The sequence below is a fragment of the Myotis nattereri genome (assembly GCF_964212035.1).
Source record: "Myotis nattereri genome assembly, chromosome: 4".
NCBI lineage: Eukaryota > Metazoa > Chordata > Mammalia > Chiroptera > Vespertilionidae > Myotis > Myotis nattereri.
In genome coordinates this window covers 101,338,677-101,393,145 of record NC_138079.1, presented here as the reverse complement: position 1 = coordinate 101,393,145, position 54,469 = coordinate 101,338,677, and the positions used below count along the sequence as shown (strand labels likewise).

Genomic DNA, 54,469 nt, shown 5'->3' with positions numbered 1-54,469 from the left:
GATTCCTGGTCAGGGCACATGCCCAGGTTTTGATCCTGATCCCCAGTAGGGAGTGCAGGAGGCAGCCAATAGATGTTTTTCTTTCTCATTGATGTTTCTCTCCCTCTCCCTTCCTCTAAAAGTCAGTAAAAACATATTTTAAAATAAAACAGCCCAGGAAGCCCTGCAGTAGGGTTGTGAAGTGTGGACCTGCAGCCAAGCCGTGCTGGCCTCTACCCTCCTCCAGTGACCCAGCAAACTCAATATGGGCATAGCAACCACAGTTCCTGCCAACAACTGAGGCCCTTCTCGCAGATGTTTTTCGTTGGCCCATGTTTAGGACCACAACCACCCCAAGGTTTATTTTTTATAACATGGAACTAAAGGATGATAGTTTGAAGATTTTTAAAGGGGAAAAAAAGCTACTGGAAACCATTTGCAGTGTTTATAAACTTTGAGAGACTGATAAAAAAGCAAATTTGAAACTGACCAAGATGAACCAGTGATGAAAACAAGTGTTTTCTAAAACTATAAATTCTGAGAGAATGTAAAAGGCACAGAGATTCAAATAATGGAAAATGTAGAAAGCTGAGAAATAAATAGTACATAAATAAAAAGGGAGCTGATGCTGAAGAATAATCTGGAAAGTGGCTTAAAGCCCATGAGTGGTCCTGGGGCTAGAAGTCTCCTGTTCACGCACCTTCCTACACCAGCCCTACACCTGTCTTTCCTCACTGTAGACAAACATCTGTCAGTTGGCTATTTATATAACCTGCGTTTGCACTTGTATTTTTGGCTTATTTCTTCACCTCATGACAGTGAGTTCTGTAAGTTTACTACATACTGGGAGAAATGGGCTCTTGCTTTTGTTTGTCTGAAACTTGACAAAGAAAGCTTGTGTTAGGACTGCGGGTGAGGTACTGGGCCCGTGACTCCCATCTTGTGCGTGACTCACAGACTGGTCATGTTCCCTTCCAGCCTTTATTTTCTGGACACTGAGTCACCATGTGTTCGGTGCACCCTCCATAGATGGCCGCTCAGTCCCTGCCTGGTCTCCTGGCTGGTGGCTTCCCAGAAGGCCAGGGTCTGGAATGGAGGACTGCCTTCCCTCCCTTGTTGGCCGACTCTGGAAGTTACTGACGGGATGGTGCTACACGAAGGGTCAGCTCTGCCTGGTGTTGTGTACACACTCTGAGGAGCATGGACTCTCTGGATGCCCCCGGCTATCCTGGGAGCCAAGACTTTAGTGCCTCATCACAGCTGGCATCTCCCTCATGGATGGCAATGGTGACCTTTCGGTCCATTCTGGGCAGCCTGGCGAGTCAGCTGCCAACTGCCCAGCCGGTTTCCCGTTTCACACCCAGAGAAGCTCTGTGCCACGTGTGGACATGGAGATGTCACTGAGCGCTCTCTTCACGAGCTCGTAGGGAAATTCACTCCCCGGGTCAGCTGTGGCCCCTTCCGGGACAAGCTCTCCCCAACGGCCCTGCAGCTTGCCGACACGGACCGGACTGGACCGGCTCTCGGTTGGGATCTTGACTTCTGGGAGTGGGGTTCGACAACCACCTTAGACGCAGGTGCTCGCATGCTGATCCCTGCTGTGAAGACACTGACACACCCAGTCCACATTGTGCCTTGATTTCATGTCCATCATAGAAAACAGTGATTAGAAATAAAGGTGCAGGATACGATGAACTCGGAGGGAGAGGACGTCCACCTGTGCTACCCCTCATCCCACCTCGGCCAGGCTCCTCACGGCCCCTCATCCTCAGCGGGTGGCTGCAGGTGGGCAAAGCTCAGGAAGACTTGCTCCAATGAGATCTGGCTCACAGAGTAGTCGTCCACTCCATACTTCTCCTTGGCCTTCTCCAGGACACCAAACACCTTTGGGAAACAGACAAGCTGCTGTTAACAAGCCCAGGGCCCCGCTTCTCGGCTGGTCTGGGAGTCCTCTGGCCATAAGGGGTGGTATGGCCACAGAGATCCTATCCCTGCCCAGTCCAGCCCCCAGGGCATCCACAGGGAGTTGGCTTTACAGGGTGAGCCAAGATCCCAGAGGGAAGAGATGGGTTATGCTTGGTGAGCAGACTGGGGGACAGGGTGTCTTCCTGACTCTTAGAATATGACCTAAGGCAAGCTGTGTTCCCTCCTTGAGCCAGTTTCCGTTCTTTCTTTCTTTCTTTTTTTTTAAAGTTTAGTTTATTTGCACTAGCATTTTTTTAATTGATTTTTTTTTTTTTTTACAGAGAGGAAGGGAGAGGGATAGAGAGTTAGAAACATTGATCAGCTGCCTCCTGCACACTCCCTACTGGGGATGTGCCTGCAACCAAGGTACATGCCCTTAACTGGAATCGAACCCGGGACCCTTCAGTCCACAAGCCGACGCTCTATCCACTGAGCCAAACCGGTTAGGGCTAGTTTCCTTTCTTGGACCAATATTTTTCCAACTCAATTATTTCAGGCATAAACCCCTAAACCTTGTTGATACTATGGTGAGTGTTAGAACAGAAACTAAAGTGATTCCTCCTTGGAAAGAGCCTGGAATCACCACAGAAGAGGTGACTGCTGGAGGGAACTTCCCCAGCCCCTGAGGGGCTCGTGCTCACCTTTGCCCAACTGAGGTCATCACCAGGCAGGTGGTAATGGACCATCCCTTGGTGCTCATCTTCCAGGACACTGCCTGCACAAAGGAGAGACCGTGTCCCCACGAGGGCTGGGTGGGAGGGCGGGCCCACAGAATCTCAGCCCTCGTCCCAAGGGTCAGGGATGTGGGACTTGGCAGGGGCAAGGCTCAGATGCCCTCTGTGCAGCTCACACACCTGGGAAGGTCAGGTCCACAAATGCCTTGAAGTCCTGCAGCGCCTCCTGCTGCCCATCACTCCTGACCTTGGCCCGCAGGGAGTAGCCACGGCCAAACTTGCTCTTGAGGTGCTGCGGGCTGCCCAGGCACTTGAACTGACCCTGCACCATGATGGCCAGCCGGGTGCACAAGGCCTCACATTCCTCCATGCTGGGGAGAGGCGGTGGAGGCCTGACTCAGGGCTGGGTATGCTGACACCCATCCTCCATGTGCAGATGGGGAGGTGCCAGCACCCAGACCAGGCTGTTCCTGATTCCCATGCTCAGAGTATGGCCCGAGGGCGAGAGCCTGAGGATTCTCCTCACAGATTCTGTTCCCACTGATGTCAGTCTCTCTCCACCCAGTCCCTCAAGCCCATCCCCCGCCATAGCCCCCGTCCCAGTTCATCCATCGACCCACAGAGACCCAGGCTCTACCTATGGGAGGTGATGACGATGGCCTTGCCAGATTCACGTGCTCTGGCCACAGTGTCCCAGAGCAGACGCCGGGCCACGGGGTCCATGCCAGTGGACGGTTCATCCAGGAAGATGACCGCAGGCTCTCCAAGCAGGGCAATGGCCGTGCTCAGTTTCCGCTTGTTGCCACCGCTGGGATAGAGGGGGTGCAGGAGGGGGCAAGGCTTATTATTAGCATGTTATCCCTGGTCCCGATAGGTGACAGGGCCCAATGACCGCAGAGGCCGCAGGTGAAGAGGAACGAGGGAGTGTGCCTGGAGAGCTAGAGGCCCCAGAGGAAGCTGTGCCCAGGGGTCAGTTCCCACCCCACATGGAGCATCACCATCTGTCTGCACCTAAGGGGGTCCTGACCTCACCGGAGGTTGGCTTTACCTCTAGGAGGCAGGAACCAACAGGCAGCGCCTCTCACCTGGGAGCTCTGGCTCCCGACCTGTGTGGCTGTCTGTTCAGGGAGACCCTGACCCCATCCTGGGAAGACCCTGGGTCATCAAGTCATGGGGCGGGGGAGGGGCTGAGGCATGGGTGCACCTGTAAGTCCTGACCAGCTTGCTGGCATGAGGCTCTAGGAGCAGGCCCCGAAGTGTGTTCTCCACGTAGGCACTGATGTGGCGCTCGGGGATGCCCCGAAGCCGGGCGTACATGACCAGCGTCTCCCGGCCTGTCATGTGGTCCAGCAGGGCATCGAACTGGGGGCAGTAGCCAATCCGCTGTCGCACCTGGGATGGGAACACAGCCGAGGAGGTGACAGGTCAGAGGGAGGCTACTCCAGGTTTCTCATCAGCCAGTGCACAGGCCTGGCATTGGCACAGCCAAAGCTTGCCAAGCGGCACTTCAGTAGGGACACAGGAGGGCTTGGCTGGCTCAAGGATGCCACGAGTAGCCACACTGCCCCATAACAAGGGGTCAGAGAGGGGCCAGCGCCTCGTCCACTATGGGCTGGGTGGGGGCAGGTTGGTACAAGAATGTCTAGGTTATACAAAGTGATCACCACATGCAAATATCTGCTGGTGTATCATCCACTCATTCCTTCATCAGATGTTTAACAAACACCTAATGTGCGGTAGGACTTTTCTTTCTTCTCCCTCTAATGAAAGAGAGGTTTGGTGGCAACACCTTCGGGGTGGGGCATCCCCTGGTCAGACGGCCACCTTCATCAGAGCCAGGGTGCCTCACAGCCGCTGCCATCTATCTCCTACCTTCAGCTGCTGGCTGGGGACGGGTGAGCCTGAGGTCTGTGGATTCCCAAGATGGGGTTTCTTTCCTTTATCCTCTTTGGGATTTACTTACACTTCCAGCATTTGTGTTTAATCGGTCTGGGAAAATTCCTAGCTATTACCTTGTCAGTGATTAACTTTCCCTTTTCTTCTTTCCTGCTGGAACTCAGATTAAATATATTGAGGACTTCTCACCCTTCTTTCCACTTTCTGGATCACATCTATAGTTTTCACTTTCCTATATTTACAGTTTTATTTATTTTTAAACACAGTAAACACAACTGTTTTGTAATCTGGGTCTGGCAATTGTAAATCTAAAGTGGTGGGCTTGTTTCTCCTGCTGGGCCCTTGTGTCTGCGGGTTCTAGTCACAGGGACTGTCTTCTTTGTTTAGCTGTGCACTCATAGGCCCTGAAACACTATTTGGGGTGTTCTTTGAGGCCTAGGACGAAGGCCTTCCTCCAGAGAGGGGTGTGCTGCGGCCCAGCCCTGTTGCAAGTTCAGGAGACGCGGTTACTCCCTGGCACAGGCTCTACTTGATTCCTTTTCTTGCTTTGCTCAGCACCCGGGGAACCTTCAGGGCAACCCCCAGGGGCCGGGAAGCAGGAGGTTGGCCTGGTTCATCCTTGCCCTCAGGGGCAGCCTTTGGGGTTCAGCCCCACATGGGGACAGTCTCCTATTACACCCCTACCGGAGGCCCTGGCTCTTTGTTTCTGCTCTCTTCACTCGGCAAGGCCCCTAAACCCATGCCCATTGCCGAGAACCAAGGGCCCTGTGCCTCTCAGGGATCCTGGGTTTTGGTCTGAGTTCCTTACCATGCTGTGTGCTCTTTCATGTTCTTACCAATATGGTTTGTGACTGACATTTTATCTGGCTTTTGGTGTTTGGTGGGATGGCTGGTCTGAACAGCCCAGGAACCATTACTGTACATCTCTGTGCAGAGACTGGAGAGAGCCTGTTTTTATTTTTATTTTTGAGCAGGGCAGTGTGCTGTGAGCACCATGCCCTCCCAGGTCCAGAGAAATGGCTTCTCTGGGAGGGGCCCAGTCTTGACCCCCGGCCAGGCCTGGGCTTTTCCAGTCAAGGGGGCCCTTATCTCCCTATCCTTTCTCTCTACCCCATCACCGGCTTAGCTCTGCCCACAGTCACTGCCTCATCCACTTCCTGAGCCAGAGATGAGCTGCATCCCTGCCTCCAGGGTGCCCCCTCTTCCTGTCTCCCTAGTGTCACTCACCTTCCCGATGTCTGAGCGGATGCTGTAGCCCCCGACAAAGGCGTCCCCAGAAGTGAGGGTCTCCTCCCCGGTCAGCATTTTGAAAGTGGTGGTCTTCCCAGCTCCGTTGAAACCCAGCAGCCCGAAGCACTCCCCTTTCTGGACTGCAAGGGAGATCTTGTCCACAGCAAAGAGGGGCACGCGCTGCTCATACACCTGTTAGGTTCCAGGGAGGAATCACAGTGGGGAGGCAGGGAGCCAGCTTCCAGGCAGCCGGGCACTGGGGACAGACCTGGGGCCTGCGGGGTGTAGCCACCTTACTTTGCAGAGCTCCTTGATGACCAAAGGTGTGTCCAGTGGGGAGTGCAGGCTGGGCGCCAGGATTCGGTTCCTTTCGTCCGCCACGTCCTGGTCCTCGGGAAGTGCTGACGGCCGGGTGTACACTTGCATCTAATTGTTCCGGAAGAAGACCACAGGGGGTGAGCTCCAGCCCGAGGGGTCCTTTTCTCTGGGAGGAGGGGCTGAGGTCTTTGAGACAGCTCACATGTGCAGACTCAGGCCTTTCACGGAGGGAGCTGAGGGGGCCATAAGGACTGAAAGTAACACCGAGCAGAAAACTGCCTGAGAAATAAGGACAGTGCAGACCCTTGGGGAAAACCAGGAAATTTCACTGAAGGGCGAGAGATTTTAATACGTAAAAAAAACCCAAAACCCTCTTTTTAGAGAAGTCATAATATTTTAGAGAAGCTAATTTGCCCTGGGTTAACCTGAACATCCAATGTGGTCTCAGCAGGTTTTGTTTGTTTGGGGGATGGGATCTATGTGACAAGCATGCCGCTGCCTGGCAGCACCGCCTCTGCTGAGATGAAGGCCCCAAGGCTCAGGAGGACTGTGGCCCCTGTCCCAGGCTGCGCGTCCTGGGTGCACGTACACCCTGGCCCCTGCTGGGTGCTGAGGCCCGCCCTGTGTGCTGGCCCGAGGAAGCCTGGCCTCAGTGGGAGACCTGCCCGGCGCGGAGCTGCAGGGGCCACTCACCAGCCCCCGCCTCCTCCGGAAGGCACAGATGCAGGTCTTCAGTCTCCACAGCAGGTCGGTCTCAATGAGGAAGAGCAGGATGAGGTAGGCAAACCCTGAGGCAGCCAGGGAGGTCACAAACCTGCCGACCCCTGGGGCACTCCATGCATAGAAGTTTTCCTGGTACTGGATGTCTGTGTGGGCACGGGAGAGGGTGCTGCTATTGCCCTCACTTCTCTACTGGGGTGCCAGCCCAAGTCCCTCTTCTAGGCCCCCAGGCACGGCACCCCAGCCCTCTACATGGAGGCTGTGAAGGTCCACGGTCCACTCATCTCCCAAGGGTGCATACCATGTTTGCCACTGCCACCCAGGAGCCCCAAACACTTCCTGTATTTGGGGCAGTTTCACCTCGCAAGGGGCACCTACGACAAGTGACCAAGCTGTGCCGTCACTCACTCACACATACTCTCACTTCCTTGCCTGGGGACTGCACTGAGACATAAAGACAGGTAGGATGCGCCGCCCTTCCCCCAAGTTGGTCCTGTGAAGTAAGAAAGTGGTAGGAACAGAGCAGAGACGGAGCCTGCCAGGGGGATGCGCACGGCTGTCGATGTGACAACTAAGCTGCCTGCTAAAGACTGCTCCAGGTGCAGAAGGGGTGTGTTGGGGGATGAATCATGGCCCCCAGAGAAACATCCAGGTTTTAATCCCCCTAACCTGTGAATGATCTTACTTAGAAATAGCGTTTTTGCAGATGTAATTATTAGTGAAGGTCTCAAGATAAGATCCTGGATTTAGGGTGGGCCCTAAACCCAACGACAAATGTCTTTACAAAACAAAGGAGAGGGAGGTTTGAGATACAAAGACACACGGAGAAGGCCACGTGAAGACAGAGATGGAGAGGGGAGCCCAACAGTCAAAGAACGCCCAGGAGCCAGCAGAAGCTGGAAGGGTGGTGGGAATGGGTGGAATCAGGTGGGAGCTGGTCAAAGAAGCAGGGGACTGCGTGTGTGTTCGAGTGCTGTGGAAGCCGCAAGGGGTGCCCAGCCCAGTGATGGTAGGGCTGGGGGTGGGAGAGCCTCCCCACCCAGGAGAGGGACCACCTAGGCTGATCTTACAGAGATTTAGGGTCAGCCAGGCAGGAAGGAGGAAGCGCACATCACTGGGCAGGGGCCGTGAGCACACATCTTCTGAGGACCCTTTTCATGCTTATACCCGGGGTGTCTCAGTCCTGGGACCAGGGACCTGCCCTGCCTGCCACACCATGTGGAGCCTCCCCAGAGGAGCCCTTCACAGGAACAAGGCTCCTGGGGATGCCCTGGCTGGTCTTGGGGGAGAGCCCGGAAAAGGGGCTGCCGACACTCACTGTATTTCCTGCAGTAGTGGGCGGCCACCTCTGAGGAGGTGCAGTACCGCCTGGTCTCGTAGTTCTCATAGAAGCTGCTGAATGCCATCCCCAGACAGTGGTTGGGCAGCACCAGGAATATGCGGTCCAGGGTTCTAGAAAGTTCTTCTAATTTTACCGCTGTGGGGAGAAGGCACAGAACAGTGAGTGCAGGAGGACACGCCACACCTGCCCCCAGATCAAATCAGGGAGGGCAGGTTCCTGATGCTCCCTATGAAGTGTGTGTAAGCCTGGGCAACCAGCTGGGTGTCCTCCCTGGGTGGCCCCACCCGCTCCGCTGCAAATGCAAGGGGAGGTGCTGCTGGAGTGTGGTCTGGCCCAGTGTCTGCACTGGTACCCCCCTACCCCCACACCTCCACACTGGGGCAGAGGTTCCATGGGTGTCCGGGTTGTGGGGAGTAGGGGGCGGTCTCCAGGCACCCACCTGGGATGCGCATGATGGTGACCATGAGGAAGGTGGCGATGCCTGACAGGATGTTGAATATGGTCAGCCTCGTGTAGGCAGTGGCCGCCCCCGAGAAAAAGAAGTTCATCAGATACATGAGGGGGATGATGGCCCAGCCGTAGAGCATGAGCAGCAGCAGGGTGTCGGCCACATGGCCGTCCCGTGTGAAGGCATGCACGTCGAAGGCTTTGAACACCACCTGCAGCGGCACAGAGAGGGTGGCTTGGTATGCCTGCAGAGGCTCATCGCCCCCCAGGCCCAGTCATCCCCCATGGTGGCTTTCACCCTGGGATCTTCCCTGATGAGGACCCCCCCGCTCCCCTTTGCTGACAGAACTGTCACCAGGGCACCTGGCCCCGGGGCCCTGCCTACCACAGGGGACAGAAGCTGAGGGCATGGAGATCAATGAGGGGGGCTGCCTGGCATTTCCAACTGTCCTCCTGGAGTCAGGGCTGAGCTGCCAGGGTGGGCCCCGGGCTGATTTTGGTCTGCACAGGGGCCCCAGGGCAAGCCCCCCGGACGTGCAGGGCAGGTTCCAGCACCAGCTGCGGCCTCACCAGCAGCAGCAGAGTGGGGATGAGGAAGGAGATGAGGTCCCACAGCAGAGCGGAGAGCCAGAAAGTGGCCACATGGACTCCACTCACAAACTGGACATGTTTGGCCTGGACAGCCCTCTCGCTGACCGCCAGGATGGAAAATGTGCTGGCCAAGAATGCCATGGCGAAGAGCAAGTTGAGGGCGATGTCAAATCCCTTCCGGCCCCTGCGGGGGTGGGGGGACAGGGCAGGTCAGGGATAGAGCTCAGCACTTCTGGGCAGATGGGGGATGGGGTCCTTGGTAACCACCATTCAAAGCATGTGATGCAGGTTAAGGGGAAATGCCAGAGCTGGGATGGTCCAGTACCAGGAAGATCCCCCCATCCCCAGAATAGCGCCTCCTCTGGATTCCCTGTCTCCAGTGACACAGTGCCACTCTCCCAGTCACTTTCAACCTGTGCCACCCACTCCCCACAGACACTCGGGTATCGCTCTGCCTTTCCCACATCTGAGAACGCTCTGCCTCTCTCTGTTCTGCCTTTGTCAGACCCCCATCACTGGGTGCCGGTATTGCTGCAGCAGCTCATCTCCCCCCACGCCACCCCTCTAGTGCATTCTACATTTAATTGCCGGTAACACCTTCTACACACTGGCTTTTATGGCTTCATTCTGTTGCTTAAACACATCCTGACCATTTCAATATATGATACTGGGACAAATGGATATCAATTGACCCAAAAAAGGAATGCAGTACTGACACCTGCTACAACATAGATGAACCTTGAAAGTAAAAGAAGCCAGTCACAAAAGGACACATCTATAATAATAAAAGTGTAATATGCTAATTAGACCAGCTGTCCTTCTGGATAAAGCTGGGGCTGTGAGGGAAGGAAGCCGGGTCCTGGTGCCAGAGGGAAGCCGGTGCCAGCAGCCGGGGGAAGGAAGGCCTACTCCTGCACAAATTCCGTGCATCGGGCCTCTAGTATTATATGATTCCATTTACATGAAATGTCTGAAACAGGCATATCCATGGAGATGGAAAGTAGACGAGTGGCTGCTGGGAGATGGAGGAGAGAGGAATGGAGAGTGACTGCCAGTGGTCACAGGGTGTCTTTTCGGGGTGATGAAAGGTGCAATAAAATTATATTGTGGTCCAACAGGTACATGAGAAGATGCTCAACATCCCTAATCATCAGGGAAATGCGAGTTAAAGCCACGATGTTTCCTTGAAAAATTAAAAGTAGAACTACTGTATGATCCAGCAATTCCTCTGGGTATTTACACGAAGGAAATAAAAACACTAACTTGAGAAGACAGCTGCATCCCATGTTCACAGCAGCATTTGTAATAGCCAAGACCCAGAAACCACCTCAGTGTCCATCAATGGGGGAACGGACAAGGGAAATGCAATATAAATCTCAGTGTTATTCAGCCACAACAATGAAAGAAATCCTGCCATTTGTGACAACACGAATAGACCTGGAGGGACGATGCTAAGTGAAATAAGACAGATAGAGAAAGACAAATACTGTATGATCTCACTTATCTGAAAAAAAAAAAAAAAAAGCCCCACAAAACCCCAAATTAACAAAACTCATAGATACAGAGGATAGACTGTTGTTGCCAGAGGTGGGGCATGGGTGAAATGGGTGAAGGGGGTCAAAAAGTACAAGCTTCCAGTTATTAAATATATGTCATGGGGATGTCATGTACAGTATGGTGACCATAGCGCATAATACTGTATTATATATTTTAAAGCTGTGAGAGAGTAAATCTTAAAAGTTCTTATCACAAGAAAAAGTATTTGAGCCCTAGCTGGTTTGGCTCAGTGGACAGAGCGTCAACCTGCGGACTGAAGGGTCCCAGGTTGCAGGCTCGATCCCCAGTAGGGGGAGTGCAAGAAGCAGCCAATCAGTGATTCTCTCTCATCATTGATGTTTCTATCTCTCTCTCCCTCTCTCTTCCTCTCCGAAATCAATAAAGAAATATTTAAAAAAGAAAAAATATTTGTAACTATGTATGGTGACAAATATTAACTAGACTTATTGTGGCCAACCATTTCCCAATACATGTATCAAATCATGATGTTGTACACCTGAGACTACCATAATGCTATATTTTCATATACTGAAAAATTACATTGTGATGAGGGCTCCCTGATTCTGTGAATATACCAATAATCATACAATTGTACTACAAGCAGGGATACTGTATGGTAGTTGAATTATATCTCCTAAGCTGTTAAAACAACAATTCCTGCTGCCTGGCCCACTCTTAGCATACCACGCTTGGACCTACTCAGCCTGACCTCTGGGTCTCCTAGTTTGGGGCCACCAGGAGGCAGCTGCCCCCCCAGGTGCTCCAGCACAGCCCCTGCCTGCAGCTGCCGATGACCTGCCCGGGCCTGAAGGCCCCATAGGCCCGTCTCTTCCTGATGTCTCCATCGAGGGGAAGCCCCTCCCCATTGGGTATCATTTCAAAGCCCTGCCATCTGCTCCATCACAGGTATTTACCTTGTGCTGGTCTGTTTCTGATATACCAAGGAGACCAAGTGACTGCCACTGTGTCTCTTCTTTTGGGGTGGAAATGGGAGGTATCAGAGGAAGAGGAAGACATGGTAAGGCCAGGGCCCAGTCTAGAATGGAGGGTGCAGATGAACCTCCCTCCCCCATGAATAAGTGCCCTGAAGTGGAGTGACTGTTCGGAAATTAACTGATTTTCTTGGCTTCCTCTGGATGGTCCCAGAGGTTTGGGGGCTCCGTGACGGGATGCGGCTGAGAGTCCGACACGCATGATGGCATGACAAGGCCTAAGGAGAGAAACGCCTCCTGGGCTCCCTGACTCGCCATCAAGAAGCAAGAACACTTGGTCTTCCTGCGTTCTGCTGTCCTGGCTCACACACACAGCCAGGAATGCCCTGAGCACGAGTGTGTGCTGGGATTCCCTGGGGACAGTGGCTGGGAGGAGCGGGGTGCAGATTTGGGAAGAGGGCATGGCTACCCTCTACATCTTCAGGAGCTCCCTGCAGGGACCTCAGTGTGTGTGGCACGGAGACTCAACACCTTATCTGCTACCCAAGTCAAGGGTGGGTAAGGGGAGCTGAGAAAGATATGGGGCAAGGATTCCCCACCAAGGACTAGAAGCTTCCTGAGGGCATAAACTATGCTTCATCCACCTCCATGGCCCTTGGTGGCCCAGGCAGTGCTGAGGCGGTCAGTTCTGACGAATGGTCCTGACAGGAGGAGGCAGGGGTCTGATCTGATGGGGACGGAGTCCTGACGGGGCACAGGGATGGTGGGGCAGTACACATACTCGTTAAACTGGTCCTTGGCGGCCTGCAGTGCACTCCGGGGCTGGGGGTAGTTGGAGACTGTGATGGAGGCCTGAGGGCCGCACAGCAGCTTGAATAGGAGGTTGTCCACAATGGCCAGCGCAGTGGCCGGGGAGTGGTATGCCTGGTTGTTGAATAGGGCGGTGATGACTGTCCGCTCGCCGACATCTCTGAAGGATGCTGCCACCAGGCACCGCTCGTTAAAGCCTCCCCCCTCCACCGAGGCCCTGAAAATCAGGAACTCCTCCAGGTCACCTGGGGGACAATGGCAGAGTCAGCAGTGTGGACGACTGGTGCCCACGGCCCATGCTCTGGGGAGTTCTGAAAGCCTGGAGGAACCAAGGGAAAGACATGCAACCTTCCAGGCGCACAGAAACTGTCCACGGCCTGTCCACCCTACACACAGGCTGTTCCACCCTGCCCGCAGGCTCACTGCTCTCGTCTTGCCTCTCACTCAGCTGTAAAATGGGTACAGTGATGCCACCTATATCGCAGGACCCAAGGGTCAACAAGGGGATAGGGACACATCAGTGAACCCTAGTACTCATATTTACACTGGCTTCCATAAGGCCTGCTGTCATTACCTACGGTCAGGTGTTTTTGAGTACAGTGTAAAACACCACGCCGCGAGGTGGTCAGAAACTAAAGGCCCCACACTCCCGAGGGAGCAGGCAATTGAACCTTCCAGATGGACTATGGCAGCGTCCTGAATCCCCAGAGCCACTGTGCACCACGAGAGCCCCACAATCTTTGGGCCAGGCTGGGTGACAGCCAGAAAACAGGCTGGGGCACATGGGGTGACAAAGAGGGGCACCCACCACTGTTTCAATGGGGCTAGTCAGGGTCACAGTCACTGGCGGGGCCAAGTGGGGACTCTGGGCTGCAGGAGCTCCTGCCCAGCACAGTGCCCAGCACAGTGCCAGCCCATTCTAGGCTGCCCATTCACATAGCTACAGAATAAATGAATTCCCGCCAAGATTTGGTGACCATTCAGTATACTGAATCTCAAAGTAGCTGGCCAGGAAGTGGGAGGGGAGCAGTGAGGGGAGCAAACCTTCAAGCATAGTCCATGTCACTAGAGTGATGCCAGCTCCAAACCCATGGCAGCGTCCAACTGCCACCCCTGGGGACATGGGACGGCTTTGGTTTTAGGATGATGGAAGAAAACACTGTGTCACATTAACGCATACTGTGACCAGCCAGCAACAAAGAAAGGGCAATGTAAAGATCATGGAAGTTTCACACTTCCTTTGAATGGGCCTAAGTATAAAACTTCAGGGAATGACCCCTTGGGCAAAATGTGGCCCTAGAGATGCTGTCTTATGTCTTCTTCTGACTCAGTGCAACCATCTTCTCCCCCAGGGGAGACCTGGCATGTCTGGAGGCATTTCTGGGTGTCACGATGGGGTGGGGTGGGTGCGGAGCAAGGGGGCCTGTGGTGCACAGGCCAAAGAAGAACTAACGACCCCAAATCTCTACAGCTCTCTACTCGTGCCGCTTGGGTCCTGAGCCCCAGGGATGCCCCTTACCCAGCACCTCGCGAGGCTCCTGGCCCTCAGCCTGCAGCATGTCCTTCAGGTGCTCAGCTAGCTGCTGGTCCAGCCGAGAGGTGCCAGGCACCGAGAAGGGCACAACAGTCCTGCCGTACTCGCCCAAGGTGAGCTTCAGGATGGGGTCGTCAAAGATCTCGGAGGAGTAGTTGATGGCCAGGAGGGCTAGGGTGATGGACATCACAGGGACCAGCACCTGGGCGGCCACCATCTTCCACTCCCGCCAGCTGTATGTGGCCTTCTTTAGGAACATGGCCAAGAACTGCTGGCAGTAGAGGGTGAGCTGCAGCAGAGGAGACGAGGTGACATGGCTGCCACTCGGGAGCCAGCATCTGACCAGCAGCAGGCATGGTTCCCACGTGAGCCTGGGGCCTTTGGCTGACATTGTGCCCTGGGGCCCCTGAACTTCTTGCAGGGCTCAGTCAGTGACATGCAGGACACGTGTGTTCGTGTCCCTGCAGGTCCTGATATGAGCCTCAGGGGGTCTTGCAACAGCCATGGAGGCAGGGCAGGCACTGTTTCCTTGTCACGGGAATTAGGGGACTGGCTGTGGTCCCACAGTTCTCCCGCTGAGGCCTCAGCCTCCCCTTGCTACGGGTATGAGGACACCGGCTGCGCTTGCAGAAAAAAATAAGTCCCTCAGCTGCCCATATCCCCCAGCTTCACCTCTTCACTGGCTTCCTAAGTGTGGGGAGTGTCACAGGAACCAGTCCCCAGGTCTGCCACATGCTGACCATGCAACCTTGGCTCAGGCCTCTGCTTTCTATCCATAAAATGGAACCAGTGCTGCTTCTACCTCATCAAATGCTGGCACACGTCAAGGTCTTGGTGAAGGGGGCATCATAGCAAAAATTCACTCTTATTCCTAAGGGGCCAAGTTAGAAGGTCAAGAAATTACAACTGCTCGATAAAAATGCTCCACGTTTTCCTTCTCTTTGCCAACCCGTGGGAGCACGAGCTGTAATCTACCCTCTTCCTGGCACACTGACCCTCCCGAAGTCCACATCTACCCTCATGGACCCTTAGCACGTGGGACTTAGGGGTCTCTCAATCCTCCTGCACTGCCTGGCTCCAGGCGCCAGCACTCACCCCTGTGTTAAGCTTGATGGCGGTGCAATCCTCAATCAGGGCGCCAATGCCGTCAGTTGGGTCCATTGTCCCACACAGGTTGCTGTCCAGTGCCCAGTCACTTGCCCGCCTCTCGTGCTGGTACTGCAGGGCAGGTAGCTGGATGGCCTGGATGTCCATGCTGGTGTCTACCAGCTTACCGACCCTGCACCAAACACACGAGGCCTGGTCATAAGGGAGGGAGAAGCTATTGTTCCACGGAGAAAGGAAGCAGAGGAGGGGAAAAGAGGGAGATTGTCAGAGGCACTAAAATAGAATGCCATCAGCTTCCTTGGCTGGTTTGTGCATGCATTCAATCATCAGTAAATACCTTCAGAACACCAGCTATTGAAGCAAGGAAAGTCCAGGAGAGAAAGACAAGCAGACAGGGACCCTGCTCATGGGGATCCTGGTCTCTTGGGGAGCCTGATCAAGGTCAGCATTTATAATCAGGGCTGTCCCAGGGGAGACAAGGAGGCTTGGGTCATGACAGCTACACTGTGTTTACCTTCACTTATTCTGTTGCCTGCTCTAGGCATGGGCCCTCAAGGAGAAATCCCTACCTCACATTCTATTTCTTTGCATCTCTAGTTCTTAACACTGTATCTGTCAAATAAGTACTCAACCAATGTCTGATGCATGCGTCAGTCATATCGAGCTCACCCTGCAGTTCTGAAGGTCTGAATGCTAAACTTCACATCTCCATTAGGGGTGGAGGCATGCTCTGGACTACTGCCTAAACCTGAGAGGAGTTTGGCAAACCTGCTGTTGCCAGGAGAGAGACCCCAAGGGAAGCGTACACACTCCCAACAGGATCGGAGCACAACTGCTCTCCGCTTTCTGAATTGCAGTGCATGTCAGAAACCTCACTGAGTTCACGTGGTCTTGATAACAGAGTCATGATTCGAACTCGGGCTCCGATAGCTGGCCCACTGCCCTGCTTCCACCCCAGGCATACGTCCACCCTCAGGTGGGTGTTAGAGATATAATTGAGAGGATGGCTTTATCATTCTAAAAAAACCATCCACTCACAAATTGTAATTCTGATTTCTGGTTCAACTCTACAAGATATTACAAACAATATCATTAAATAAGCAAATAGCAGTGGGGAAAAATCATCCCCATTGCTGAGTCCTAGACACACTTACTGACCGTAAGAAGACTTCCTCCATGGTAGTCACAGAGGCCCCAAAGCTGGCAATGCCCAGCTCCTTCTGCTTCTTCTCCAGTTTAGCAAAAAGACTTTCAAACCTGAAAAAAGACCCGGAGTGATGAGTCCCTTCTCAATGACGTTCCAGATACTTCATTCCTAAATAATCACCCCCGTGTAGTGTGGGGGAGGGGAAAAGAAGTGAGCTCCTTGAAATACCATTTAAAAAAAAAAAAAAAGGAAGTCAGGTTTTGTTTCCTGCCTTTAAAAAAAACTGACTTGAGAGTGAGAGAGGAGGGAGGGGAGGAGGGGAGGAGGGAGGGAGAGAGAAAAAGAGAGAGAAGAGAGATTTTTTGTTTCACTTATGTGCTCTGACCAGGGATCAAATCCACAACTTTGGCATGTATGGCGATGATCTAACCAATTGAGCCAGCCAGCCAGGGTTCCCTGACCCCCTTTGTTTCCATGTAACGTGCACAAAGGCATTCTTTAATAGTATACACCTACATGAGATCATAAAACCAACCAAAAGCAATGGTGAATGTTTATTTGATTGCAGGGCAAGGACAATTCTCTCTAAAAAGAAATCACAAGGGAGAAGATACAACCCATTAAATGTAAAGTAGCGGCCCTGGCCAGCTGGCTGGATTGTCATCCTGTGCACCGAAGGGTTGCTGGTTCAATTTTCAGTCTGAGTAAATGCAGGGATTGCAGGTTGAATTCCTGGTACAGGAGGCAACCAATCAATGTTTCTCTCTTTCTCCCTCTCCCTCTCCCTACCCCTCTAACAGCAATAAAACAAAACAAAACAAAATTAAAAAAAATAAATGTAATGTATCTGCATGGAAAAAAATCTCACAAAATTAGGCAACTACAAAATTGGAAAAGTTGCAACAAAAATGGTTGATATTAATTATCAACATGATATTAATGGGTCCACTACAGGCAAGTTAAAAAACAAAACATAGCCCTGGCCGGTGTGGCTCAGTTGGTTGGAGCGTACCCCGTACACCAAAAGGCGACAGGTTCAATTCCTGGTCAGGTTTGGTCCCCAGTTGGGGTGCATATAGGAGGCAGCAGATCAATGTTTCTCTCTCATATTGATGTTTCTCTCTCCCTTCCTCTCTCTAAGAAAAATAAAATAAAATAAAAAATACAGTACTATAAATGTATTTTCTCTTCCTTCTGATTTTCTTATTGACATTTCCTTTTCTCTAGCTTATTTTGTTGTACAAGTACAGTATAATACATATAACAGAAAAAACACGAGTTTACTGACTCTTTGTTATCGGTAAGGCTTTTGGTAAACAGTAGGCTATTATTAGTAGCTAAGCTTCTGGGGAGTCAAAATTTATATGTGGATTTTTTAATGTGCAGGAGTAGGGGAATCAGTGCCCCTAAGCTTTGCGTTGTCCAAGGGTCAACTACATATAAAACACTCTGACTGATAAATAAGAAAGAGATATGAACACATAATATGCAGAAAAAGCAAGGCTGAAAAACCAGGAAGGCCCTAGCTGGTTTGGCTCAGTGGATAGAGTATCAGCCTGTGGACTGAAGGGTCCTGAGTTCGATTCTGGTCACGGGCATATGCCTGGGTTGCGGGCTCGATCCCCAGTGCAGGAGGCAGCCGATCAATGATTCTCTCTCATCGTTGGTGTTTCTGACTCTCTCCCCTTTCCTCTCTGAAATCAATAAAAACATTAAAAACAACAACAAAAAACCCCACATTACTCAATCGGGCTTGTAGCAAGATTAAAAGTACTTTTAAGATTTATGTCCCAAAGTTTCAGAATGTGAATCAAGTTTGGATTTTTACCTCCCCACCCTGGTAGTCTGCACTGTTTATGAGGCATGTGTCTGTGACTCAAATTCTAAGACCAAGAAGACATAATACAAATTCGCAATTCCACAGAGAACTCTGGATGGGTTGTTGTGCACGCTTCACCCGGTGTGAGCAATGCACTGAGCTCCCCTTTGATGAGTAAGACACTTTTTTGCTTCTCAGGTATGAGTGTGTTTCCCCCAGCTCCACTGCACAGGGAGGCCTGGCACCCTGGGCCCAGCAAGCAGATTCGCCATGCTCACTGTGCTGACTGTCACAGGCCCAGGACCTGAGAGATGCCCACTGGCCAGGCCTGACAGGTGCAGGGCGGGTGACTCTGAGCCTGGAGCCCTCACAGCCCACTGAGCCCCGTTCTCTGGTCCGCACGTGCGCGCTCTCGGGACATGTACCTGTGCGTGCTCTCCTTGGGAAGAATGAACGACAGCTCCGCTCCGGCACTGCTCTCCAGGGAGGCGTTGGGGATGTGGTGGTAGACGAGCCGGGAGATGCTCTCTGGGTTGCAGTGAGGTTCCTTCACCAGCGTCATGTGGTAGCCTGCACCTGCAGCACAGCGGAACCCCACAGGAGGCTGTTGCCCATGTTTCTTGGCCCACCCAGGTCCTCAGGCCCAGGACCATGGCAGGCTCATGGGAAAGGGGCTGGAAAGCAGGGGTCCTCTCAGAACTCCTCAGAGCTATCCTGAGGGTTTGCCTCCTGCTCCCTAGCTGGGAAGAGATGCTGGAAAACATGGGAGCTAAGCATGATAAGGAGGTGAAACCAAGCCAGACTTCAGACTTCAAGTCTCAGAGGCTGTGGTAGATACTGTCCCCAAGAACCTTGCTTTCTCAGTAATGGAACCCCAGCACGGAGGCCATCCTGTCCAGTCTTCACCAACCTGATGGTGACTACACTGGGTCACCATCTACTTGACAGGACTGTGTGCTGAGCAGGGGGAGCCACAGAAGGAAGGTATCCAACTCCTGAGGTATCTTGTTTTCTGTCTTTGCTCCTTCCCGCTGGCAGAATGTGGATGGGACCTGGCACACTGGACATGAGCTGCCCTGAGGAAAATCATGCCGACATAGCAAGGAGGATCCTGATTCCACATGCGACCCACCAGCCCTGGACCATGTCATAGGCCACTTGCTGGTGTGAGAGCTGCAATACTGGCACACGGCGTGGCCTCTCCAAGAGCACTGCTGCTCTGGGCAGCCCTGATTCTCAACTGCTATTCCATTGACCATGACTGGTGGTTGTTCTAATCCAATCAAGACAATCTGCTCCATTTCCCTCCCTCTCCACTCTTACAATCTCCTCTGCCTGGGGCCTCGGGTCTCCACCCAGAGGTAGCAGACAGAAGTCTAGGGAAGGCTTCTCCCTGACTGATCTCGGGGGCCTATTACTCGAGGATATTTTTTTACTGATTTTTAGAGAAAGTGGAAGGGAGGGAGGGAGGGAGAGAGAGATGTGATAGAGACACATGGATTGGTTGCCTCCCACACGCACCCATACTGGGGCCAGGGATCGAACCCACAACCCTTTGGTGGATAGGCCAATACTCTAACCACTGAGAACGCCGGCCAAGGCAACAGTGGGCACTTTGTTCAGCACACTGGGTCAGTGACACTGGCCCCATATAGACCAACCTATAGGTTGGCCCGCCCAGCCCACTTCCCACCCTCGGCCACTCACCATATTTCTGTTTGAGGAACAGCGAAGACCCGCAGCACTGCAGCTCCCCCTTGGCCATGATGGCGATGCGGTCCCCGAGCAGGTCGGCCTCATCCATGAAGTGGGTGGTCAGCAGGATGGTGCGGTCACTTTTCTGCTGCTGAAGGAGGTCCCAGATGGCCCTTCTGGAGATGGCGTCCATGCCCGAGGTGGGCTCATCCAGCATCAGGACCTGGAGGGCGAGGCACAGCCTGGGAACAGGTCTGGGCTGGCCGTATCCTCGGCCCATGCAGCTCAAGTCCACAAAGACGCAGCAGGACCGCCCTTGCCTAACTGCCCATACAGGGTGTCCAGGGCCAGGGTTTCTGAGCCACGGCTGCGGAGCCAGCAGCCAGCCCAGGCCGAGTGGGAGCTAGAGGGCAACGCCTCTGGGCCCACTGCCCCAAGTGTTTGTTCATCGCATATGGGGGCCCTGGCCGTGTCCTTCAGGAGGTCGGGCCCGCTGCCCTGTACCTTGGAGCCCGCGATGAGGGCGATGCCGATGGACAGCTTGCGCTTCATCCCCCCGCTCAGGAACCTGCTCCGTGAGTCCCGCTTGTCCTCCAGACCGAGGATGTGCAGCATCTGTTTGACTTCTTCAGGGCACTTCTGGCGGGACAAGCCTTTCAGCTGAAATAGCAGGGAACAGAGGGTTCGACAGGGGCTTATGAGGGGCCATCCAGTGAACCCCTTAGCCTTGGCATTGTCTCATCCTTTCATGTGTGGGCCTCCCAGTCCTGGCTTCCCTCCCACCTCCCCTGCTCCAAGTGTATGGGAGGGCTCCACGGAGCAGGTCTGGTTTGCCGGGAGGCTAAGGGCTCAGCTGGCTGCCTGGGGAACCCAAGCATGCGGACTAAGGAACAAATATGACAAGGACAACCTCTGAATCCCATGCCCTGCCAGCTCACCTGAGCATAGAAGTACAGGTGCTCTGCTACTGTCAGGTTGTCAAACAGGACGTCGTGCTGTGGGCAAAGGCCCAGGCTTTTCCGGATCTGAGCCATGTCTTGTGAAATCTCATACCCGTTGATATATGCCCGCCCACTGGTTGGGGGAAAAAGACCTGCAGCCAAGGAGAAGACCAAAGGCTTAGGTTCAGCAGATACCCTGCCAGCCAGCACGAGGCGCAACGGCCTTGCCATGTCCTTGCAGTTTTGCCTCAGTTCACCCAAGGGACTGGCCTGTGAGCAGTTTGCTGGTCACCCCGCTCCTGCCATGGTGGCCATGTGGCCCCTCACCTGTGAGCATTGAGAGGGTGGTAGTCTTTCCTGCACCATTGTGGCCGAGTAGGACAGTGATCTGCCCCTCATACAGGTTCAGGTTCAGGTCTTTGACGGCTGCCTTGCCCTTGTTCCCCACTCTGAACACCTGCAGGAAAGGCAGAGGCGGCCCTGGACTTCAGGGGCCCTCAGGAACTCGCTCCATGGGTCCCTCCCACTCCCACCATCACTAGTCAGCAGGCAGAGAGGCGGAAGTTTTGGACAGAGTGCTGACTGGTGGCCATGCTGCCTCCCGCTGTTCTCTGACTCCTCCACCCCCAACAGCTCCCCAACATCCCTGGTGTCTGGCATCAAAGGCTTGTGAGGCCAAGGCACCACTGTGCAGCCAGCACCGCGTCACTCACTGCAAAGCTGCTGAGAGGTTAAGTCTGCGCAGTGGCATGCATTACTGACTCAACCCCGCGTCTCCACACTGGGCCCTGGGGACGCAGCATCTGAGTGGTGGCCAGTGCCTGGGAGAGCTGGTCAGAGAGCAGCCCCGAGGATCCAGGAGGCAACAGGCCCAGAGGACAGGCACCAGCTTGGAGAGAGCCAGAGGCAAGGCAGCAGGTCTTACCACCTGTGACTCCGAAGTCCCCCTTCCCTGCCTGTCCCCACAGGGTGTGACACCTTGGATATGTGCTTGATCTTGATCCCGGCCACCAGGTTCTCTGGCTCAGCTTCAAAGTACTCTGTCTTGAGGGCTTTCTCAGGGTCGTGGTCTTCCTCCTCTTTCCCTAAAACCGTTCTCGGGTGCCCGCACCAATACGAGGGCTAGATTGGAAAGCAGACGGGTCTCAGATGGCTGATTCATGTCAGGTCATTGTGTTTGTGACAAATAGAGCAACATTGAACTGACATGCTAAAGGCAGGCAGCAGTCAGGCCCCGGTCCTCCCGCCCACAAGGCTGCGCACAGGAGACGCTGCGTAGAGCCCCAGGGCTGGGTCAGGATCCAGCACAGCCCCCCACTCTCTACTCCTGGGAAGCACTCAGCCTCAGCTTCCTAATCTGCCATATGGCATGACGACAACTCACACGCATATTGTCATATCATATCCACTCAGATGTGACACGGAGGAAAAGCAAACAGTGACATTTAATACAGACAGGTTATTGGATGTTCCAGTCCAGAGTGATGTCAGGATAGACAGCGGTTCTCAACCTTCTGGCGCTTTAAGTACAGTTCCTCATATTGTGACCCAACCATAAAATTATTTCCGTTGCTACTTCATAACTGTAATGTTGCTACTGTTATGAATCGTAATGCAAATATCTGATATGCAGGATGGTCTTAGGCGACTCCTGTAAAAGGGTCGTTCGACCGCCAAAGGTGTTGTGACCCACAGCTTCAGAACCGCTGGCACAGAACATGAAGGAGGCTGTGTCTTCACACCCTCAACTGCACCCTTACTCACCTACACAGAAGCGCATGAACTATATAGGAGGAGCCAAAGGGCCAGGCCTCCCTCTGCTATGAGGAAGCCCCGCCCCACCCCGCCCTGTCTAGGGGATGACTCTCACCCTGTCTGGCTATCACAGGGACAGGCTGTGTGAGGGGTAAGACTAACCACAAACCGTACCCATGCCCCACCCTCGAGGGAGGCCCATGGGCACAGGTAACACAGGGCCACAGGTAAGGTGAGAACTGGGCCCTAGAACTCCCTGTAGAGGTACGCCTTCGAGGGGAGACTTGGTTTAACCCACGGTTATGTCCCCAGTGCATTTCCAATGCCTGGAATAGCTCTGACACACCATAATCCACTGGTTTTAAACCACATGTTTTACGTGACTTTGAAATCAGACTGGTTCTTAGGAATCATGGTATGCCACAGTATTAACTGTATTTTTCTTTCTTTTTAAAAATAATTTTCTTTTATTTATTTTCACTGATTTCAGAGAGAAAAGGAGAGGGAGAGAGAGATCGAAACATCAATGATGAGAGAGAATCATTGATCAGCTGCTTCCTGCGCCCCCCACTGGCAGCATGAGGAGCAGGGGCATCAGGACTCACCGTGACGAAGAAGTACCAGGGCTGGGGCACACCAAACTGCCCCGGGAAGATGGCCTCCACGTACCAAGTCACCAGGCCGTAGAGGACAGAGTCCAACAGCAGCATGCCTAGCACTTGCCCAAAGGAGAAGTCATCGTCCACGTTGACGGGACTCAGGAGGTCTCGCCACTGGACGCCAGTGCCTGGAAAACAGACCAGGAAATGGGCCTGACATGGCCCTGCAGCCTCCTCTCCCCGCCAACAGCAATGCCAGCATGACGTCTCCCCTCCTGCTCTTATGGCCAATCTGATGACTCTCTTCAGGTCTGTTTTTAAATATAATTTTTAAAAATATATATTTTTATTGATTTCAGAGAGGGAAGGAGAGGAGAGATAGAAACATCCATGATGAGAGAGAATCACTGATCGGCTGCCACCTGCACGCCCCACACTGGGGCTCGAGCTCACAACCTGGGCATGTGCCCTTGACTGTTATCGAACCTGGGGCCCTTCAGTCCGCAGGTCAACGCTCTATTCACTGAGCCAAACCAGCCAGGGCTCTTCAGGTCTTGAAGGTAAGAGTAAGTTACAAAATCAATGTTATAGAACCAGCAAAAGCTCATTAACTGACAAGACAGGCTCAAATTTGATTGTGAGGCCTGACTGCTGCCTGTGTTTAGCATGTCAGTTAATTGTTTTTTTGTTTTTGTTTTCTATTTTTTTATTGCTTAAAGTATTACAAAGAGTATTACATATGTCTCCTCCCCCCCCCCCCCACCCTTGACAATGCCCTGGCCTCCCCTACCCCCCAGTGTCTTATGTCCATTGGTTATGCTTATATGCATGCATACAAGTCCTTTGGTTGATCTCTTACCCACCCCCCTCCTGCCCTCCCACCCTCCCCGGCCTTCCTGCTGTAGTTTATGTCAGTTAATTGTTGCTCTATTTGTCACAAACACAAACACATATACATAAACAAATATCTCTATATATAATACACGTATACATTATGCACACACATACGCATACATATATGTGATTTGGGGTAAGCCCAATGTTGGATCAGTGTGCATTTCATATGTCTTTTTAAAAACGGGAAAATGCTTTGGACACATAGAAAGCTCTATGTAGTGATGCTCATAGTGTTTTGTCTTCTCCTTGTTTTGCAACAGCACAGTCCCAACGATGCTTGGGTATCCTGTGGAGCCAGACGACCTGTTGGCTCGAGAACCTCTGATGAACATGGCTGCTCTCTGGCCTTGGTCAATGTTTACTTTGAAACAACTAGAAATTCGTCTGTTTTACGAAAATTCAGTATAGAACTTTGAAAAATGAGAGGTGTCATACAGTTATATTCTTCTCTGTAAATGGCTTTTTAAAAAGTATTTGAATCCTGAAAGGGACGGTGCATTAAAAGTCCACATTGTACTTCACACTACTAAACATGGAAACATATATTTAAAATGAAAGTGTTGGAAGACATTGTTGGAAGAAAAATATTCTAAGTAAAGATAAAGCCGCATTAAAAAAGAAAAGATAAAGCCACACCGAGGCTCCTGTGAGCATCCACCTGCCTCCTTCCATAGACCCCCCCCCCCCCCCCAACCAGAAGCTACAATAACTAGGAATTGTGTGGTTGGAAGAAACGAGAGCATTCACCCTGAAAAAGAGACCATCTGGATGGGGCAGGGCCAACATGGCCTTAAACTGCACACAGGTCAGTCATGTAGAAAGGAGATTGCGTCTCACTTCCTGCTAGTGAAGCCAGAAAACAATGTTCTGGTCTGTCCTTGTTTTTCCCTCAGGCCTCCTCACCCTCACTGCCAATCATTGCAGGTTCAGGGGGCCGGGAAAGGGAGAGATGCTAATTGTACCACTTTACAGAGAAGAGGCATGGATCAAAACCCACGGGCTTTGACAGAACAGAGAAAGACAAACGCCTTATGATTTCACTTATATGTGGAATCTGAAAACAAGATAAACGAACAAGCAGAACAGAAACAGACTCAAAGATACAGAAGACATTTTGATGGTGTCCGATGGGAAGGGTTTGGGGGGATGGGAGAGAAAGGTGAAGGGATTAAGACGTGCAAATGGGTAGTTACAGAATAGCCACGGGGATGTAAAGTACAGCATAGCCAATAACATTATAATAACTATGCATGGTGTTAGATGGGTACTAGATGTATGGGGGTGATCAGTTAATAAGTTCTATAAATGTCTAATCATTGGGTCGTATAACTGAAACTAATATAATACTGTACATCAACTGTAACTGAAAAATAATAAGCCATTTAAAAAACCAAACATGGACTCTGAGACCTGGATGTAATAACTCTGAATGCCTCCTGCTGCAGGCAGAGGCTCGGGTAATCGAGTGCAATCCCACGTCCGCAGGTGCAGATGCTCACATCCAGTGTTTTCCTGCAGCAACAGCTGGTTCCAGGCAGAGCTTCGAGGGAACTCAAAGCCGCAACTACACCATCCAGGTGGTGGAGGCCGAGAACCTGTCTTCCAAATGCGTCACTCGCTCAGCTGTCCCGATGTGTCTATTACCGGAGTTGGAGGTGCGTCTGCTCAGACCCTCTTGGGTGTAACTGAACCAGCAAGGGCAGCTAGTGAGAAGGAAAACACTCACCTTTTGCTTCAAATTTTCCAATGAGTTGGGCTCCCATCGCCATGGCGACATTGGACAGGAGACAGGAGAAGAGCTTCTGGCTAAGGGTCATCCAGTTGTATCGAGGAGCAACGAAGAAGTAGGGGATGTAAGTAAAGAAGTACAGGCAGCCCCCGACGGCGGCCGCCATGTTGGCTACAGATGAAGAGAGAAAGGTAAGTGTGATAAAATCATGCAGGAGAGTTTGCAGGAATGTGTCAGCAGGAAGCCCGTGAGCCTCAGGCCCCCCCCTCCCCCTCCCTGGGACACAAGCGCTGGTGCTGGGGACTCCAGGCTTGGCCTGCAGTCTTTTCTCTAGTCTGGGTGCCTGTGCCCTAGGGAATGTGATCCTGCTCAGGGCGGCACATGCCCTCTTCATCCTGGGTCCACACATTGATTTTCCAGCCCTCTCCTACAGACTTCACCTCCAATTGCCTCGACACTGGACACCTGACATGACTAACACTGAGCCCCTCACCACAGCCTTGCTTCTTGCCTGGTCTTCCCCTTCCCATTCACTCACTCATCTCACGGATAATCACTGAGTGCCTACCCTGTGCCAGGCCTGCTCCAGGCACCAGGGAGACCACTGCAAACAAGACAGACAAAGCCCCACCCCACGCCCACCCGAGTTTATAATCCCGTGGGGACACAGATAGCCAGCAAGGCGAAGAAGGAGGACGAGACATTCCCTAGACCAGGGGCTGTGACTGTGACCAGGTGGCCAAGGAAGGCTTTGACGAGAAGGTGACACGTGGGAAAGACCTGAGAGAGGTGAGGATGGGTCGTGGAGGTGTGGGGGAAACAGTGTGGCTGTAGTCCATGCGGGCAGCCCTCAAATGCTTTGTTCTTAAGACTCCTTAACGTCATTAAAAATCATTAAGGACATCAAAGAACTTTTGTTTATGTGAGTTATACACACACACACATCAATGTTGACTGCATTAGAAATTAAACTAAGGACATTTAAAGATATTTAAGAATAAAAATAATAAACCCATTACAGGCTAACATAAATATTTTTATGAAAAACACTCTATTTCTCATAATTTAGTAAGACAAGCGCAAGAGGTTACATTTTTGCAAGCCTCTGCATGTTTGACTTAGATTATAGCTGAATTGTCATAGCTGCTTGTGTTACATTTTTTGGGTCAAGTGAATAAAGAAATCAGCTTCACACAGATAAGTAGCTGGAAAAGAGAGGGTATTTAAAAGCCTCTTAGATATTTGTGGGTATTCTTTTTTGACACTACACCATTCAATAAGTGGTGGTTTCTTATGGTTAGGTGCCATGTGGAATGAAACTAACCAGTGAACTTTTCATACGATTACACTGAAATCCACTGGTCTAACTTGCACTTCAAATGGATTAATCTTCTTGCATGATTTATAACATGATGCCTTGGTCATTTGGATAATATTGCTTGAGTTATGCAGATCTAAGTGTTAACACATTTTATTATACAACAGAGGGCCCAAGTAGATATTTCTCCAAAAAGGACACACAGATGGCCAACAGCAAATGCAAATCAAAACCACAATAAGATATTACCTCAGTTTGTCAGAATGGCTATCATAAAAAAGACAACAAAAATATGTTGGTGAGGATGTGGAGAAGAGGAAACCCTTGTGCACTGTTGATGAGAGTGTAAATTAATGTAACCACTATGTATGGAGAACCCTCAAAAGGTTAAAAATAGAACTACCATATGACCTAGCAATTACATTCCTAGGTATTTATCTGAAGAAAACAAAAACAATTATTTGAAAAGATATATGCACCCCTATGTTCATTGCAGCATTATTTACAACAGCAGAGATATGGAAGCATCCTAAGTATTCATTAATAGATGAATGGATAAAGATGTGGTACATATATGCACAATGGAATATTACTCAGCCATAAAAAAGGAAATCTTGCCATTTGTGACAACATGTCTGAAACTAGAGAGTATTATGTTACATGAAATAAGTTGGACAGAGAAAGACAAATACTATATGATCTCACTTATAAGTGGAATACAAAAAAACAAAACAAACAAATAAAACAAAATAGAAACAAACTCAGAGATACAGAGAATAAACTGATGGTTGCCAGAATGGAGAGGGTTGTGGGGTGGGGTGGAAAAGGGGAAGGGGATTAAGAAGTACAAACTTCCCATCCTATATAATAAAAGGTTAATATGCAAATTGTCCCTTCCACTGGGAGTTTGACCAGCCGGCCAGCCCCCCTCCCCCCTGCATCACCTCCCCACAGCCCAATCAGCCCAATCAGGGAGGGCCAGCCGCATCCCACCTGTGCACGAATTCGGGCACTGAGCCTCTAGTTATAAAATAAGTCATGAGGACATAATGTACAGCATAGGGAACATAGTCAATAACATCATTATAACTATGTACAGTGACAGATAATGACTAGACTTATTGTGGTGATCACTTTGTAAGGCACATAAATGTTGAATCACTATGTTGTATACCTGAAACTAATATACTTACTGTATGTCAATTATAATTAAAAATAAATTTAAAAAAGAATTAGTCAGGGATGTACTTCAACACCTAGAAAATTGAGTCCAAAGGAAAGTGCAGATACAAAAACTCTTCAGTTTCTATTTATCACAAATGAAACTGCCAGGTTTTCTGGGGTTTTATCACTCCCTGTCCTCTGTTCCCGGGGTCAGGAATACTCACCTTTGCTGAAGAAGGTGCTGACCATGAAGCTGAAGGAGATGGAGGAGATGGCAAAGCAGACCAGGAAGACCAGCACCAGAGAGGGGTCGCTGTGTGCAAGCACCGCCACGTCCTTCTTCACCTGCGTGGGGTGCCACCCCAGAGGTCAGCACACGCAGGTGACAGCCGGGAAGGTGGGGACAGGACATGTTCCGGCCATAAGTGAAATGGGTGGGGATTGGTGAAGGGGCTACACTGAGTGCATGACTATGAAACCACTGCTCCTCTCTACTGAGCCCAGGCAGACTCCCCTGAAATCTGCAAACGTGGAATCTTGGGGTCTCTATGGTGATACTACGGCCGTCTCTGGCTCTCCCATCAAATTGAATGCCTTACTCCTGACATCAGACCCCCTCTTGAAGCCACATATACCTTGACACAGAAGAGCAGGGTCATGAAGGAGACGGCAACGAGGAGGAAGAGGAAGAAGAGCAGAAACCATGCCGTCCAGTGCAGCCAGCTGCTGAGCCCCATCATGCGCATGTACTCCTGGGGGAAGAGCGGCACGCACTCCGACACACGCCCCAACGCATGTCCTGACACACACACCCTGACACCCCCTGCCCGACACCCCCGCTGGGGCAAGGTCCCACCGCCTGCCACGCCAGACCCTGGTGCCGTCCTCACAATGATTTTCCTTAGAGCCTCTGTGTGTGTGAGTGTGAGTGTAGATGGCGGTGTCGGACATGGGCCACCTGGGCCACAGCCAAGGGCAGGAACAGTGACACACACACTGGCCAGAGGCAGAAGACATGGGTCCCACTGGCGTGTCAGCCCTTGACCTTGGGGCATGAGGAATTTTGCCCTCTTCCTACCTTTCCCCACTCTTCAGTGCTACCCACCTGAGATGCCCTCTCTGTTCCCAGCCACCACTAGCCATCTTCTCCTTCACCCGAGTGAGCTCCCTTGCCCTCTACTCAGCCAGTACAGCCCCTTCCCCATAAGTTCGTGCTTCAGTCAGGGCCTGAGGAGGGCATGCACTGTGTTGACGAAGCTAATGAACCCCCTCAGCAGTCCTTCATTCCTTGAAGCAATCCCAAACTCCTAGCTTGTGCTTCCCAGTCTCTTCTGGGCACCCAACTGCCCCCCAAGAAGCTGTGTGGTGGGGCAGCTGGTGTTGGGGCTTTGAGTCAGGAGAGCAGAGCCCGGTCCCTCCACTGTCTAGTACCAACCCCACTAATGCCCTTGCTGCAAAGTGTGGTGCCAGGGCTGTCTGTTCCAGGATCAACAGTGGCTGTGGGATTCTTTAGAAGCCAGAGGCACTGCCTCCGCTCCTGCTATTCTGAAATGAGGGGTCCAGACTATTGTTGTGAGGGGCAGGGGCCCCTACAAGAAGGACAGGAGCATAGTGATGCTGGGGACAGGCCTTCCTCGAGGGTCCCAGTCAGGCTGTCAGGAGCTGTGGTGAGGAAACCCAGCTACTCCACTGACCAAACTGACCAGGAAGTCCCAGGACACATAAGGCTGTGATGTTTAATAGAGTGGCCAGTGGCCACATGTCAATGGAAATTAATAAAATTAAAAATTTAGCTCCTCAGCTGTGCTAGGCACCAGTGCCCAGTGGTGACAGTACTGGACACAGGACATGTCCATCCATCATTGCGGAATGTCCCATTGGGTAGCACGAGTCTAGAGGAGGAGATCAGCACTGAATGTCTCTTGTAAGCCAAGAGCCAGGCTGTTGATTTTCCAGCTTCTTCTTATGCCCAATTTCCCAGCCTCAGAAAAAGGGGAGGACTGGTACAAAGGTCACTCACGTACCCACCACTGAGATTCCATGGTCGCTTAACATTCGGCCACACTGGTTTCATCTATGTATCTGCAGGTGTGCATGTGTACAAATATTATCTTCTGAACCATTTCTTTGTCCACTGCTAACTATTTAAACCACTCATTCTGCCATCTTGTCCAAGTTATTTAAGGTGCCCAAGCAGATAGCACCCACCTCATCGGTTCTCCCAGCCCCAATAATCACAGCTTTGGTGCCTGGGAGAGCCTTCCAAATGTCATTTCCCGGGCACTGCAGATATTGCCAAAAGAGAAACTTTAAATAAATATTTGGATGCTTTTGGCAGTGTCATGGGTATGGGTTTACAGATGGCACTATTCATTCAGGTGTACTCAATTAAGCCCATGATATCCTTTTAAAGTGACACTTCATATACTTGAATTTCCCATCCTATTGTGCCTGGCAGTCGAGAACTACAGTTGTCCTTGATCCATAGGCAAAGTGCATTAGCTTTGTGCTCAGCCATATATTTAAGCATTTTGGCTCACTGCTGATCTAACCGCTAGAGCGGCTCTGTTCAACAGAAACAGAATGCGAGCCACATACGTAATTTAGAATTCTATAGTAGCCACAGAGAAAAAGTTAAAAGAACCAAGTAAAGTTAATTTCAACAATGTATTTTACTTACCCCAACATGTCCAAAATGTTGTCTTTTCAACATATAATCAATATACAAAGTACTAATGAAACAGTTCACATTCTTTTTTTTTTTTTTTTTTTTGTACTAAGGCTTCAAAAATATGGTGTTTTACACTCTCAGCATGACTCAGGTCAGACCAGATACACAGCGTGTGCTGAAGCCCAAGGGCTTATGGCTCCCGTGTTAGACAAGGCAGCTCCAGAGCCTTAATATACTGCACACAAAATATGATACTTTCTTATGGTTTTTAAAATCTGGATATACCAGGGTTGGTTTCAAAGAAGCCCCAAGTAGGCTAAAGCCACCATTGGCACCTGCCTCACCCCACACCGCTCTGCAGCTGCCGCGTCCATGAGCGGCCCCTGCCTGATGACAGGGCCCGGGACACAGCCACGCACAGCGGCCCTGTGCCTAGAATCAACTTGCCCAAATGTTTAAAAGCCAGATGCAAATGGGCTTACCTTCAGTTTCCTCTCCTTTTCCTGCACAACAGCCCGGACGATGGTGAGTGAGGTGTAAATAAAACTCAGCATGAGCAGCAGCGGGAGCTGGTACTGGATGGCCACGAGAAAGGGGTCCGAAATGAAAGGCGGGTATGGGAATCTCTTTGCGATCACGGTGAGTTTCTCAAACAGCTGGTGTGTGGAGGCGTTTGTGTGGTACTGCATGATGGCTCTGTCCACGGCGTGCTGCACAGCCAGGAAGCCTTCTCGGATGTACCCTACGTGTGGGAGCACAGGACATTCTAGCACATGAGGTCAACACATGTTGGGAAAGCTGCAGCATGGGGTGCTGCGCCCTCAAAGAGCCACATCCACCGAGCTGTACCCGGGTCTCCCTGTTGAACTGGGCCGCAGAGCGACATCGCCCAACGCCCTAAGGCCTCTTCACTCTTCGAGTTTGTAGGGACCTCCATAATGCCCAGGCTTAGGACCCTCTCTCCCCCTTCAAAGCCACCTGCCGCCATCACATCTTTCTCTGACCCTCTCTTCTGCCTTCCTTGTCTACTACTTTTAAGGACCTAGTGATTTCAGTGGCCCCCTGGGATAATCGACAATAATCTGGCTAGCTTAAGGCTAGCTGATTAGCAACTTTAATTCCATCTGCCACATTAATTCCCCTTTGCCATGCGTCCTGGCATAGTCACAGCTTATGAAGATTAGCATGTGGACCTCTTTGGAGGGCCATAACTCTGCCGACCAGAGAGCTCTGCCCTTGAGTTACCATCTCAAAAGGAGGCAGACACCGCAGCCCAAAGACCACTGCTGTAAGACCTTTGTGTACCTTGTGGTTTCTCCGTGCTGGCCCTTTTAGACTCCCCAAAGTGGTTTGTAATAAAATTCTTAAAGTGAAAGGGGCCTGGGAGGAGTGATAAACTGGGGATATGCTATTCCAGTCCAGAGCTAAGATAGGGAGGGACTGAGCCTAAGAAAGGAGCTGGCATGGTCACAGGAGAGAAAAAGGCAGCCTGAGCTCCTGAGGCCTGCGCCCAAGAAACAGAGGGGGAACATGGGGTGCAGGTCTGGGCACCCTCACTCATAAAATAGTGACGTTGAGAACATCTGTAACGTGTGTCTCTAACAGAACTGTCTGGGTTCTGTTAAAAGAGAAAAGCAATATGCCAACCATACCCCCACATGCGGTTACCATGCCTGTGCGCTTTCACTATTTCTCTTAGATTTAACTCTTTTTATGGTTGCGATCATAGTAGGTGCTCAATTAAGGTCACCCATTATTGTGTTGGGTGGGAGTTTGATTCTCATCTTTGCAACTAACCAGCAGAGAAGGTGACGCTGTCCCCGCTGAGCAGACGGGACCACTGAGACCCGGGCAGTTGAGGCACACACCTGGTGGCAGGCAAAGGTGAGATGGGACCCTGGTCTCTGGACTCAAAGCCTGTGTCTTTTCACAACATCACACCACCTGCCCCACGAAATATCCTGCCTGCCTGCTCACACACCGTTCTCTGTGAGGCTTTGCCATGCCACCATATGCTCTTCATCTGCCTGACTTGTGTGGCTGCTCAACCCTCTGAGGAACGATGCCACACTCTGTAACCAGTCACTTCCCACCCACTGCTGACATTTTTGTGATCATAAGTAAAGCTATGGTGGACATATTTGTGCATGTGGATCTCCTCCTTCTTTCAGACGATTCCAGGGTTAAATTCTTATCAGGGGAATCAGTGAGTCTAAGACATGGACCTCTTGGGGTGGGCTGGGGAGGAACACTGGACTAAATGTACCCAGTCCCTGCTGTGTGCCAAGTTCCCATACTTTCCACACTGCTCGAGGCCTTCAGGTTTTTCTAACTGCTTTATAGAAGTCCTTTAGATAACAAAAAACATTTACCCTTCGTCATTGGCTACCCAAGATCCAGCTTCTACAGACATCCCACTGACTCAATTAAACCACAGATCATTAAACAACCACAGAGCTTAAAGAGCCTGTAAAACTGTATACAGAGGCGGCAGCGAAGAGAAGGAAAACATAAAACCAAGCCCAAAAGATTCAATGCAAACTGAAGCTCCCTAAAAACGGAAGTATAAATGTTTCATTCAAGAGCACATGTCTTCTCAAGCAGGAAGAGAGCCTTCGCTGTTTTCAAAGATGATTTTAGCCTTACAGAAGACAGTTTTACGGGATGTCTTCTTCCTTCTCTTACAAAGAAGATAAAATATTCCTAAAAAGTATTTCTGCAGAGAAATGCAAGGTGGGCTCCCCATGTGATTGTCAGTCACCACTTGGGGGGTAACACCACCTGAAAGGTACTTCTCACCAGGTTCTCCGCCATCAGGGGATGCGGGTTCCCTTGGTCCTGGGTTTGGGAAAAGTGGGAAAAGGGAAGTGGTGTGCCATCCCTCTGTCTCTTTCACGAAAAACGAGCCTGTGTGGGTCCACATGTAATTTCTTCGAGTGTAACTGAACCGTAAGTGATATTTCACCTGTGGAAACAAAGGGAAAACCAACTGCTCCGAGGGATCCAGAGGAACACACATCTGCATCAACTGAGAGAGGTTAGGGGACTCTTATTCTGTGAACTCACCACTCCCAGTGTCTTCCCCAATGTCAGAGCAAGTGGTCCTGCCCCAGGGGTAACAGGGAACCCCACAGGGGCACTTTGGGTGTTCTTTGCCACGCCTCTCTTGCCGTCCACCCACATGAACTCTCAAAATAATGCTAGAGGGATTAATCCCAGTCTTAATCCCATTGGGCAAGCAAAAAACTTTTGCGGTGGGCTGTTTTAAATATGTAGCAGTAATGCTAATGCCACATCATACTTCATTCCCAAGTATTTGCTACTTTCTTATCTCTCCTGTACGACTCTTTCCACAGAGGCCTAGAGACCAGTAACGCCTTTTATGAAATGAGAGGACATAAAGGGGCCTATAGTGATGGCTTATGGCTGCTTTCTTCGAGCAGGCAAGGTTTCTAAATTGCTCTGGCCTGATGGGTTCAACTGTCCCCAGGGCTCCCTCAGTAGGGCCCAAGATGGCAATACTGGACCAAAAAAGTTGGTTTACTCCCAGGCCGCAGAGCACTTTTGTAGGCTGAATTAGTTTTGGGGTGGGGGGAGGTAGGGAAGTCCTCACCGCCAGGGGCAGGGGGTCCTTGCTGTGGTTGAAGGTGTGTTCGAACACGATGGCGGCCAGCACGTTGGAGGAGCGGTTGTCATACTTGATGTAGCCTTCAAAGTCCTTCTCCGAGGGAAAGCCGCGAACTGTGAAGAGCATTGGAGCTGAGTTGCCCAATCATCTGCCCCACTTGAAAAATCTAAATGATTCGGTCATTTGCAGATAAAAGACTGAAAACTTACACGTTTCTCTAGGATTGTGTAAACCCTCCTAAGACCAGAGGAGGCCTTTGTCTTTGGCAGAGAGGCAGGCAGAACCTGAAAACCACAGCCAGCCCTGGGGTTCTGCTGAGACTGCAGGCAGGGCTGGCAGCAATGCCAAATCCGTTTCCCTCCTCCATGCAGGCAGCCACCTGCCCTGGGGTCCACTGCCAGGGGCAGTCCTCTTATAGCCTTGCAGCCATAGCGGTGTGCTTTAAAAACTTGAGTAGACACTAACATATAGCTTGTTAACTGATTTTCTATCACCCAGACCCCATTCCATATAAAGGGTTTTACTGTAATCACTCAGTGAGGGACCAAGGATCTTCTCCTAAGTGTTTGCTACGCTGAATTCAACAAGCCCCAGGAGGTAGATGCCAAAATCAAGAGGAGAGAAAAAAAGAGATCACACTTTTTATCCTGAAAGTAAAGAGCTAGAAAACATGACTAGCATGTGTTTATTGGGAGTATATCTCAATAGGCTCCTAACGACTCATTTTTTTCTCTTTTAACCCTCATCTGAAGATATGCTCTTATTGATCTCAGAGAGAGAGAGAGAGAGAGAGAGAGAGGAGGGAGGGAGGGACAGAGAGAGAGAAACATTGATCGGCTGCCTCCCACACTCCCCCCCACCACCACCAGGGATCAAACCCACAATCTAGGTATGTGCCTGGGAATAGAACCCACACCCTTTGGTGTACAGGACAATGTTCCAACCAAGCGAACCACCCAGCCAGGGCCTAATGACTCTTTTTTTATTTTAATTATTATTATTATTTTTAATATATTTTATTGATTTTTTACAGAGAGGAAGGGAGAGGGATAGAGAGCTAGAAACCTTGGTGAGAGAGAAGCATCGATCAGCTGCCTCCTGCACACCCTCTACTGGGGATGTGCCTGCAACCAAGGTACATGCCCTTGATTGCAATCGAACCTGGGACCCTTCAGTCCCCAGGCCAACGCTCTATCCAGTGAGCCAAACCGGCTAGGGCTATTTTTATTATTTTTAAAAATAATTCTTTATTGTTGAAAGTATTACATATGTTCCCTTTTTCCCCCCATTGATTCCCTCCAGCCCACCCCCAGCCATGGGCCACGCCAAATAACTTTTTTTTAGAGCTGTCCTCTCAAAATCACATCCCAGAAAAGATTCTTTTTTTTGGGGGGGGGGGGGGAAGAGGGGGAGGAGCGTTTGTTTGTTTTTTAATATATTTTTTATTGATTTTTACAGAGAGGAAGGGAGAGGGATAGAGAGTTAGAAACATCGATGAGAGAGAAACATGGATCAGCTGCCTCCTGCACACCCCCTACTGGGGATGTGCCCGTAACCAAGGTATATGCTCTTAACCAGAATCGAACCCAGGACCCTTCAGTCTGCAGGCCGATGCTCTATCCACTGAGCCAAACCAGTTAGGGCCCAGAATAGATTCTTGGCATCATATTCTCACACTACATCTTACCCTTATAACCAAAAGGGTTTCTTTGGGTATGTGGTCACCTATTCCCCCTGTGGGTAATTGGGTGCTGCTCAAGCTGCCACACATCAATTCATCTGGCCCTCACAACTCTTTATAATAAGACATGATACAAGCCCTGGCTGGGTAGCTCAGTTGCTTAGAGTGTCATCCCAATATGCCAAGATTGTAGGTTCAATCCCCGGTCAGGACACAAATAAGAATCAAACAATGAATGCATAAATAAGTGGAACAAACAATGCTTCTCTCTCTCTAAAAAAAAAAAAAATTTTTTTTAATCAATAAGTAAACATTTTAAAAAAGGAGAGACATGAGACAGAGTTGGGGGATTGGCCCTGGCAACATGGCCAACAAGAGGAGATGCTGAATGGCCCTGAACCTCACAGAAAGAAGGGTCCCAGTGGACGTCTCACCTCTCATGTTGACCACCAATGCCCTTTTGGCCGCCTCCGTGATGGTCTTCACGGCGTCGCTCTGGGACGGGATGTAGGCCAGCTCCCAGGCGCCTCCTGGAGGAGGGAAGCTGAAGAACAGGGGCAGCTCCCGGACTGACTGGCTGGGGTAGATGGTGGCCTTGGGCACATTCTCCGACTGGATCTTCAAGCGAAGCCAAATCAGGATCCCAGAAAACAGCAAGGGTAGGAGGAGTTCCAAGGCCGTCACCAGGACCTTCCGCTTCTGGAAGAGGAATAAAAGCACATGACGGATTGAGAAGCACAGGAGTGGCCTCATAGACCCCCGCCCCTGGGGACACCCCCCTCCAAGCTCCACTCTCCCCCCGAGGCCCTGTCTCCCAAGGTGCCCACACAGGGGGCACACACTTCTTGCCATGCCCCCAGAGTGGGACTTACCTGCAGCGTGTAGTTCTTCCAAAGCAGGAGGGACAGCTGCCTGAGCACTGCCATCCTCTCACCAGGAGGGACCCTCAGCACTAGTTACAGACCAAGGACAAAAAGTTAGGGTGTGCCATGAAAATGTGCTTTGTGTTTGGGGGAGCACAGGGGAAAGAGGGGAAGGTTGCGTCTTGGGACACATAACCTTCTCTCCATGTTTCTCCTCACCTTTTTTCATACCATCTTCACTCAAAATAGCACACGTGAGAGAGAAACAACAGTTCTATTGCTTGTTTAAAGTACACTCTTTTGGGAAATGGGCCTTCTTTCTTCCCGAAACTTAAGATCAACAACAGGCTTTTATGTGCAATGTGACTGCTAGAGTGGTATTTATAATTTGATAAAAAGCTATTCAGATGTTCTCTGTAGTTCATATGAAGTTGCTATTTCTTAGCAAAATACTCAGGCTGATGGAATTCCTCTCCGTGACTGGCTTTCCTCTCAACCAACACAGAACCAGTGAAAGGAAACTGATCTTAGTGTGCTGGCTTCGGGGTGATTTCTAAGTCTGAGAGGGCTGTGGAGGGAGGGAGCGGGGAGAAGCCTGAAATGGGGGCCCGCACTGGCCTTGTTGACTCAGGAGCGGGATACAGGAAACAGACACACCGGGATGATGGAATGTACCTTCCTGCCTTGAACCCTAAGGAATTATTTCCTGCTTTAACTGAGCATTGGTATGTGAGCCTCCCACAAGAGTGGTCATTTTCCTTCAAAGAAAATCTATCCTGTGTCACTATGAATGTTATATTTAAATCTGGTACATAAACTGGGAAAGTCTGCTGAGAGATTATGAAACACAAGAGATAACAGAATGGATGGAACTGGAGAGCATTATGCTTAGCGAAATAAGCCAGTCAGAGAAAGACAAATATCGCATGATCTCACTCATTTATGGAATATAATGAACAACATAAACTGATGAACAAAAACAGTTCTAGAGACAGAGGAGCATCGATCAGACCGTCAAACCTCAGAGGGAAGGTAAGGGAGGGTGGGGGTAAGGGGGAGAGATCAACCAAAGGACTTGTGTGCATGCATATAGGCCTAACCAATGGACACAGACAACAGGGGGCTGAGGGCATGAGGGGGGGGGATTGGGGGGATAAGGAAACATATGCAATACCTTAATCAATAAAGAAAAACATTTTTTAAAAAAAGAGATAGCAGAAACAAGAGTGGGGTTTAGAAAGGCCTCTCTCGGCCCTGGCTGGGTAGCTAAGTTGGTTAGAGCATCATCCCGATACACCAAGGTTGCAGGTTGGCTCCATGGGGAGGGCACATACAAGAATCAACCAATAAATGCATAAGTAAGTGAAACAATACGTCAATGTTTCTCTCCCCCCCCCCTTCTTTCTCTCTCTCTCTCTCTCTCAAACCAATCAATAAATATAAATATGTATCTACTCTCAATTGAGGAAACCCATTGTACTAGATTTCAGGTGTGAGAAGTAGAGACACCAAGCTCAGAGTTTATTAAATGCTTACCTGCCAGAGAAGGAGGTGGTCACGTTCTGGAAGCTGCGGGCATGGAGGCTGAAGTGTGGAGCAGGCTGCTCAGACCTACGGTGGTCAGCAAGAATGGCAGAGGAGGGGAGGCCCCAGAGAGCTCCTGGTCACCGTCCATGTACCGAGGACGCAGGTGGAGCAAGAGAAACCCTTCACAGCTCACAGCCCTTTAAGTGGGGAGAAACCTCCGTGACTCTCGGGAAGAGTTCTGAGTTCAATGAATTGGCTCCACATTCAGGCTGATACTAACCCAACACCATCCATCAAGTGGCCTACAATCACGCAGGACTCAAACGGCTAGTCAATCATTCATCAGTGAACACAAGCTAACACGACTGCCCCAAGCACCTGCCTTCAGACCCAGTGTGCGCAGAATGAAAGTTTGTTTGCTTTTTAAAACAGCTAGTTTCACTTCTGGCTCCAGTCAGTTGAAAATAATTTCCATTAAAGCCCTTTTTTCAAAGTAAGATCCTGCTTTAAAAAAAACAAACAAAAACACACAAAACAACACAAGAAAAGATGTGTCTATAATTATTCAAAATGTACGCTTTAAAGTGTAGTCAGCAAATATTCTGTATATTTATAGACAACACAACTGCAAGAAGTTATTAATTAATGTAAAATATGGCTTTCGGTTAACTACATGGTTAAAATGTAAAGAAATTAAAGCTAAAATAGTATAAAGTGCCATTAAGTGGCAAAGTAATAAATTATCCCAATTGTTTTAAAATCCACAAGGTGGAAAACTGCCTTAAAAATCGGTTGTAGACATGTAGTAAGAGAGCAGAGATTTAATGATGTCCGTGGAGGCCTGTGGTTTAGGAAAGATTTCTACAAGTGGGTTAGGCTAAGAGGGGAAGACAGGGCCTCCGTCGGGGACCAGTCCTCCTGCGGTCATCTGGACTGGCCAAGATGATCTTCCTTCCTCTATCTCCAGAGGGGAATGTAAAAAAAAAAAAGTCACAGCTCATAGAGGTCTTCTAGACAGACGTTGACGACTTCCTTTTCTGGAAAAGTCTGTCCAAGGAAGGGCACATCAACAAGCCCAACCCTGTCCCTCTAGGAGGGTGGTGGTGGGGTGGGGCAGAAGGACAGACCCTCCACCTTCCTACCAGGCTGAACGGCAGTATCTGGGAACTGACCTGAGTCCTGGGAGAGGCTCCTGGCTGCCGGTTTCCTCCGGGGCTACGGGAGGACTGGCGGAAAGGAGGCAGCCCTGTGCAGAGGGCTCTGGGGTGGGGCTGGCAGGGTGACCTTGGAGATCAGGAGCACTGACGCCTCTTGGGACATCAGGAGGGGCCCAGGGCTCCCTGGCATGACTCCCTGGCACCTTTGGGCAAATGGAGGGTGCTAGAGAATCATTTGAAAAATAAACATAAAACATCCCTCACCAAGTTAGAAAATCAAAGCGCAAAGCAGATTGCAAGTATGTTACTTTAAAAAGAACAGAGCCAATAACAAAGAAATATGGATGTAGGAAAACAGACCAGACCGCAGGGCTGACTCTTTGTTCTCTCCTGCTACATTAAAAGATAAGAAGCTTTTATATTATATACTTTTACACTTACACAGTCTCTCATTTCAACTCTGGCTTCTGGTATCAGTACCCTTTTATGGACAAAGAAACCGGGAGGAAAAACCTGGCCCAGGATCACACCACAAGAAAGCCACCGAGCCAGGGTCTGAACCCCCCAGGCTGTGTTTTTAACGACTACGCCACTACATCCTTGTGTATCCTAAAGGCAGTAAACATCTGTATAAAATTTGTATACAGTGCCTCCAGAACATAACATTAGAAATCAGAAGAAAAATGTCCCTTGAGCCCCACCACCTCAGTATTTTATTTATTTCTGTCTCCCCGAAGCACCCAGCTTGTGGCTTTGTACACGCCAGGCTTCACCCAAAGTCTCACTAAATGCTGCATTTGTGTCTGTTCTGTTTGAGTAAAAAAGAATTTAAAGGAGGAGATTCCCGGAATTACAAAACCAAGAAAGCTTTCTGGTTACATAAGCAAATGTACACGAGGAAAGGAAGCTAAAGTTCCTTAAAACACTTGACGCTGGTGGCACCGAGAGTCCCCAGAAGTGGAAATGGCCTCGATCCAGAACCACCCCAGGCGGGTTCTACTCTAAGGCAAACACTTGGCCACTGGCAAAGCCACCACCTCCGCCCGACAAGAGCATGTCTTCCCCCTGCAGAGGCTCACTTCACTCATCCAGGGACAGAGCCAGGAAGGGAAGGGAAAACTTTATTTTCCCAACGAAAAGGCTTGTTTGCTCACTGTTAAAATATTAAACATTACACAAACTGTTGAGTATTTCAATATTTGCTTTTTAGGTGAGCAACTGAATTGGTCCAGAGTGAGTGCATACGGTGGGCTGCTAATTTCTGAGAAGTCTCTTGATGGCACATAGAATTCCTCTAAAAATGGTTTTCCCAGTAGCTTTTGTTAAAGAGCTGTGGGGCGTGCCAGTTCACGAGCACCCACCGTTGTTCAGGGGCCCACTGCCCAGCAGCACAGACCACTGGTGGTCCGTGAGGTCTGAAAGGTTGGCGACTGCTGCTTAGTGCATCTTGAGGAGTCTAGACACTTCCAATTTTATTTATTATTTTTTAATCCCCACCTGAGGATATTTTTTCCTTAGATTTTTAGAGAGCGTGGAAGGGAGGAAGAGAGGGGGGAGAAAGAGAAATATCCATTGGTTGCCTCCCACATGTGCCTGGACAGGAGCCAGGGATCAAGCCTGCAACCCAGACACTTCCACTTTTTAGATTTGTGGGGACTTTCTTTTTCATTATGGGCTTAAACATGTCCTACAATTTATATATATGCCGGTGCAAAAATAATGTTTTATTTCTGCATATATGGAACAGAATGGTGTTAAATGCTTCAAGAGAGTCACTGCTGAGCTATCCTCAAGACCAGTGAGCAGAAGTGGACAAGGTACAGACCCTATTATGTTCCTGTCATATCCCAGGTCCATGGAAACCTAACTCTGCACCGGCCTGGAGGGAGGAACGGGTGGGAAGGAGGGGTCTCCATAAAGCCACAGGCATGCCTCCTGGTGTCAGGCGAAGAACAGACATAAATATATAGGCAGATTTATCCAAAATGTCTGATCAAAATATTCATGGCAGAACTGGTGCTCTCTGGATTCACTGGGCCACATTTTGCAGCATTTGGAGCACAGTGGTCTCCAGTTTCTTGTTAGTTGGGGTGGGAGGGCATTACTAGATCACGGAGAAATGAAAGAGTGTGTGGGAGGAACAGCAAGTCGTGTGGAGTGGTGGTGGTAGGGGAACAGCAGGGAATAAGCCAGAAAGGGAAGCCAACAAGAAGGGAGTTGGGGTGGGGCATGGAGGGAGAGGGTCTCGAAATGTGCAGTAATGCTGCTTGTGGTGTTTTGTTTTGCTTAATCTTTTACCCAGTACATGATCCTTTTCTGGGGCGGAGTGGACAGTAAATATGTGAAAATGTCTAATTCAATGAATTCTTCAGATGAAATGCTCATCTATAATAATAAAAGCGTAATATTGCTAATTAGACTGGACAGCTAGACGACCATCCAGATGTCCTTCCGGACGAAGCCGCCACAGTGGAGGCCGAGGCAGAGGCAGTTAGGGGTGATCAGGCAGGCAGGCAAGCAGGGGTGATCCGGCAGGCAGGTAAGTGGTTAGGGGCGATCAGGCAGGTAGGCAGAGATGGTTAGGGGCGATCAGGCAGGCAGGTGAGCAGTTAGGGGTGATCAGGCAGTCAGGCAAGTGGTTAGGGGCGATCAGGCAAGCAGGCGAGTGGTTAGGGGCAATCAGGCAGGTAGGTGAGAAGTTAGGGGTGATCAGGCAGGCAGACAGAGGGATTAGGGCGATCAGGCAGGCAGGCAAGTGAGCAGTTAGGGATGATCAGGCAGGCAGGTGAGTGGTTAGGGGCAATCAGGCAGGCAGGCAGGTGAGTGATTAGGAGCCGGTGGTCCCAGATTGCAAGAGGGATGTCCAACTGCCAGTTTAGGCCCGGGGAAGATGGGTGCCGAATAAAAGAGTTCTACTGCCTGCACTCCCCCATTCCCGGTTCACCTGGGAAAACAGCATAGGTGTGGGGCTTTTTGTGGCATGTGACATTCCCTGGCTCCCTAGAAGAGATCGGGGATCGGGCCTAAACCGGCAGTTGGACATTCCCCTAGGGGTCCCGGATTGGGAGAGGATGCAGGCCGGGATGAGGGACTCTGCCCCCTCCCATGCATGAATTTTGTGTACTGGGCCTCTAGTATAACAATAGACAAAAACAGGCTAAAACTAGCAGGCACATTTATTGAGTATGGTCCCTGCCAGTGAACCCACTATTAGTCTCCAAGTGTGGTAAGCAAGATTATCTGCTGGAGTAATGGAATGGTGAGGAATATTATTTATAAGTATTTTTCTTTAAAAATGAGAAAAGTTGGCTTTACTAATATTTTTAAAAAATATTTTTATTGATTTTTAGAGAGAGAAGATGGTAGAGAGATAGATAGAAACATTGATGAGAGAGAAACATCATTGGTTGGCTGCCTTCTGCAGGGGATCGAGCCCTGACTGGGAATCGAACTAGTGACCTCTTGGTTCCTGGGTCAATGCTCAACCACTGAGCCACACCAGCTAGGCAGCTTTACTAATATTTAATGCATGGACGGACCCTGGCACCCTTGTTGACCTGTGTGTCAGCAGCATGGGCACCCCGATGGAGGAGAGGTTCTGTGATACGGGGGTGACAGTGGGCCCTTCCCACTAGTTTACCTGAAGCTTCTAAGATATGTTAGAGTTTACATACTTCAAGATAGCATGGTTGAAGGACCTTGTATGCATATATGCATGGCTCATGGACACAGACAATGGGGCAATGAGGACCTGGGGTGGGGGTAGAGATGGGCTGGTGGAGGTCAATGGGTGCGGGGGGAAGGACATATGTATACTTTCAACAACAAAGAATTATATTTTTAAAAGATATGGTCGTATTCAATTAAAAACAGAAACCAGACTATTAAATAGCCAAAACATTATAATACTTGGTAGTGACTCAGGAATACCTATGAAGATCTTTTATGACACAGAGGTTCACTGGTTATCTTGTGATTTAGAACTTAAGGAAGAAACCTGGCCGAAACCGGTTTGGCTCAGTGGATAGAGCTTCCGCCTGCGGACTGAAAGGTCCCAGGTTCGATTCCGGTCAAGGGCATGTACCTGGGTTGCGGGCACATCCCCAGTAGGAGATGTGCAGGAGGCAGCTGATCGATGTTTCTCTCTCATCGATGTTTCTAATTCTCTATCTCTCTCCCTTCCTCTCTGTGAAAACTCAATGAAATATATATAAAAAAAAATTTTAAAAAAAAGAAAAGAAAAGAAATCTGCATTTTCTTTCATGAAAAGTTCCAAATCTGGAGACCTTTTTTTCTTTTCTTTTTTTTTTTTCAAGGGCAAATGACTGCAGCAATGTGTCGGCTAAGCTTATTTCTTTCAAGCCAACATACTCAAATCAGTCCCTTTAAGGAAAAGGTGTGATTGTGTTGCCAAGGATGCTGCAAGAGAATCGTTTCACAAACATCTACACCTGCACCCAACGCTTTGGGAACTAGATTGCCAGCTTCTCCGATAGCCCATGAACATTTATCAGCCCAAATTCAAGAGCCCTTGCATGACTGGTGAGTGGGACTGAAAAACAAGTACTGGAATCATAGCACAGTCTCTGTGTCTCCATGAGGTGTGGTATCACATACCACAAGAACCAGGAACTCAGAGAAACAGGACACAGAACCAGAACCAGACCTTCAAAGGCTGGAACATATATTTCACCATTTTATAAATGCGATGCAGACTTGATCACATGGTTTCTTTTAAAAACAACATATGTTGGTGCGGTAGATTTTGTAGCATTAGTACATTGACAAAATTTAATCGTGTTCACCTTCCCTCTCATTCTTTAAAAGTTCTATATTGTGTATATTTCTAAGTCCATAATATCAGGACAGTAGTGGATAACTATAATTTATAAATAAATACAGTGGGGCCTTGACTTACGAGTGTCCCAACTGATGAGTTTTTCGAGATACGAGCCATCTCTCGGCCGATTTTTTGCTTTGAGTTGCGAGCTAAAATTCGGGTTACGAGCCAGCTTCAGATACCCCACTGCTAGTTGGCGCAGCGAACGTCACAGTGAACGCCACAACATCAGCCCAGCATCACGTGTCTCATTCGTTCACTTTAAGATTTGACATACGAGTAATTTGAGTTACGAGCTCCGTCACGGAACGAATTAAACTCGTAAGTCAAGGCCCCACTGTATAATATATGGGGGAAACATACTTAAATTCTTTTACACAAGAAAGTGCACAAAAATAGTCTTTAGACAGCTTATTTACACAAGTGGTCCTGGCATGAATGAGATGGGAAGAAATCCCTAAGGCTCAGTCATTGTCTGTGAGCAGACCCCTCCACCCTCTCTAGGCCAGGTTTGAGGCTGTGGTCATTTGCATTGGGGGTGAGCGCTCAGGGGGAAACTGAGTGAGCTGGTTTCACACTCAACACTATCACCAGCTCTGTTCAGGGTTGGGAGCAGCCATCTCCTCAGGATCACATGGCTCTGAGTTTACAGTAAAGCTTCTGGTGGGAGTTGGTAGGGTATATGTTTGCCAAAGATGTGGCCCAAAGGAGGTTATTGGGAGAAAGTTCTATGAAATCTGCGCTGCTCATCCCTTTAAAACGTCTATATTTGTGTATATTTCTATGTCCTAATATTCATTACAGTAGTGTATGGCTATAATTTATAAATAAATATAATATATGGGGATACACACTTAAATTCTTTTACAAAAGAAAGTGCTGCCTGCTTTTCTAACCCCTGCTGTAGCCTCAGTCCCATTTCCAGTCCTGCTAGCTCATCTGCCTCTCTGGGTGTAGGAAATAAAGTAATAGGGCAACGGGAATCCCCAGGGAGAGGTAACCATGGATCTTCTGTAAGGAGCAAGGCAGCAGCAACTCATTACTCAGCTCCTGCAACGGTTCCTACCTGCCTGTTGACTCCAATTCTCTTCAAATGTCCAAATAACTCTGAGCCATTCATACACTGCACAAGTCCCCCAGGACAGGGTCTGACACACCTTACACTTTCCCACAGGTGTCTGGGCCTTCTAGGGTTTTGTCTGCTTGGAATACCATCCACCATATCTGTCTCCACCTTCTGAAATCCCACCTATTACTTCTCAGCCCAGTCCTAGCACCTGTCAATCAGCCACTGATAACCTTGGTTCAAGGGTTCTTCATCTTGGCTGAACAACAGAATCTTTTGGAGGAGCTTCAAGACAGAAACTGATGTCTGAGGCCCATCCCTGGAGATTCTGGACTCTGTTCTGGACATGCGGCTCTTTCCCAAGGGATTATAACATTCAGCCAGAGTGAGACCTTCTGCTCTTGCTGAAAGCTATCCCTCCACCTCTGGACATCTTCAGCAGCTTTTCTGGATGTCTCACGTATCACGTATCTTGTCCTGTCTTATGTCACAGTTACTTGTGAATAAGTCATCTCTTTAACGCACCCGAAAGTCCCCCAGAGCAGGGACCATGTCCAGGAAATCTTTCAATCATTCACAGAGCCTTGCCCACAGTTTTCTCGGAGTTCTAGAATGCTTTCCGCCTCAACAGACTCAATAGCAGAAGAGTCTACTGCCATCTCAAGAAGCAGGTCTGGAGAAGAAACTGTTAACTAGGGAGTATTACGTGGGCCTTCCCAGTTGAGACTAAGTCAAAACAGGGTCCTATGAGACTGCCTGGCACATGCACCATGGGAGGCTAACATCTTTTTTAAAAACAGCTTGAGCTACCCTCTGTTCCAAAAGGCTGTCTCATCAGAATGGTGGTAGATCACCGTAGAGAGGGACTGATGCCATTGTATTTGTCAGACAGAATAAGCAAGTGTTTATTTTTTTTTTAATTCTCTAAAACGTTAAAAAGATGGAGGTGGGGGGATTCTCATGGCATCCATTTTTACCCATTTTCTTTTTCTCTTACATTTCCCCATGATGCAAACTTCCTAAAGGAAAACAACCTTCATCCTTTCAAGTTCACAAAAGGCAGCACCAAATATACCGAATCAAATGGTATAGTTGCTCAGGAGAAAAGAGCATTAACTTTTTCACTTGAACCTTGTCTGAGTCTCCAGGCCTGGCATGTGCTGGGAGTGCAAGACCAAACAAGAGCCAATCAGTACCTTCAAGGAGCTCACAGTTCCAGAGGCAAAGGGACAAACAAACATAAATAATCCTATAAGGCAACAGCTTTAATTGGATCATGTCCAAAGAAGTGAGGAGAGGGCATGCATTCACGTACAAATAGACACTTGCCCTAAACCCTCCTGCAGGAGACAGGCCCTGCCCTCATTAAGCTTAGAGTGTACTGTGTGAGGACAGATACCCGTGCAAACATAAATTATACCAAATCGGGACTGACCATGGACATCAGAAGGTTGTACTTCGGGTTGTTGAAGGCCTCTCTGCCTAGACCAGGAGTACCCTTCCTCCTGTCCCCCACACAACTCCCACCACCAACAGTGGACCCCCGGATCCTCAATGAACCCGGGTTCTGGGACTGAGGGGTTGGGAGCAAGGCGACTCCAGTATGGAGAAGGATTACCACCCACATTGGGACTCCGCACCGAGAGATGAGCCAGCAGCATTCCCGGAGGCCCTGCCTCGGCTGCCCAGCCTGGGACGCAGCAGGGCGCTACCAGACAGGTGTCGAGCGTGCCTGCTGGACGAATGCGGCGGGTCTCATCTCGGCTGGGCACAAAGGACTCCGCAGCTATTCTAATGTCCGGGAAGGTTTAGGTTTCTCCGAGGCCAGTGGCTTCAGCGACCTGCCTGCGGGGATGGGGACACGCCCAGAGAGGTTCGAGCGGTGAGGAAGCCTTAGTCAGGGCGGCCTGGCGCTGCAGGGAGGTGCACCTGCTGGACGCGCGCGGGTGGGCGCGGGCAGAGCGGGGCGGTGCAGGGTGGCGGGGCTCCGGGGCAGGTCGGCTGGGGCTGGGGGCGGCCGGGGCGGGGAGCGGCTTCGCAGCCGCGCGCGCATTGGCGGCGGGTCCTACGGCACTCACCGACCCTTGGCACCGGGGATGCGGCGGCCGGCGCTCTGCCCTCTCGCGGGGTCCACTCCTTCGGCTCCCAGCTCCGCTCCAGCCTCGCGGAGGAAGCCGGCACGGAGGGGAGGGGGCGCCGGCGACCCGCCTCAGGACGGACCTGGCCGCTCAGGATCCTGCAGGGGGCGCGCCGGCCGGCTCGCGCGTGCGCCTTGGGCCGCCCCTGCGGGTGCCCCGCCCTCCCCGGGACGCCCCGCCCCTCCCGGCTCGCGCCTGCGCAGTGCCTCGTCCGCAGGGGGCGTGCGGCGTCCGGCCCGGCGGGCGCGGTGTCCGACACTGAGCAGAATTATCCCTGAAGCCACGGAAGCAGCCAGTGCCGAAACCTTGACCTTCGTTGGCTTCCTTCCATTTCCCCTTCAGCACTGTCTTTTGTTGGGTGTGGTGCCCCTTCTCCTCACGGACCTCTAGCTCGGCCTCACCCTCTTGGTGGGCAAGCTTGTCTTTTGGGTCGGAGACCCGGTTCGGCCTGGTGCTGACGGCTGCTGGGGCGGGTCAGGCCCTGGGAGGGCCAGGAACTTTCTGGAAAACGGCCGTAGGGGTGGGCAGGAAGGCCGGGCATCCCGGGATGTGACCGCGGTGACCGGGTGCAGTTCCAAAGGGTGGGGAGGCCGGGGGGGGGGGCGGGCGGGGGTCCCGAGACTGGGTCAGAATCACCTCAGGCAGGGGAGCCGCAGGTTAGGGCTGGGGCCACCTCAGACCCGAGGGTTCCAAGGCCAAGTTGGGGTCACCTTGGGGAGGAGGGTAATGGGTCGGGCTGAACCGAAGGGGAGCGAGGCGGGGTCGGAGTCACGTGGGAACGATAGGGTCCCGAGGCAGGAGCAGGGGCCACCTGTGCAGGAAGGGTCGCTGGACAAGGGCAGGGTCACCTGAGGCTGGGAAGGTTCCGAGGCCTGGATGGGGTCCTCTGGGGCTGGAGGGGCTGGTGGCAGGGGTGGAACCGGTGAGGGTGGCCTGGGCTGGAGTGTGGACGGCACGGCCAACAGTTACCAAGGCCTGGCCCACAGTGTCTGGGTCTCCGGGACTCAGGGTCCTCCAGCGGCCCGAGGGACCCCTCCTGGCCTCCGGCAGTTCCTGTCAGCACCTGGGGCGCCGCCTGCTGGCCAGCCGGGTGCGGTCTCTGCTCCCAGCTCGCCTCGGGATCAGGATGCCAGTGCACCGTAATGACCCAAGTCAGGGTTATTCTCCTGCTACCCCAAGACTGCTTATGGATTAGTGACTGAGCATCTCCATACCTCACTTGATTTTCTTTAAAAAAATATTTTTTTATGGCCCTAACCGGTTTGGCTCGGTGGATAGAGCATCGGCCTGCAGACTGAAGGTCCCACGTTTGATTCCGGTCAAGGGCATGTACCTTGGTTGTGGGCACATCTCCAGTAGGGGGTGTGCAGGAGGCAGCTGATCGATGTTTCTCTCTCATCGATGTTTCTAACTCTCAATCCCTCTCCCTTCCTCTCTGTAAAAAAAAAAACCACAATAAAATATATTTTAAAAATAATTTTTTTATTGTTGGTAGTATTACATATGTCTGCCATCCCCCCTTTACCCCCTCCATCCCCCATTTGATTGTCTTCATAGCACCTTTCATTATCTGAAGTGGTATTCACTTACTTGTTTGCTTTTCTTCCCTCTATCTCCCTTACCAGAAGGTGGTCTCCGTAAGGAAAGGCATTTTGTCTAGTTTATGGCTATATCCCAGGGTACAAAAATGCCTGGTACAGAGGAGGCACTTGGTAACTATTTGTTGAATGAAAAAGTCACAAAGACCTGGTTTTAAATCTTAGTCTGACCCCTTAACTAGTAGGCATATCATTTTACCTTTCTGAACTTCAATTTCTTATCCCTAAAATAAAAATAAAAATAGTAATAATACCAAAATCAGTGGTATTTTTTTAGGGTCAAATGAGAAAATGCATAAGTGCTTCTTACAATGCCTGGCACATAAATGCCAAATAAATGGTAGTATAATGTGAGTACAAGTAGAGACTGATACAGCCTGCTCTTTATAAGGAGCATACGGGGGGAAAAAACCCACACAATTGAATGCAATTATGAGACGGGGAGTGGATTATTATTGTGCTGTAAACATCTTACTAGTAAAAACCATCTCTCCCCATCAGTCCTCACAGACTGCACCCCCTCTTTCAACCAAAGTGACTATCAGAAAACTCTATGAACCTGTCTGGCTGGTCCTTCTCTACACTCTGCCTCTTCCTCACTCAATTTTTTTCTTTCAAGAACCAAACTTCGCCATTTCCAATTTAGATTGGTTACACCTTGCAGTTACTTTCCAGCTCTTTCTAAATCCGATCCTGGTTCTGCATAACCAAATCCAGAGTTGACTAACTCAGAATTTCCCCTAGATGGAAGGTGAGAGTGGGGGTACTGGAAGAATGACCACACAGATCAAGACAGACAATTGCAAAGAGTAGTAATTTTATATCTTTGTTCTTAATCATGTCAGGATGCTTGCTATTGTAATTATTAATTATCGTAATCATGATCGGGAGAGTGTAAAGGTCACTGGCAAAGCAAGATTGTTATGTGCAAAGAGTTCAGGTCTGGACTCCTGTTCAGAAACAACTGCCCACAGTGGGCTGGCCACTTTTGATGTTCCACAATAATCAAAATTTAATCAAATTTCTGCTCAGAGCTACTATTGAAAAAAGAAGCCAAATCTAGATGCTCCATCTAGTCTTTTCCCTCCACATGGAAGCCCAGGTTAGGGTCATAATTTGTTCAAATTCACACGTTATAGATGAGACTGGAACCCAGTGTTCAGGTCCCTAGGCTTTTTAACACTTTCTGGTATGTAAATTACTCACATTCATATATCACGAATATATGCTGAGGAATTACATGGCATACTCCTTGGGGTTGCCATGGCAAAGGCATTTCTCAACACTGATAACAAAAGTTAAAGCGGATGGCGGTACACAAATTTTATGGCTTTACAAAAGGCAGTAAACCTAGTTGTTACAATAGTTGGCTGACATTTATAGATATATACCAGTACATAGCCACACTATATGTCTTTTTAAATAAAACCAATATGTCAGCTCCTATTTCTTTTGCAGGAACACAAATACTATCTACCTGTCTATCCCAATATATGTTTGTTTGTTTTTGGTACAGAAGTGTCCAAGTTGCTGGTATTCAATGCACAGCTTTAGAAAGGGCTCCTCTGATTGTTTCCATAGGAACAGTGATATAATTGGGGGATAAATTTTAGATCAATGGCTGTTCACTTACTCCTTCATGCAGTGATTGAAAGGCATCATATTGTAGCGGTTAAAGCCCGTTACTGAATCTGACCACACAGCCTCAAATGGAATCTCAAATCTTAACGTCTTACGTACCCATTATGTGCCTTGGTTTTCTTGTGTAAAATGGGCATCACACAGTGCCCACTTCATAGAATGGTTGTGAGGATTCAATGCATCAGAACATTTAAAATACTTACAGAAGTACATGGCACTTAGCAAGGGCCCAGTTTCCAGTCTCGGGGAGATGATGAGTAAAGCCTTCTGTAATCATTTGTGTATAATTTCTCGGGTAAAAATATTTTTTTTACATTTGTAAATAAAAGTTATCATTTTTTCTTGGGTAAAAACTTAGGGATGGGATTGTTGGATGGTATGGAAGTATATGTTTAGCCATATAAGAAACTGCCAAAATATTTTCCCAAGTAGCTGTACCATTTTGTATTGTCACTGGCAATATATAACAGTTCCAGTTGCTGTGTATCTTTGTCAGTACTTTAAAAAAAAATTAGCCATTCTAGTAGCTATGTAGTAGTATTTCATTGTGATTTAAGTTTGTTTTTTTAAATGACTAATGATGTTAAACATCTTTTCATAGTCTTATTTGCCAACCATGTATTCTTTTTGGTGAAACATCTTAAATTTTTGTTTTAATTCAAGAACAAAAATTGGGTTGTTTTCTTACTTTGAGTTTTGAGGGTTTTATACATCTGGATACAGCTCCTTTGTCAGATAGTGATTTGCAAATATTTTCTCCCAGTCTGTGGCTTTTCTTTTTTCTTTTTTTTTTTTTGTAATATATTTTATTGATTCTTTACAGAGAGAAAGGGAGAGGGACAGAGAGTTCGAAACATCGATGAGAGAGAAACACCGATTAGCAGCCTCCTACACACCCCCCATCTGGGGATGTGCCCGCAACCAAGGTACATACCCTTGACAGGAATCGAACCTGCAACCCTTCAGTCTGCAGGCCGACGCTTTATCCACCGAGCCAAACGGGCTAGGGCTGTGGCTTTTCTTTTTACTCTATTAATGGTCTTTAGTAGAGAAAAAGTTTTTAATTTTGGTGAAGTCCAACTATAAATTTTTCTTTTATGCTTTTGATAGCATAGCTAAGAAATCTTTGTTTAATCCAAGGTCACAGAGATGTTCTATATTTTTTTTCTAGAAATTTAATAGTTTGATTTTGCATTGAGTTCTAAGCTCTGTTTTGAATTAATTTCATATAGTGGATTGAGGTATAGATCAAAATGGGTTTTTTTTGTTGTTTGTTTTTTACCATACATGGATTCCAACTGTTCCACCACCATTTGTTAAAAAGGCTATCTTTTTCTATTCAGTTACACCTTTGTCAAAAATTGACTATATTTGTGTAGGTCTATTTCTGGATTCTCTTTTCTGCTTCATTGGTTTGTGTATCTTTGATCTAATTTTAGCCCAGGGTTTGGCAAATTTCCTATAAAGGGCAAACTTTTTCTGTAAAGGGCAAAATTTTAGGCTTTGCATGTCAACAGGCAAAATTGAGGATATCATATAGATACTTACCCTATAAGAGACAAAACAAGTTTCCACAGAATTTTTATTAGTGAAATTCAGTATAATAGGGAGGGAGTGAGAATGGGGTAGAGGAGGTCAATGGGGGAGAAAATAATACATACTTTCAACAATAAAGATAAATTTTAAAAATTCAATATAATAATTGAGTACAATTTTTTTGTAATATATATCTACTAATGAAAAAAAATGGAGTTGTTTTTTATGAGACAACGTATTTGCTAGGTGGGGTTCAAAGTGTTCCCTATAATCAAAATTGATATTGTAAATATTCAACTCGTAATGCTGATCTGTAATGAGATTTTGTGTATTTCATTTTGAAGATATGATATTGATTGAATGCATTTATGGCTTGAAAAGCATTGACAGCCCTGACCAGTTTGGCTCCGTGGATAGAGTGTCGACCTGCGGACTGAAGGGTCCCGGGTTTGATTCTGGTCAAGGGCATGTACCTTGGTTGTAGGCACATCCCCAGTTCAGGGTGTGCAGGAGGCAGCTGATCGGTGTTTCTCTCTCATCAATGTTTCTAACTCTCTATCCCTCTCCCTTCCTGTCTGTAAAAAATCAATAAAATATATTTTTTTAAAAAAAGAAAAGCATTGACAGAATTCTGTTACATTCTTCTCCTTTATATTTGCTTTTTAATAAGTCATTACATTACAAATTAATCACATCCAATTGAAGGTTATGTGGAGGCTCCTCAATTGAACAATTAAATGGATTTTGAAATATGAAAATTTTCTTTGCACTTAAATCAAGGTCTGAAAAAAATGATGCTGGAACAATAGTTTGAGATTGGAATATACATATGCTGCAAATTTGTGTGGGAATGAAGATTTCACTCCTTGTTTTGTCTTTTGACAGCATGGGAGGTGCTTGATGCAGCGTGCTATTGCTTGTGATTTAAACAACATTGGTTGTCATCAAAATGACTGTAGCACAGTATGTTTCACAGATAAGCACTGTAAAAGCTAACTTCAAAAGCCATTCAATGTCCAGTAATAGTGGTTATGGGGAGTTCTTTCAACCATTAAAAGTTGTCAAAATCATTCTTAGTTTATAGGCTATAAAAAATTGGGTAGTGGATTTGGCGTATGGGTCAGTTTGCCTGCTGATGCTTCAGCAAGACCATATTGTCTTGATTAGTGTGGTTTTAAGAACTCTTGAAGTGAGGTAATAGGAGTCCTCCATTTTTGTTTCTTTTTCAAAATGATTTTGACTATTCCAGTTCCTTTGCCATTCCATATGGATTTTAGAGTCAGCTTGTTGATACTTACAAAAGATATTGCAGAGCTTCCAGCCAAGATGGCAGAGTCGGTAAGTGCTGTGCTCACCTCCTCCCATGACCACATCGAAGTTACAACCACATTATAGAGCAGCCATCAATGAGAACCACCTGAGGAGTGGCTGAACCGAAGTCTTATAACTAAGAATATAAAGAAGAAGCCAAGACGAGACTGGAAGGAGCGGAGGAGACATGAATTGGTCAGGTCCTACACAAAGGTGTGGTGAATAAGGATCAGGGAGGATATCTTGGCTGTGGTGGTACCCCCTGAAGAGTGAGGGTTCCTAGCCCCCCACCCAACTTCCCAGACTGGGAAGAGGAGTTCTCATAATATCTGGCTGTGAAAACCAGCAATCTGGGTGAGACAAAGAGCTGATGGAGTCCCACGCATTCCTCTCGAGAGGCCCACATAGGAACTCACTTGTTCACAAACTTACTCTCTGTAAGTTCCAGGGAAGGGGCAGCAGCTTGAAAGCACCACAAATATACAGGGAGGAACTGGGTTGATTAGCTTCAGGGCAAGGGCTGGAGGGGCAGGGATCAGGACAGTTCTCTCAAGGGATGGAAGCCCTGGCAGGTGCCATTGTTCCTTTTTTGACCCCTCTCTTCACCCAGCTTACATTTGCAGGCAAACATCAAATAGGAGTTCTC

The 54,469-nt window shown here is 49.4% G+C and overlaps 1 protein-coding gene across 1 annotated transcript; it reads right to left on the bottom strand.

Moving 5' to 3' along the window:
- Window positions 1-410: 410 nt before the first annotated feature.
- Window positions 411-38,733, bottom strand: LOC308517695 (phospholipid-transporting ATPase ABCA3). Its single transcript, XM_081088962.1, has 31 exons — window positions 38,546-38,733; window positions 37,019-37,098; window positions 36,581-36,845; window positions 34,451-34,578; window positions 33,637-33,802; window positions 31,320-31,579; window positions 28,802-28,918; window positions 28,391-28,511; window positions 25,682-25,855; window positions 23,065-23,246; window positions 21,683-21,826; window positions 21,032-21,161; window positions 20,702-20,856; window positions 20,268-20,423; window positions 19,776-19,986; window positions 18,494-18,644; window positions 16,261-16,359; window positions 15,091-15,274; window positions 13,981-14,284; window positions 12,433-12,706; window positions 9,142-9,346; window positions 8,564-8,783; window positions 8,101-8,259; window positions 6,756-6,928; window positions 6,042-6,170; window positions 5,742-5,936; window positions 3,823-4,010; window positions 3,256-3,426; window positions 2,799-2,989; window positions 2,586-2,659; window positions 411-1,863 (listed from the first exon to the last, which is right to left on the bottom strand). Exons 2-31 carry the CDS (start codon window positions 37,070-37,072, stop codon window positions 1,732-1,734), a joined length of 5,112 nt encoding a protein of 1,703 aa, XP_080945088.1. The 5' UTR covers window positions 37,073-37,098; window positions 38,546-38,733; the 3' UTR covers window positions 411-1,731.
- Between the last annotated feature and the right edge of the window lie 15,736 nt (window positions 38,734-54,469).

Bases quoted from the DNA above. Each gene is read 5' to 3' on its own strand.
- LOC308517695 (XM_081088962.1), bottom strand. From the start codon at position 37,072: ATGGCAGTGCTCAGGCAGCTGTCCCTCCTGCTTTGGAAGAACTACACG. The intron at 36,846-37,018 runs GTAAGTCCCACT...TTCCTCTTCCAG, and splicing joins GGAAGAACTACACGCTGCAG to AAGCGGAAGGTCCTGGTGAC. The intron at 25,856-28,390 runs GTGAGTATTCCT...CTTCATCTGTAG, and splicing joins CAGCACCTTCTTCAGCAAAG to CCAACATGGCGGCCGCCGTC.